General features: G+C 44.7%; 1 long non-coding RNA gene across 1 annotated transcript; it reads right to left on the bottom strand.

Moving 5' to 3' along the window:
- Positions 1-32,738: 32,738 nt before the first annotated feature.
- Positions 32,739-34,193, bottom strand: LOC310700074. Its single transcript, XR_014522400.1, has 2 exons — positions 34,072-34,193; positions 32,739-33,160 (listed from the first exon to the last, which is right to left on the bottom strand). It is a non-coding gene; the product is annotated as an uncharacterized lncRNA (long non-coding RNA).
- Between the last annotated feature and the right edge of the window lie 37,896 nt (positions 34,194-72,089).

Genomic DNA, 72,089 nt, shown 5'->3' with positions numbered 1-72,089 from the left:
TCCTGATCTTGATATGAAAGCCTGGCCATGCGAGACAGAAGACGTTGCCAGGTGCCTCCTCTGTACTGGAGCTCATTCCAATTCATTTGTTAATGAATACTGGCTTCTCTGCCCATAGCTACATAGATCTCGTGACATTGTTATGGAATCACCTGACCCAGAAAAACAAAAAACAAATGGAATGGCTCTCTTCAGAGAATACAGGGTTGTTATATTCTAATTTATACAGCCAACACCCCAAGTTTTAATCCAACGATACCCTCTGGCAAATGTGAAACAACAGAACCCAACAACTATATATTGTGTCTTCTAAATTTTGGCTTCTAAAAAGCGGGCAAAACCTGGAAAGTGTCTCCATCATCAACATGATCTAATCAAAGATACCTTCTCAACCATATTTAGTATCTCTCTTGCTTTGGGTCTAGCACAACTCTGCTTGGGGAAATATTACCCAGGCCTCCATTGGCAAGATTAGGCTTGTGAACATTGTAATCCAGAGAGTAAATATTCACAATTTATGGGGAGAGCAGAGAGCTGGTGAGGGTTCCATCAGAGAGCTAGCATCTTGCAGGGCCATTTCATTGTTCTCCCCCTGTGCAGACACTAGGGAAGCTGCTCAGGATGCTCTAGGTCTGGATGTCCTGCATCAGAAGAACATAAGAAGAACTACAATTCCCAGCACCCCTAACAAACCTAGGATTCTTTTTCGGGGGAGAAGATGCTTTAAATCCATGGTGTCTACACAACCAGGGATGCAGATTTCAGAGGCTGACAACAGAAGTCACAGAGACATCTTTCCCCCAGGGTCTCAGCAGTTAATCCCTGAGCAGAATACTATTGTTTTGTTAAAATGACATCTCCATACTGGTGGAAGATGCACAAGTAGTATTTATGGCTGCCATGTAGCCCTGTCAGATAAAAATAAAACAAAAAATGGTGTTCCTCGTGAAGAGGCAAGGACAACAGGCCGTTCCTTTATTGCATTTGCCCACTGGGAGTTTCAACTTGGGGACCACCACTAGCACCCAGCTTTCCAAAGCAGTAGACACCAGTGCTGTGACACTTGAAGTAGTGCATTAGCTTGGTTGCCATGTTATATACGTCAGTTATGACCATTCCAAATTATTGGTAGTTTCCATGGCAGTAACACTGCTAGTGCTTGCCATCTGCAGTGCTATCCTCATTCCTTCATGGAAGAAGATTGGACTGTTCTTGCCAACAAGGAAGACAGCCTCCTGTTCTAGATTGCTGTAAAAAAAAAAAAATCCTAGAGAAATATGCTGGAGTGCTCATAGCACATGTGAGCACACTGCATCCAGGAAAAAATATGAGAGAGATGAGCAAAAAGTTGGAGGGGGTGGTTCCTAACTGACCAAAAAATTGCAACCAGACAGGAGGAGGAGAAATGATGTACATCTGGATCAACATCACACAGGCACCATTGAGCAAGGAGCCAGTGACTTTTGTGAATGTGCCCCCCCACCAAAACATCTGGAAGGATTTTGCCTGCTGGCTTCCAAATTGCTATTATCAACCAGCAGGTTCAGATAACTGCTGCTGATGGTCCCAGTGAAAAGTTCAGGAGCACCTAATTTGGCTTCACTGCTGAGGTTTGGTGTGAAGCCCCATCTGAGGGTGAGAGGCAAGTACAAAAGTGTGAACCAAAAAGTTGCAAAAACCTGTGGTTAACCAGGTGGGCTGGAATCAGTCACTGTGGTCACAGATGGGACAGATGCCTGGCACTAGATCAAGCAGGTAAAGCCAGCAACAAGTTTCTCAGTCTGAGGAGCAGGTTTCAAAGGAAATATCTGGTGTGTCTCTATTAGCTTGTGAGGTCAGCTGACAACCTTTGGGCTGTCAGATCAGCTGACACTTACTCAGGCCAGTCCTGTAGCCCAGAGGGCACCTTTGCCTTGACTCACAAGACTTTATTTGGCTAGCTACCTGAGGAGACCAGAATACTGGTGGAACAGAAAGCAAGGCGCAAGAGGCTAGTTGCTGAAGGTCCTCCAGGCACACAAATTAGTGTTGTAGGTGTTAAAGGTAAAGGTAAAGGTACCCCTGCCCGTACGGGCCAGTCTTGCCAGACTCTAGGGTTGTGCGCTCATCTCACTCTATAGGCCGGGAGCCAGCGCTGTCCGCAGACACTTCCGGGTCACGTGGCCAGCGTGACGAAGCTGCTCCGGCAAACCGGCACCAGAGCAGCACACGGAACGCCGTTTACCTTCCCGCTGGTAAGCGGTCCCTATTTATCTACTTGCACCCGGGGGTGCTTTCGAACTGCTAGGTTGGCAGGCGCTGGGACCGAACGACGGGAGCGCACCCCGCCGCGGGGATTCGAACCACTGACCATGCGATCGGCAAGTCCTAGGTGCTGAGGTTTTACTCACGGCGCCACCCGTGTCCCCAGTTAAGACACCCTAAATTCCTGGGTCCAATAGGTGCTAGAATTTAATTAGGGCTTAGGGTGTCAAAAGCTAATTAAGCTAGGCCAGTCCTCTATGTGAGGTGATAGCCTGGGGTAATGGGCATTTAGGATCATAGGAGCTTGGTGTGAGGTAGCAAATGAGTGGGACCTCTCTCTACAGATAAATAGAGCTTAGTGTAGAGGGAGTTAGAAGCAATGCCAGAAAGAACCTTAGACTAGGGAGTCAGGGATGTACTAGTAAAGCAGTGAGCTGGAGAGAGAGGCAGACAGCTTGATGCTAATGTTGGTTTAAGTCCAGGGCTGTGGCTATGGGAGAAGCAAAGCCCACTTTGAGTGTGAATGCTGGAAACCCCTCCATTGTAGGCTCAGGTTTTATGTTTGTGCAGATAAACCATATACCATAAAGACACCACAGCCTCCTCTGTGCCTCCTTTCCAAAACGAAACATGTACCCTGGGTAAGTGGGCCTGGGGCTTCCTGGAATCTCGCACCTCTTGGAGATTGGGGGTGGCATGCAACATAGCAAGGGGCAAGCTTGCTTGGGGAAATAAAGCAGGGTTGATATCAAAGCTCATATAAAGAACCTTCAACTGCAAACATGGCAATATAGTTTTAGAAACAGAGCCAGGTCCCTTATTTTTGTTTTTCTTCTTCTTTTTCTAAATGGATGCCTTTGAAAAATGTTCTGCTGATACATCTCTTAGAGAGAACAATTTTTTTTAAAAAAAACCCAGTGGCTGTAAACTGACAGCTTATTATTACCAAAGCTCTGCAATAATTGAGAAACGGTAACTATTTACACAGATGTCTCATAGAGAATGATTTCATCCATGAATTACATTGGTGCAGTTAATTCTTGCCATTTTAATTACAGTTTTCACAACAGTCATTACTGGATTAATTGGCAGTCCTAAAATCTGGTATTATTTTGTGAGAAATTAAATTTATGGAAAACAAAGCCAGTTGTATGGAAATTTTCCAATTTAGGAAAATTAAGCCAGTTGAATTTATGGAAAACAAATTAAGTTGTGTGTGTGGTGCAGGGATGTGCAAATGTACCTCAATCCATCCCAACATGCATTTGCACTTCCATATGGTGTTTTTCTTTCTGTAGAAACTGGCTTATTTTGCACAAATCTTTCTTCCATTTCATTGTCTGCTGATGCGGAAATATACATGATTCTTACATATATCATATGTGCATGATAGAAATGCATATCTCAGCCATCAAACAGATGTTTACAAATCTGTATTGTACTTTTTTTAAAAAGCCTTTTATACTTCAACAAAAGAACTCTTCAGTGCTCCATAGGCATCATTTTGGACAGCTCCACTTCTTGCAAAGCCCATGGACCCAGAGAAATATTGAAATATATAAGAACAGAAAGCAAGGCACAGCCTGTGGGTGTCAGCAGGAGGGCAGTGGGGCAAGGAAAACGTGAAGCTGCCTCACAGCCCTTTTAATCATGCGAAGCCCTTCTAACACATGGCGGGAGAATGTGATGAAGGCAAACTTATTAGGGTAGGGATGATCTCCAGTAACTGTGCTGTTATATGCAAGGTTCTCAAAATGTGAGGAAGCCATGTGGTCAGATTGAAAGGGGCTAACTTGCAATACAAGAAGATGAGGCCCTTCACAGGCTACCAAGAAATGCTGTTGCTGCTGCTGAAGTCAGCAAACCGCTGTGAAGTCAGGCTGATCACTTACTGGCAAGCAGGACATGGAAGTCCCCAACTTGTATGCTTTTTGCTACATGATGGCCATCTTCCAATATCTCAAGGGCTTGTCACATGGAAGAGGGAGAAAGCTTGGTTTCTCCTGCACCGGAGGAGAGAACCCAAACCAATGGCTTCAAATTGCAAGAAATGAGATTCCGGAACACCAGGAAGAGCTTTCCGGCAGTAAGAGCTGTTCAGCAGTGGAACTGGCTTCCTTGGGAGTTGGTGGACTCTCCTTCCTTGCAGGTTTTTAAGCAGAGGTTGGATGGCCATCTGTCATAGCTACTTTAGTTGAGATTCCTCAGGGTCCCTTCCAACTCTACAATATATGATTCTATGATTTATTTGCAGCGCTGAACTCCTGGCTGTTCTGTTACTGGTCACCCATCACCATGGTTAGGTTTGGAGAACTGACTTTGCCGCACTGAGTCCTTGCTAACAAGTCCACATATTGAGCAAGTCCAGCATTGATTGTGGAAGAACTTTTTCACCGTTCCACCACACAAACCTGTCATTGTCTGACAGCCAAAAGGCAGAGGGAGGGAGAGAGAGCGCACTCTATATTTAACTGTGGCTGGGTCGTCACAAATCTTCCCATGTCACCTGCAGTCTTGTTTTATGGGAAGCATGAAGGTGACAAAGTGCCATTACATAAAAAGGGAGGGAGGGAGAGAGGTGATTCTGAAAATTAATCGACAGAGGAGAAATCACATTAATGGCTAGTAATACTAGGCTGCAGAACTGTTATAAAAAAGGCAATAAAAGAGAGCTCAGTAATTGGAACTATTACACAGCTCCACCCAGATGCCTTCCCGCCTCCCCCCTTTCCTTTTTTGAGAGGGGGGCAATGATGAATGCCACTTTCAATGGGAATAATAACATTAAAACATCCATGTTAAGGCAGGTTACATTAACTTTTCGATAGGCATAATTTACTGTGCAGTGACTTCTGAGAGCTGATTATGATCAAATGGTAGGCCCATCTTCTGGAGGCTAATAATACCTTGCAGGCTGCCTTACTGGGGTAGTGAGGCTGGAAGGTATTTGAAGCATCTAAATTATGCATTAAATAGTATTTTTAAATGGACATTACTCTTGTTCACAGAATAGGAGCACAGCAAGAGGGACAAAATATGCAGCAAACACAGCTCATTCGCTGTGCCTCTGCTGGTCAGCATCTTGGGCTGGTCTCAGCAAAGCAGAGTGGCTACTAAGTCTGAATGGTCCAGTGAGAAGGTCTTTGGGTTCACTGCCATGTCTCATCATTGGCTATTCTAATGTGATAGGATCGCTCAGACCTATTAAGAAAGATTAGCACTTGCAGAAGGGAATAGATATACATCTACTAGGGATATGGAGTGACTCTGCTGAGGGATTCTGAAAGCACATGGACTACTTTGGCAGGCTTAATCCACTCTGAGGTGCTCCTGTGTCTGCACATTTTACCCACTTTGGCCAAAAGACACCACCATTTAAGGTTTCGGTGGGGAGCATGGAGTTTCATTTTATACACAGCGGCACAGAACTTGAATTACAGATTGAATAAGAGAGAGCGCAGAGCAACTCTGGAATAGACCAGTTCTTAGAAAATGCCCACAGCTTGCTGACTGGTCCCACAAAAGGGAAGGGAGTCTACTCATTCTTAGTTTAACTCTCAATTCAGTTATGAAACTCCCGGTGTGATCTTGGGCCACTCACTGTCTCTTAGCCTAACTTGTGGGGCTTGCTGTGAAGATAAAAGGGGCAAGAAGCACACACACAAGCTCTGTCCACCACCACTGTTTCACACCTGGCTCCACCTCCAGAACAAAGTTGATGCACAACCCTGAACTTCACCTGCTGGTGTGTACTATGCCACCATGTTGGCTTTCTAAGTTAGCCATCCAAAGCACTCACTGAAACTGCCAGAGGGTGTTCCATAGTCTGGATGCACAGTCAAGCTCCTTTTTTTTCCACCAGAAAGGAAAGTAAAATCAGGGCAGTCATTTGCATTGGATCAAGTTCTATTAAAAAAAATAGTTCAATATATTTTGGCTTGATTATATTTTTAGAGATATTGCACTCCGGAATGTGAGAATACTTGAAGCCACAGCAAAAGGTATGACTCATACATAAATGAGTCGGCAGCCAGACTAAATTATATTCTGCCCTATCTAGGTACTTATACATGATAAGTGAAGGATGACAAAGGTGATTTTCTATGCACACAGTGTGTGGGTGTTTACTAGATCACTTTGATTTTTTTTTGGACAAATGGAACCAGAACAAATACCAATTCTTCTTCTGCATTCACAGTCACTAATGAAGATTAGAATGATCAGCCCCCCCCCGAACCCCAACCCCTGCACTTTGGTCAAGATCACTTAATGCAGATGAGTTACCCCTTAACAGTCTTAAACCAAACAATTATTCACACAATCAGGGAGGCTAAAAGTTAAGCCAAAGTGGGAGTACTTTTCCACTGTTTCAATGAATGTTTATGGCATCATTCTTTGCAATCCTGTGTCAATGCTTTTATGTCCAATTAATTATTTGGGGGTATTTTCAAAATCACCAGTGGGATTCAAAACTTTTACACAGCTTTTAAACCTTCTTTGGATGGAATGGAAACCATGTGCCCTCTCCTCCTCCTTAACCATTCTGACTGAGTAAACTAACGAGTGGCTAAGTTTGTCAAAGGGGAGGAAGTTCCCTTTAAGGTCCTAGGCAGATGTCACCTTCCTGCACACCAAGGGCCTTTGCAGATGGTGCGAGCTGCCAGGAGGGACTAGGCAGCCATAACTGAATTGCACAGGTGTCACCACCCCTAGAAGCATTCCTCTTTTAGCAAGGAGAAGTGGAACCTGCAACAAAATGTTGCAATCTGGAGTGCCCCTGAGCATTGTTCCAGCTGGCTGTATCCTCTTCTAGGATATTCCAGCCACTCTCTCTCCCACACTATAGTCAACTGGCATTCCATGGCCACTGAGCATTCAGTCCTTCATGGATGTTATTAATGGCCTTCTTCTTCTTCTTCTTCTTCTTCTTCTTCTTCTTCTTCTTCTTCTTCTTCTTCTTCTTCTTCTTCTTCCTCCTCCTCCTCCTCCTCCTCCTCCTCCTCCTCCTCCTCCTCCTCCTCCTCTTCTTCTTCTTCACTGCACATTTTATACTTCTGCAAAACCAGAAGTTACCCTAATCCTGCCGACTGAACATTTTGCATACAAAGCTGGTTCTCTGAGCAAATGTCCTCCCCAAATGTTATTCCTCAAATAAAATTAGCAGGCCTAGCTATATTACTTTGGGAGTGTCCCTCCACATCTCTGCTTGCTTGCTTTCCTTCTTGGCTCTGTTTAACTGCTTGAATGCTATTTTCCAATATACAATAGAACAGAGTCTTATTCAGGTGTGATGTCACTGCAGTTATTTCCTCACTACCTGAGTAAAATCAGCACCAATGGCTTCTTCCCTTCTGTTAGACCATTGGCAACTAGCCAGGTTGGCTGTGTTTGACCTCCACTGTTGCACTAAGGGGCTTCTTTTGGGTTTCCCATGGGCATCTGCTTGGCGAACGTGAAAATAGGATGATGGATTAGATGTGCCTTTGGCATAATCCATCAGACCTCTTCTTACGTTCTGAGACAGTTCCAATTCCACATAATCGAGTGCCACAGAAGTCCTTCCTATATAGGTTTTTTGCATACCTGATACAACTGTGAGGTAAATCATACTTTATATGGGGAGGCTAACCAAGAGTTCAGCCCTGGGCACAGATGGAAAACAATGGATGACAGGAGGGAGGGTAGCAGAGGGCCATTTCCTTCCCTGAAGCAAATGTCTTTCTCCAGAAGGTCCTCCCTACTTCAAAGGTATCAACTATGTTGAGGAAAGCCTTGGTAACTCTGAAGAAACCCTTCATGATAATTTCAGGTCTTCAGATCCTCTATTGTTTCTTTCTTTGGAGGTTAAGCTGTTTGAAATAAAGAGGCATATTAGTATGGGGCCACGAAGAGTGTTTGCTCTGCTTAAGCAACAGTCAACTTGACTGGTTGAATTATGTCAAATGGCTGCACCTTTTTTAAAAAAACAAAAACCAGTAGGGGGTGAAACAGAGGTGAGTCAGCATGCCAGCAAGACAAAAGCCTTTTGAACCAATATATTAGTTAGCCTGTGTGTTCTCTCTTCAGAAAGTGTGCAAATGCAAAGTTCAAAAGAGAAAATGCTTTACTGTTGCCCTTGAAAAGACTTCCTTCACCACTTCCTTGTTTAACTTCCTGTGAGGAACCATTTCTATTTCTCAACAGGAAATGTGGGGGTGGCAGGGAGGACATGTGGGTAGCAAAACAGGAAGATTAATTTCCTGTATCCCCAAGGGTTATTAACACCATTTAAAATACAAAAAAAAAAAACCCTTTCCTGTATCTTTCAAAGAACTTCACAGAGGTGGCAATTGTGTAAATACACTGCTCAGAGCTGGGCAGACTTTGCTGTTCTGTTCCACCTATGGAAAATTCAATTTATCATTGAGAACAAAAAACAAACACTCATAGCAGCCAAGAGATCAGAAGCTCTGGTGAATTGCTGAATAATGCTCATAATGCAATATGTGATTTTTTAAAAAACAATTTTATTAGTTTCTAAACTAATGCAAATAAATAAATAAATAAATGATTTCTATTGAGAGTTCTTTTAAGCATTGACATATGGAAAGAAAAGGAGATTGCACTTTATTCACCCTTCCGTTTTTTGCTGCACATTTTCTTCTCTGACAGTGTCAGCTCCAAATGCATGTGAAATTTGTACATTTCCCCACATTGGGAGATAAATGCCATGGGCCCTGTCCCCAGCCTAGTGACCTGTCAATCTTGGTTTATCTCAGTTTCTCATTTGTCCATCCTTAAGTTCAGTTCTCCTCTCTCTCTCTCTCTCTCTCTCTCTCTCTCTCTCTCTCTCTCTCACACACACACACACAGCATTTGAATGTGGATTTCTCCTAATGTACACATTCTAATGCAATTTTTGCACAGCAGTTTCCACCTAAAATATTTGTATGTTATTTTAATTAAAATGCATTAGTTAGGATATACATTTTTGCAGAACTGTTTTTTTGTACAAATTACTTGGCTGGAGAGCTGAATCACAAAATTCAGAGAACTACGAGTTTCAAAAGACTGGAGTGGAACCCTGGGATATGCATTTTTTTTTGTACAAACTACTTGGCTGGAGAACTGCATTACAAAATTCAGAGAAGAACAGATTGCAAAAGACGGCTGTGTTTTGCTTTTCATATTGTTTCAGGAAGTGTGAACTAAGTAGGCTTGCCTTTAAATGTGAACTGAATCAAATTTCTCCCCATCCCTCTGCCCACCTCCTCATGCTCAAGGGTCCCACATGCACAGATTCGTTTCCTCCACATTGTGGGTTATGGATCGTGTGCATTGGGGGCGGGGCTTATACAAGTTTGTGTACAGGCTGTGTGCACATGGAGGCCAGGGGCAAGTCCAGCAGTCTTGACGCTGCCCCAGCCATGCATTCATTTCCAGCTAAATGAACTATTGGACGCCTGTTGTAATATGCAAAACAGCTCCGTGTTTGAGATAATTTTGCTGGCTAAATTGCCAGAGTAACAATTTCATGCACGGCCCCTTGAAGAAAAAGAGTTGTGACCCAGGAGGAGGCTGGCTCCTGGAGAGGTGATTCAGAGCTGCAGCTTGGGTGCAGAGGTTAGCTACTACTCTTTGCAGGCTCCCAGGCCTCATCAGAAATCAAGTTTGTTCATCCATTAACTTGTAGTGAGTCCCTGCATAAGCAGCAGAAGATAATGCAGTGGCCAGTTACAGAGAGAGGACACACACACACACACATTAGAGCTCTGTGTGCTAATTTATGCGTTTAGATGCAAATTTAGAAATAAGTACAATAGTTATAATTTAAGCAGAAATACACTATACCCTTCCATCTGAAGAAGACTGTGACCAGGTGACCCATCTGCTGCTCAGACTGTGGTTGGTGGGCAAATTCAAGACCCCTGCTCTCCTTTCTTATGGTTCCTTATCTTTAAACTGGGATTGGGCTGAATAGATTTTCAGAGATCTCCTTCAAATAGAGGACTGCCCTCTGTAAAATAGGCCACATGGCCATCCTAAATTTCAATGACAGGTTCTAATGCTAACCCCACTGACCTGGGCGTAAGAACAATTGAACTCAGTAGGACTTCCTTCTGAGTTGGCATGGTTAGGGCTGTAGCCAAAGGCTGTAATTCCAGACAGAAAGATCCACTGCACTCCTTAGGACATGAATAAACATGCTTAGGACAGCGCTGTAACACATAGCAGCTCAGTGCGCAAGGTGGGCCCTTTGCTCTACTGGCTAAAGGCCACTGTCTACCCAGCCACTTGATTTATCTGATGTTTCTAATAAAAGTCCCAGGCTGCTCGTTGGCTTAAGGCTTTCTGTCCAAGGATCTCACAGTGTTTAGTAAGAGCAACAGGAAAATATTTCTGCCTTATGGTTACAATAAGAACATGATTGTTCACATGGGACTGCTGGGTTCTAAATTTATCCCGTCTCTGATTTGTCTAGATCTCTCTCTCTCTCTCTCTCTCTCTCTCTCAACCAAAATGTGCATGTGTGTGCATTTAAACTAAATGTGCATTAACGGTGCACACTCAGCCAGGATCTGAAACACCCACAGCTGTTTGGTTCTGCATCAGATTGCCATAAGAAAGACATTATGAAACTCAGCACAAACCAGGACCAATTCCCTCCCACAGAGCTGGATTCAGTTTCAGTGTGGAAAGAAGAGGCATTGGCGGTCCAAGAAGGGAGGTTAGAGGAGGCTTTCGCAGTTGTCTTCCATTTTGCCTCTCGCTCCTGCTCCAATGATCTCAAGATGATGCACAGGAGTCTTCCTCCTCCATGTTATCCTCACAACAAGGAAGGTTAGGCTGATAAGAGAGAGCGACTGGCATTAGGTCACCCAGTGAACTTCAAGGCTAAGTGAGGATTTGAAAGCTAGCTCTCCCCAGTCTTAGCACAGTTTCTAACCACTACACCACACTGACTTTCAAGATTATATATTTTTCTTCAGGACAGGGGTGGGAGATTGTCTCATCTTAGGTAGGGAGAGTGTGCAGTGAGTGGGAGAGAGAGAGAGGAGGAAAAAACCTCAAGTGCACAAAAAGAAATTTTATTTGCTCCCTGTTTCGAATTAGAAACTTCTTCAGGACCACTATGCAACTAGGTCACAATATACTTCTGATCGGCATTCCTGAAGGATTCATAGGTTTGGCAACTTTTCTCCTCATGGAGGCTCTCTTTCTTTAACAACTGCAGCACAGGCAGAAGGCCAACAGAGGCAGAAGAAGCTCGGCACGTTGAATTTCTGCCTGTTGTTCAGCTATTAAAAGATGGGCCCTCCATTGGCCAGCAGTGGTGGTGGTGGGAGAGGTGGCAGTCTGAAATGTAGACGACTGGATTCTAATTAAGCCTCACAGCCAGGGTTGGGCGCAGGAAGGAACGGGCAAAGTTTTTGTCGTTATTTAACTTTCTCGTCTGCTATTCCTCCCAAAGGAGCCCAGGGCAGCAAACAACAAAGCAGCAAAGCTCCAGCAAGAACTTGGGAGGCCTTGCTGCATCACTGCCATGGAATGCTTAAAATTGCCGCCAGTTTTGGGTTGGCAACCCTTCCTGTAAGCCATGTTAGCTGGGGCCATATCATTCCCATGTTCTCTTCTGCGATCAGCCCACAGTAGGCTCTAAAAGGGGTGGTGTGCAAGCGGGAATCGTGCTTAGTTGTGTCTGCACAGCCCATGGTGGCTGTGATCTTGGCTCTACCTCAATAAGTGATGTATTCTGTTTGGTTTCTACTTCCAGTCATTCCCACAGAGTTTTGGCCGTGCAAAGGGCCATCTGTGTCGCAGGCCAAGAACACCCAGGTCTAGTCAACATGAGTAAGCTTCACAAAGATTGCCTTGAAACCCACCACAGACCCTTTAGTGTTTGCTTAGTATTCTGGCTTCACTGCTTTTAGTCTCCTGTGGACAGGTAGGTTCAATTCCTTCTTGGCAGTGCGGAGAACTATTTTAGAATGCCTATCTGGCAGCACAACCCTAACCATGTCTACTCAAAAGTAAGACCTATTGAATTCAGGGCTTACTCCCATGTAAGGGCAAACAGACAAACCTCTAACCTACCCAAAATATAGTAGATTTGTAAAAAGTATCCAGAATTTGGATCTTGGGGAGGGAAAAGTGAATCTACTTTGTAAAACATTGTCTTTATTAGGACCAACTAGATATTGAGCTAGACTTTGAGCTTGGCAGAACTCTTTCTCAGGCTGGATATTAACTATACACACAAAAGTGGAAGGAGAAGAAGAAACATGCTGGTGAAAAGATGATGCAGTCTGAAGAGATTGTATGAGATTCAGAATGGATCACATCTTTTTTTTTTTTCTTAAAAAAGTAGCAGGCTCTTCCAGGTTAGAGGGAGCCAACTTAGACATGTCAGTGGGTGAGGATGAGTTCATTTCTGTCCCCCTTCACAGGTACCCATACAGCCTCCATATGTTTGGCCTTTCCTTTCCATTTCTCCAATGAAAATAGAGATGTCCTGTTCCATGGGCGTAGCCAGGGGATGGGGAGGGAGCTTCCCCCTCCCAATTCAAGTAAATAAATAAAAATGCTTAACTAAATGACCAATTGTGTCACAGATAACTTGGTTCTGCCTCCCTAAAATAAATCCTGGCTGTGTCCATGCCCTATTCCATCATCATCATCATTTTATTATTTATACCCTGACCATCTGACTGGGTTGCCACAGCCACTCTGGGCAGCTCCCAACTTATATAAAAACATAACAAAGCATTAAACATTTTTAAAAAGTCCCCTATACAGGTCTGCCTTCCGATGTCTTCTAAAGATTATATTGCTACTTATCTCCTTGACTCAGGGGTCGCATAACTCCATACCCTCCAACATTTCTCCAATGAAAATAGGGACATCCTAAGGAAAAGAAGGACACTCCAGTATCAAATCAGAAACGAGGATGGCTTCTGTAAATCCAGGACTGTCCTTGGAAAATAGGGACACTTACTGTAGATGAACTGTGGCTGCAGCAAGAATTTTAAGAAGGCAGCCTGACTTGTGACAGAAATTTTCTTTTTGGCCTTGGGCAAGTCGCAGGTTAATGGCTTCACTTCACTTCACTTCTAAAGGGGTGTTTTGAAGCTCAGTTCAAAGCTCTGAAATGTTTGGATGAAGGTGCTGAGGCTGTGCAATTAGGGGCAACTTTAGTAACTGAAGAGCTGCTTTTGTGATCTTCGCTTCTGTTCTTCCACACTGATCAATCGATACTCTGCAGGCTCTGGTTCTTGTTGTGGATCTGTAGGGCAGCGAAAGGGAGAGGGGGGTGGAGGGCCCTCCCTCTTCTAGTGGCTTTCATCTCGATCAGCAAAGCCCAGACTTTATCCTCATCTGCCAAAGGGGAACGCAGGACGGGCTTTCAGGAGAACTGTAAATATCACACACTAGCAAACTGTAAACTTGTCCTGCGTGTCTAACAAGTTGAAAAGGAACTGAATGCATTCCAGCTGGCATCCCCACCAGCCTTCAGACGGCACTTATTTATTCAAGGTAAAAAAGAAAAGGAGGGAAGGGGAGAAGCAGCCTGGGCTTTCCACTGGAGGATGCTGGCAGGCAAGCCGATCTCCAGGGCTCACACAGCCAATAAAGCCCTTAATAAAAATCATGCCTTCTTGCTTCAGAGCCAAAGTTTTTCATGCTGTGTACCTCTGGAACCAAATCCAGACCATGCCTGTAGCCTGAGGCAACCGGAGCTCACGAAAAGTGGTGTGCTGGACTGAAAGGGGCGGCGCTTGGGTTTCTCAGATAAGTCCAGATCAGCTTTACGCTGCATACGTAACCATTTCCAAGACTGCTCCTTTCTCACTCACAAACACACACTCACCATGCAATGAAATAGCTCAGGGAGATGAAGGAAGCATCTCCCAGGTGTCAGAGAAGGGAGCCTCTGCTCTACAATGGAAGAATGAGGGGACTTCTCTTAACCTTCAGCCTGCTGCATCAATCAGAAGATTGCTTTTGCCACTGAGTGATGTTGTCCAAGCCTAAAAAGAAAGTTCCGGTACTCAGGCTTACATATATACAGGAAATGTAGGCATTAATTACCCATGGAATTTTTTAACCACAATACCACACTTTTTCCTTATAAAAAAGAAACCCCAGGCTAGGAGAGAGAGAGAGGCTGCCAGCATCCCAAAGAAAAGTTATTTACAAGGATAGGTGGAGAGGTTTCTCTAAAACTAGGAGACATGTGGATGAAATCTGTGGATGTGAACAAAAGCAGCAACAGATATGGAACTCGTGTAACCCTTTTCATGCCAAATGTTTTGCACACGGCACTTTCCTTTCTGTCATACAGCCTGTGTAACATTTTGCAGATCTTCTCTCTGCTGCGGAAGAACCTCTCTTGCCTCAAACCTCCAGTGAAATCCCTAGGCCATTGCTGTTTATATGGTCCTCTTTTCTCAAAAGATCATAGCCATGTACAGTAAGCAGTGCCCTGCATTTGCCAGAGGACACATCTGCCTCCTGCAGTCCAGCCACTTGGTGCCCTAGGAAAAGCATTTGGCTAAAAGATAGTTGTACCACGGGCAATAATTCATTTCCACCATCACAGTGTAGCTGCCCAGTATTGTAGCTGAGCACTGGCGAGGCTGGCCCAGCTTAGCACAACTTGTGCTAATTTTCAAGCTAACTTTCAGTTACTTGAGCTATAGCATATGTTACAATGTCCCTTAAAGAGGCTGAATCAGTTGAAATGTGCTGGGCCTCAATACAATGTTCTCAGCGTGTCTCTGAGGTGTCCCCTCTCTCTATTGCTTGCGCCAGTGAGAACATAAAAAGAGCTCTGCTGGATGAGACCAAAGGTCCATCGAGTCCAGCATCCTTTTTTCTGACAGTGGTCAACCAGAAGGCTGCGGGAGACCTGCAAGGAGGACCTGAACACAAGGGTATTCTCCCCAGGTATGGTTCCCAACAACTGGTGTTCGGCCACCTCTGACTGTGGCCTTTATAAGGCTGCATGTTACCACCAGGAACTTTCTGTGCCTCTGGGATTTAGTCATCTAGTGTAAAACCAGAAGGTGGCAGGGAGGGAAGGAAACAGCATTGCAAAAGAGAACTACGATGTTGTGAGTGGCGGTTTGCTTGTTTGCATGCTTGTTTTACAACCACCAATGGTTGCTTGTCAACCCTTCATCACCGGGATTGCACTTCCCAACCCTCAAGTCTGCTCTACATGTGCTAATTCCCAAGCTCGCTGTAGTGACTGTGAGAGAACGGCCGGGGAATTGGCCTACTCCCCACATCGTTTATGGCTTTCAGAATGACGCACTCAATCAGAATTCGAAAAAACTTCCATGAATTGTGTTTTCTCACTGTAGGCAGCGGGGTCTGGTTACTTTTTAAAACAACAACACAGAGATATGTACACATTCATGGGAGTTTGGTTCATCAGTGACTGTATTAACTAGGGCCGACAATTATGATGATTATTACATTTGTAACTCTCCTTTCTCCCATGAGTCAGGGCAGGTTATGTGGTGTTATAGGCTGAGAATGTTCCTGCCATTCCCAGTAACCTTCATGACTGAATGGGAAAGGAGCCTCGGTTTCTCCTCTGGATATATGCAGAGTTACAATCGATGACACTGAATTAGCATCCCGGAACTGACCTTTAGAATCCCTGAGCACACCTTTTGTATGGTGTAAACAGTATACATTACAAATTGATACACTCTGTTCTCATGAGTACATTCCCTTTAACATCAGAACTGATGGGCACAGGAAATTCCTGACATGAGGACTGAGGAGCAAAAGGTCTTCTTGTCAGCATACAGAAGGTTATATCTACGCACAGAATCTGAACAATTCCACTGTTTTGCCCACTACTCCCCTTCCTCCGAAATACCAGACTTGTTTTTGATGGAAAGAAAGGATATATTGTCCACCATTGGCATTTTCAGCCAGACCATCTCTGACTATCTCACAAAGCCACAGTTTATGTCTCCCTAGTAGGGCTGACGTCTGTGGATCAATGCATTTTGAACAGCAGTGCTCCGGGGGAGAATTACAGCATTGTGAAAGGGAACTGCGGCGTTGCGGTTAAAACGGATGTCACGATTAGACTGAAGAAAGTTCTGGAATTTCAACGCAGCTGGCAAATCTGTCTGTAGCGCTACAGCATAGGGTCGCTTGAACAGAGCAAACGGGAAGCAGAGCTGTGATGTTGTACTCCAGTTACATGAAGGACAATGACAACAATTCCCTGAACCCTGAATTGTAACCCTGAAACAATGAAGGGTGTGAGTCTCTCTTTCCAGGTGTGAGTCAAGCCGCTGGGCACTACCTACCGTATTTTTCGCTCTGTAAGACACACTTTCCCCCCTCCAAAAACTAAGGGGAAATGTGTGTGTGTCTTATGGAGTGAATGCAGGCTCCATGGCTTCAGAGATAGCAATGTGAAGCCTCCGAAGCGCAGTGGGAGCGCTCCCGCCATGCTCCGGAGGCTTTGGGTTGCTTTCGCTGAAGCCTGAAGAGCGAGAGGGGGCAGTACACACCGACCCCTCTCGCTCTCCTGACGCTGCACAGAGAGCGAGAGCTGCACAGCGCCCCTTCAGCAAAGCGGGAGGAGAAATGGAAGGGGCTCCATTTCTCCTGTTGCTTCACTGAAGGGGCGCTGTGCAGAGAGGGGGAGATTTTTCTCTTCTTGTTCTCCCCCTCTAAAACAAGGTGCGTCCTATGGTCGGGTGCGTCCTATAGGGCAAAAAATACGGTATTTAAAGCAAAGATGTGCATTGTTGTGCACCCACTCTCTAGCTTGCCCACTGTGCTCTTTGGGGCTTTTGGGGTACTCTGAATTTTCAAAAAGCCTCAACGGGCATTTTAAAAGCTCAGCTGAAACATCCAAAATGCCCTGGTTTGGCTGCTCACCCATTCCTTGAGTGGTGGTGGGTACTGAATTTAGCGAAGGCAGTGGAGGAGATGGAAGCAGAGGGAGAAGGTGCTTCTGTTCATGTGCGGAGAATCTCTTTCTGACTAAGGACCAGGGACATGACTTTAAGTACCAGGGTCCCCAGCCAATAAAAGACACTCTCTCTTTCAGTTCCAGCCAGGGAGTGTCTTTGCCCACCAGAGATCCTGGGATATGTACCCCCCCCCCTTAGATCCCAGTAGGGGAGAAAGCTAATCTGCACATGGATGGGAAAGTCTATCACGTCCACCAGATCTGTTTGTCTTGGGGGAGATGGCCATTCCTATATCTCTTTTAAAAAGGGGAAAGGGTATGCTAATTTTATGCAGAGATGCAATTTTAGAAATAATAATTATAATTCAAATAAGCCCTTGATACATCTCACCATGGAGGGGAAGACTGTGACCTGGGTGTGTGCCTGTCTGGGGGCTACTGTTGTTGGACAACGTCAAGGCCCCTTCTGTTCTCCTCTCATAAGGTTCTTTATCTTTGAATCAGATTTTATCTGTAGGCCGTCTTCCAAAGAGAGGACTCGTCTGACAGGGTGGGGTGCAAGCACAAATGAGGCTCAGGCTGCCTCGATTCAGCTCACAGCCATTCATGCAGGGAAGCTTCCTTCTTCTAGCATCCCACCTTCAGGTGTTCACACCACCCCCTGCTCCTGCCTCTAAGGCAATGATAGCCAACGGGGTGCCCTCTGCATTACCTGGATTGCAGTTCACATCAGTCCTAGCTAGCATGGCCAATGATCAGGGTTGATGGGAGTTGTAGTCCAACGGCATCTGGAAAGCACCACATTGGCTGCCCTGGCTCTAAGGTCAATGAGAGAGGCCTTCTTATGTTTCCCATGTGCATGAGGGGGCTTTCTCAGTTGCTTTGTAGAATTCCCATACCAGGAGATCTGGAATCGTATATTATTTACAGAAGCCCATGAAGTGCCAATAAAACCCTGCTGGCCTCTCAGCGGCTTTACTGTATGTCTACAGAGCAATCTGAAAGGACAAGTACATGGGAGGAGGCTGCAGGGCTGGGATTTATTACAGAATGGAATTGTCTTCCTCTCGGCTTCAGCAGCAATCACCGGTCCTTCTCAAGCTATAGACAAATATGGCTCCAGTTAAAATGAGAGCTGTATTCAAGGCAGGCTTATGTGCCAAGGATCCAGATCCAGATTCCTGTTATCCATTACTTCTTCTCACTTTGTGACTTTGGTTCACACGACAGCCCTCAGTGCTCCAACAAACATATGCACCCAGCACCTCCTCAGTCCATGGCTTGCATCTGGCGAAATATACTACGCTCTGCCTCCCAGCAGTTCAAGTTGCTTAACGTAGGGTTATTCCCAGTGCTATTTTTCTAGAAAAAGAGATGCTGGAACTCACCATTAATGCCTCCCTCATTCTCTCATAATGGCGCCCACCTGAGAGGTGCCGAAATTCAGTTCCGGCTGGGGAGAGCCCTGGTTACTCCAGTGGGGAAGGTTCCCCCTCACAGCAAACCTGTGAGACAAGTCAGGATGAGAGGGAGTGAGTCAAGGCCGCCCACTGAGAAGCACAGCTGAGCAAGGATTCAAACCACACAGGCACCCCTTCAGTGGTTGCCTATGGCAGCTCATGCCACAGCAAACCTGTCAGTCTCTATGGTGCCACAGCACGATTTGTTGATTTGTTTTAGGGGAAGGACTGTAGAGCAGTGGTAGAGCATCTGTTTTATCAGGTCCAACGCCTGGCATTTCCAGCTAAGGCAGGGAGGGAATCCTGTCTGAAATCCTGGGGAGGCGCTGCCAGTCAGTCAACAATTTTGCACCAGATGGACCAATGGTCTGGCAGGTTCCTATGCTGTTATTATACGCTGCTAACAGGTAAACATGGTTCTTTTCCCCCCTGGAACTCATAACTGACATTGTTTCACAATCGCATTTCAGCAACTACAGGCCTCATTTATCTGGCTTTCCAGAGTATCTCCAGCCTGGGGTGGGAGGGCCGTAGCACAAGGAGAGGGTCAAGGGGAATTGGTCTGTTGCCTTTGGGAAAGTTCAGGCATTCTTTTGGGGAAGGGAGCCCTGTGAGAGCTGTCCAGAGTGGCTTGAATGAATCGTGCTGCAAAGTCTGAGTTGGTATTTTGATTCCAGTCCTACAGCAAGGCCAAGTGGGGGCAGATGACACGCTCCTTGAAAGATGCCTTTCACTTCAGCACAACGCGGCCTCTGTGTGTCCGGAGAGCCTTTCTGGAATGAATGAAATGACCCTCTTCATTGTGCCCCGAGCACAAACAAAACGGCAGCAGTGCGGATAGTTACTCTATCCATACTTCCGCAAGGAAGAAACTTCGGTGTGAGAGGTAACGTGGAAAGTGGGCCAAACTGAGGGTGGGAGGAAGGTGGCCGTCCTAATGTACAGATCTAGAAAATGCACAAGAAAATGCTTCTGGAAACAAGATCATGGGGAGAGTTTATTGAACTCATTTATTGAAACATTTGGCTGTCTAAGGCAAAAGAAAAGATTCTCCTATCAGTCTGGATTGGAAGTTCAACAGGAACAGAGCTGTGTTGTCCATTACAGCTGAGAGCAGCAGGACAGCTTAGGGGGTTTGTGAGAGGCTGTGAGGCACACCCAGCTCTGATCTCCAACAGAGGGAAATGGCCAGGGGCTTGGGGCAATTGGTTAGGGAGGAGGCAACTGCCTCACACTCTGACTAATGGTAGGGCCGGCCTTGTGAACCAAAGTACTGGTGAAGAATGAATTAGCTACTTTTGTGTACACTGTAGCTACAGGTCTCCTGGCAGCTCTTACAGTTTTCAACCTTATATAAGAAGCAGCATAACCGCTCCAGCCAAATACAAACAGGCATTGTGATCTGCATTTGGCAGCGCTGCATGTCTTTCATACGAAAGATTATTGTTTTCTTTCCTTTTTCCTTTTCCTTTAACGGGCAGGCCTGTAAGGCCTGAATGTAGAGGGTTGTGGTATCTCCTTTGTCTGGTCTCTGTCCACCAGCCCTTCGTGCTTGGCTCTTGGAGGTCACATGTCCCCATGCCGTGCCTCCACCGCCAGCGTTTAAGGGCACCAAAGAGCAGAAGCAACTTTTAACCTACAATCCAGTAAGGCTTCATGAAACTAAAGGTGGGGGGAGGAGGGAGGGAGGGGGGGGAGAGAGAGAGAGAGAGAGAGAGAGAGAGCGCACACACCATAAAAGCAGGAAACACAGGTTTGTCACCAAATGTATACTAGACCCAGGAGCTCAGGCCACTGCTGGCTCTTTGCCAAGCAGACCTGTGTGTCATGAACATATTTGTAAACATGTTCACTCAGCTTTAGCCATACATGCACTAAAATATAATGCGTAAAGGGGTTCTTGAAACTGAGTAGACTGGGAACTGGAGGATATTTACCATTTCCTGTGTTTATCACTACTGAGTCATATGTGTATGATAGTGAGACAGATATATTCAATACCTTTTCCCCAACCAGAAATAAATGACATATGGTGCAGAAGTAGCTCATTTATACGGAAATAAGTATTATTATTATTATTATTATTATTATTATTATTATTATTATTACAGTGGTACCTCTGGATACGAACGGGATCCGTTCCGGAGCCCCGTTTGCATCCTGAAGCGAACGCAACCCGTGTTTGCGCAGGTCACAATTCGCCACTTCTCCACATGACGTCATTTTGACCGTCTGCGCATGCGCGAGCAGCGAAACCCGGAAGTAACGTGTCCTGTTACTTCCGGGTTGCCGTGGAGCGCAACCCAAAAGCACTCAACCTGAAACAACTTCAACCCAAGGTATGACTACTATTATTATTATTACATTTATACCCCGGCTTCTCCTCCAAGGAGTTTAAGGTGGCATACGCGAATCTCCCTCTTCCAGTTTTATGCTCAAAATAAGCCTGTGGGTTAGGTCAGGCTGAGATATGGTCACCCAGTGGTCTTCATGGCCAAGTGGTGATGTGAATCCTGGTCTCCCAAGGTCCTCAATCCCGCAGTCAGTCACTACACCACACTGGGCCTGCTCATTGGCTGTCATGGACACATGACAAGAAGACTCCCATCATTTAACATAAAATTGTATGTGCAGACCCACTGCCTGCCTGCACATCTAAGAGATACAGGAGGAGAAGACTGGATCAAGCATGTGGACAGTCAAAGCCAATTTTCATAAGCACTACCTAACATTTAGCTGGATAAGTTGGCAAATGCCACTAGTGAATCGCCACTGGCCCTTTGGGGGGGGGCATGCACATAACCCTTTTTGTATCTCATGCTCCCAGTACGCATCTAAAGAGTGGGGGAAGCGAAAAATATATATTTACAAATAAAGCTGTATTCGGTGGATGAAAGGACATATGATTTTTTACATGACTGAGAATCGCATAGCCAGGGACAGAGAGCTTTAAAGCGTTAAGACCAGAAGGCGGAAAATATGAAAACAACGAGAAGAGGCAGGACTGAAGATTTGGAGATATGCTTCAAAGGTCCAGACTATGGGGAGCCCGGAAAAATTAATAATTACAATTTGGATTACAATTTGGTCTTTCTTATTTTAGTTTCTTGTTTTTAATTGGATTATGATGTGGATATGTTGATTGGCTGTTTTTATAGGAAAATCAATAAAAATGATTTTTTTAAAAAAAAGAATGGGAAAGCGGAACAGGCTCTGTAATACTGTAATACCCAGAGTCTAAAATTACCTAAATGCACCAATGCCATGAGTTTATGAGTGCACCTTACTTAGATGCAATGTAGGACAGTCTCTTGCTGAAAAGATTATTCAGCAACTAGGGACAGAGATCTTAGGCAGCACCTCTTGGTCACAGAAAAGGAATGCACAAGGGTTTCCTTAACACCACCTATGAAATGCTAGAAGGTATGTGTTCATACTGTGAGGTTCCATAGCCAGACACTTTAGTGCTGCAAGTAAGAGAGTTCTGAAGTAGCTACACTAAGAACCTGTTGCAGTTTTACACCAATCAAACTGCTATGATTTCCCCCAAAGAATTCTGGTAATTATAGTATGGCAAAGGATCAGGTTATGTGAATTCTCTGTTCCTGTCACAAACTATAGCTCCAAGAGCTGCCTGCTGAGAGGTAATGGTTATTAAACTAGTTTAAGTAAATTGTGTGGTGGTCACATACCATCTGACACAACTTGAAGCCAGACATGGGCAAATTTGTCAATTTTGATTTCTCTCAGTTTCTCATTTTTTCCAGTCTTAAGTACCATTTCCCACATTTCTACATCCGTTTGCATTTTTTTTTTAAAAAAAGAAAAACCTCACAAAATTTCACCAGTACTTTAGCGCTGATTTCTCCTAATAGGCACATTTTTATATGGCGTTAGCATAACGTGCACCATTTTGCAAAGCAATTTCCCCTGCTCTAAAGCATGTGCGTATGCTGTTTTCACTAACAAATGCATTTTTACCTGCACTGTGTTTTTCTACATATTGCTTGCCTGGAGAAGAGCACTGCAAAATTCAGTTCAGCTTGCGTATTGTTTCAGTAAGTGTGAATTAGGTTCACCTTTAAATGTGAGGTGAATGTTGTTAGCCCAAAAATGGAAACAACATGAAGTACTAACAAAAGAAGAGCGGCAGATGAAAATGATGGACTTTGCAGAACTGGCAAAACTGATGGGAAGAATCCGGAACCAGCGAGACCAAGAATTCCAAAAAGACTAGAATAGAAGAGTTTTGGATTTGATATCCCGCCTTTCACTCCCCTTCAGGAGTCTCAAAGCGGCTAACATTCTCCTTTCCCTTCCTCCCCCACAACAAACACTCTGTGAGGTGAGTGGGGCTGAGAGAATTCAAGAAGTGTGACGAGCCCAAGCTCACCTAGCAGCTGCATGTGGAGAAGCGGAGACGCGAACCCGGTTTAATATTTTAATATTTAATATTTTAGGTAATGATATAACAATATTAGGAAAAGAAGTGAAACGCAAAGAAGCAAAATTTAATTTTGTAAACCATTAGGCGGGAGGGAGGGAAGTCATCAGGCTCAGTTGAGCCAAAGAGATTTAATAAGAGGATATGATGTTGCGCAATGTGATTATATGTAAAACTGGTAAAAATTATTATTTTAAAAAATGTGAAGTGAATGGAACTTATTTCCCAGCCCTGCTGGACACCAGTGCAAGTTTCCTCCCAGTCAATCTGTGGTAACTAGATGGGAGAAAGAGAGAGCTGAGCGGATCTGCTCAGATAGAACAAGTGACCCCCCCAAAAGAAAAACCCAATACAACTGGAAGAGCCAAGGCAAACATCTGAGACACAAACATCCATATGCGCACATAAATAGTTCCTTTGACTGTTTATCAAACTCAGGAAGGAAGTGGGATCAGACAGAGAGATCAGAAGTTGCTGACCCATCATATGACACTCCCTCTCAGAAACAAACTAAAAAACCCGCAGCACGCCCACACAGGAAACAACAAGGGAAGCCTTGAAAAGAGCTGAGGACACCACAGTCACACCCCGGAGGTGGCCAATCTATCAAAATTCCTAAACCAGAGATTAATAGAAGGCACACATGGACCACAATTCAGAGCCGGGGATAGGACTTCTCTCCTTTGTAGCAGATGTTTGTGGCTTGCTGCCATACAGCAAGCGAAATCTTTCCCAACACATTCGTTTAACAAGTTAGTTTTTTTAAAACTATTTATAGATGAAAGGTTATTTACGCGTACCTATGCAATGCTTTAAACTCATTTGGACTCTGCGTTCAATCAGCATCTTTCTGGATGCAAACAAAGGAACTCTCAGATCATTCCAATAGACACATTCGCTCGCACGCACGTACACCCTCCAACAGCATCCATTCCTAAATGCATAAGGTGCGTTAGGTTGGGAAGGGAAGCCACAACTTCTGCTTCTGGCAGATGAATCAGGTTGCCCACTTGCCTTGTGCAGGAAGCTGTCATGTTAAAGGAGAAGTGGAAATCACCACAAGTCAGGTGACCTTTGGCTAACAATCACTGGGAACTTTAGGGACACTCATTGTCACGAGCGTCTGTTCACCTGGCTGTCCTGACTAATTGCCATGAGGACAATCTGATGTGGCTTTTGTAGGTCAAAAGTGAAGCTATATGTGGAAAAGAAAAGACTTGCCGGATAATGTATAATTCCTGGAAGAGGGGAGTGTTCGCTCTGTACAGCTCAACAAATATTAGTCCAGTGGGTACCTTGTATTTATTTTACCTGTGGGCAAGTTTATTCACCTTGTTTATGACTATTGAGACAAAAGGCTTTGGAACAATGGCTGTGATTGCAGGGGTGCAATGAGAAGGCTTTACAGAGGACAGGAGCACATCTCTCAAGTTCTGGGAGGAAGATGCTGGGCCTTCTCAAAGCTCACCACTGGATCCTGACTCGCGTCTTATGACTTTAGTTTCTCATTCATACTCTAGCCCCCCAGTTCTCACAAACTGACAGGGCCTTTAAAAAATAAAAATAAAAGTGGAAGAACAAAGATGTGCAGCTCAGCCTTGAAGAACAGAACACACATCCCGACCCTGACTGAAGGAAAGAAAGCTCTTGTAGAATTATATCTAGGGCTAATACATACATTCAGTTTCTGGCGCGGTACAGTCTTCTCAAGTGACTCTACCACTTCAAATTTTACATAGGCTTTGCATATTGTAAAACGTTTTCCCACATCAAAACTGTGTCCCATATGAAAGTAGATTCAGGCAGGTAGCCCTGTTGGTCTGACACAGTCGAAATAAATTAAAAAATTGTCCAGTAGCACCTTAGAGACCAATTAAGTTTGTTCTGGGTATAAGCTTTCGTGTTCATGCACGCTTCTTCAGATACACATGCACACGAAAACATATACCCAGAACAAACTTAGTTGGTCTCTAAGGTGCTACTGGACAATTTATTTTATTTTATTTTTATTCCATATGAACGTGTTATGTTCCAGAAAGAAGGCTATGGGCCTAATGCATCAGAAATGCAAATATGTCATGTGGGGCATGGCATCTTTCCCACATGAAATCTGAGGGGGTACAGTTGTGTTTAGAGGACTGTACCATTCCAGGAACTGGCATTCTGAACCAGCCCTTAAGCTGGGTCTCCAGTAACTCAGGCAGACATTTATTGCTTATGTTATTTATATCCAAACTTTCAAATAAACTATAACAGGATAGCTACAATCTTATATCTGGGTCTGACTGAATGTCAGATCGTGTTGATCCTATCCATTTTGTGGCATTACTGACAGTTTTGGATTCACACAGTTAAGCCCTTCTTGGCTACTATCAAAGGCTCAGGACAGCAGCACGGCTGATGCAATTGCAAGTAGTAGAAATCCAAGAGGGGCTGCTGCCATTGTGAATGCCTCTGAACTGTTTGGGATGGTGATTGGATGACTGGGGACAATAACATGCACCAGCCAATCAGCCCAAAGGGTAGGGAGCAATAAAGGGCATGAGAATTCAGAAGCACAATTTCCCAATAATCTATTATGGGCTGATAGCTGCCCTGGGAATATTTATAGTTTACCAGGATCAAGACATCCCATCAACACATAGGCAGGAGGGACGGGGCTTCCCTCTGACTTTGATACTAGAGCAAAGCCACCCGCAGGTGTGCATCATCATGGTTTTCATGGTAGTTTGCACAAATGGTAGGATCCGAATTAACCTGGTGCTGCCATTTCATAGGTAATTCCATGAACAAAATCCCCATGGCAGAGGTAGGTGAACTTTGTCCATTCTCCAAAAGGTAACATAAACCCAGGACCTCATACAGAGTTTGATGCTGTCTCTGTAGCTTCCGAGCTTTCCCCCATCACACACATGGCTTCCAGATGGAATACCATCCCTCCAAGCAAGAAGCTGTGGCTGAGGCAATTCATGGCTCATTTTGGTCTTATCATGTGCTGCCCAGGCATGTTGGACCTGATCCAGCTTCTCTTTATTTCAGTGGGCTGCTGATGTAGCCCTTTCATCAGAAGGCAGCATCCATCCTTAGATATTTTTTTGCCTAGATGATATGTTCATTGCCTCCATATGATCCATGCTACGCCTGGAACAAAGCTGAGAGCTGCTTTCTTCTTGTTTGGGCTCCCAGGCGGGATGGAGCCTGAAGGCTTTTGACTCTTATTATGCACAGGAAAATCCAATATAGCACCCTTTTGTTTGACTAGCTTTATTAGTCACTTTATTCAAAGAGCTTTCTTTTTGTCAGCTTTTTTTTGATTGAAGCTTTTTTGTGGTTACCCATCAGTTCAACCAGGGAGCGGGGGGACACAAGACTTATAAATCCAGGAGTGCCTATACAATTATATCATGAGCAATGTAGTATACCCAGTTTTCAGGTCAGGCTACATGTTACACCTAGGCCCTATCTGCACTGTGCATTTAAAGTAGCATCATGGCCATTTAAACGGTTGTAGCTTCATCCAAAATTCCTGGGAAGTGTCGTTTCCTAAGGGGGTTGAGAGTTGTCAGGAGACCCTCTATTCCCCTCACAGAACTACAATTCTCAGAGTGGTTTAATAGTCAATTCTTCATCCCAGGGAACCCAGTGAGCACTAGGAAGGCCTCTGCAGGAGCCTGTGAGTCCTACATGGACAATCCCTGGAGTATGCTTATGTAGAAGACATTTAGTCCGCAGTACTGGTGCAAGAGTGTGGTTTCAAATACAGTGGTATCTCGGTTTTCAAACGTCTCCGTTGACGAACATTTCGGTTTTCAAACGCCATAAACCTGGAAGGAAATGCTTCGGTTTTCAATGTACCTCAGAAGACAAATCGGAAACACGGCTTCCATACTGAGTTTTCTGTATTGAGTTTTCCATTTTGAGGCTTCTGTGCGGAGTTTTCGGTTTTTGAACGTTTCAGAACTCGAACGGTCTTCCGGAACGGATTACATTCAAAAAACAAGGTACCACTGTACGTTTTATTGCACTTGGAAAAACTACATGTTAAACTTAATGCATAAGTTGTTTGTTCATATTTTATATTTGCCTGACTGTTGCCTGACCATGAATATTTGTCTAGTATAAATTGTATACGTTATTCCATGCGGATGCAGCCCATTGGCCTAAATTATAACTCATCATGTTTCGTATCCAGGCCAAATAATATATTAATATATTAAGTATGCATCAGTTTCTTACTGTGTCTTGTAAATCACATCATACAGAGACATGGCTTTGAAATAACCTTGCATGACCTCCAAGGCAGTGATTGCCAGACCAGCTGAACTGCCCTTGTGGGAAGGAATTTCCACAGGAAACAGTGAAGCCCTTAAGCTCCCCCTTCTGGAAGGGCCTTTGGGAGAAGGAGCATGTGTTGTAGCCTACCATCTGGTCTCTGTGACAAAAAGCCTTGTACAATTCTCCCCGTGGTCTCTGGCAGCCCTGTTCTGCATGCGCAGGCTATGGGGATGCTTGGCTCACCACAGTGAGGTAAGGAGGCAGGGGGAGGGATTCTGCAACAATCTGGCACCCTGTGCTGATATGAAATTCCTTCATGGGCTTTCACCACCCCTTGATTTGCAGCAGGAGGTTCCTTTAGACGCCTGTCACATAAATACAAACAGTACGAAAGAAACAATGGGCAAATTCTATTGGTAAAGGAAGAAGCAAAGTGGCTGTGGTTCTCTTCCGAAGAATTATGTCACTCCCAACACTTCCGCCCTCCCTATCCCGTGGTTATCTGCAACTCATAGCAGGTACTTTTTTATTCTTTAAATGAGATAGACAAGGAGACCTCCCAGCTGGTGTGAAATGACAGGTAGAAGCAAAGAGTAAGTGGCACATGTGATCTCGCCTGCCCTGGTTCACAGTAATTTTGCAAATCGACTGAGATCAGCATTTTCTGAACTCTCTCAGCAAATAACCAAGTGAGAGATAGATGCCCCAGACGTATTTTATTGTGATGGGGGTCAAAATGCTCACAATGAAGCTTGTCTGCATTTGCTAAAGTTCAGTCACACTGGGAGCAAAGCCTTGGGGGCAGTACAGCAGGCACCGCAGCTATGGTGTAGAATGGAAGGCGAGAGGTAGAGGGGTGTGTGTGCCAAATTTTGGTGTCGCACAGGGTGCCGCTGAAATTTGAGACCCCAAGGTCCATCTCTGCAAGTGCTCACGCAGTAATCCTACCGCCATTTACTGAAAAATAAAGTCCCATGGAACAAAATGGGGCATGTGCATAGGTGGTTTATTATTTGTGGCTTTCCAAATACTAAAACAAACAAACACACTCAACGTATTTGGCCAGGATTTGACGGACTGGTTTACCTGAGAAGGAAATGATGTTTAGAAGACCAAATCCCAAAGACAGTTTCACATCTGTTGTTTATTAGCCTCATGTTCATGATCCAAGATTCCAGTCAGAACCATGAAGCATTGCGTGTGAGAGGCTGTAGCTCAGGGTGGAAAACTGGTGAGGCTAAGAAAGACTACCAGAGATTTTTTTCCTCTCTCCTCTCTCTCTCTGCTACACAGGTGAATTTTGTCTTGGTCCACTGTAGGTAACCTTAAGGAAGGAAATGCCGTTGAAATTAATGGCAATTCATTGCATATATCTTAGTGCAAACCACCATATGGAGGTTCTTGGATTTCCTTCATTTCAAAGCATCCCACTCTTTCTTGCTGGGAGAGCCACTTCAGCTGAATTATTTTTTATGCCTAGCAAAGTGCCCAAAGCCAAAACGTTCCATGGTTCTGGTGAACATGTGATTCTAGACTGAAGCACAAGGAAATTGATTTAATGGAGTGAGAGAGTTTCTCCATTTACTGCAACTCCATGAATGTGATGTGTTGTTGTCTTCCAGCGTGAGAGGCAGGGTGGAAATATGTCAAGTCACCAGGTATTCATTTCCTCCCTCACTTCAAACACAGACCATAACAGGCCGTGAAACAAACGTGGAAGCGATAAAACTCCAGATCTTGGAGTAAACACATGGATAGTGTTTTGTCTACAGGTGGAGTTTATTGCATTCCTGCAAACGGTTTATAGCCTTGAGACGCTGCCATCATCCCCCGCCTCCCTTGCCTCCTGTTCTTTCATCCATCGGCCTTGTTCTGCTATTGTCTGCTAGATCATCTCAAACTGGTTTCCCATGGAAAATAAATTTGCATCAGAGAAACAGGGAAGGGGGCATGGGAATAAGTGAGCAGGCAGCACCAGCCTTTCAAACCAGGGCTACTCAAGCTGTGACTGACCAGGCCAAATGGAGCCCACCAGCCATGTATGGTGGCTACAGAGGCCTGATAAAGACTCTGTTTTTGTTCCCTGCTTGGAGTGGTCTGGCAGGTCCCAGCATATGAATGCTGGTGGACAATGCTCACCTTGGCAGATCAAAAGTCTTGAGGTCCTGGTTCCAACCAATTCCGTGCCACTGTGGGGTCAGGTAAGCTACAGTATCCAGGGCTTTTATTCAGGTGAGCGCCAATGCCATTCTGATAGAATAAGGGAGGAGCTCATGGTGATCTCTGACAGCTCTTTTTCTCGGAAAATAGCACTGGCAAAGACCAGTCCCTTGTGGGCAGGAAAACGGCTCTTTTGGTGGTGTTGAGTCATTGTCCACTTAGTATTTGGTGTCTTGCTTGAACAATTGCATTTTGAAGGGTCAAAAGGCTGTTCTGTATCACAAGAGGAACTAACTGGTGTGAAAATCAAGCTGCAACTTATGGTCCCCCAAAGAGTTCCTTTTTTGGTGACACCGCTGCTTTTTACCAACTTTGCCACATAAAGTATGCCCAGTTTGCAATTGTGAGTGACAAAGAGATGGGACTAAACCAGAGGGCCCCCACTTGTGATACCATGTGAATTAGAAAAATTGTATCTTTATAAATACCCCCTTTGTTAGCTTGCACATAGGAATATTATTTCTTTCAATCTTATTTGTTCGTTAAAAGCAATTACATCCCACCTCTCTGAGAAATATTGCCGAAGGTGGCTAACAATGAATAAATCATCGAAAGGTAAAACATATATTTTTAAAAAATACACAGAAAGAATCAGGAAAGAAAGTAATATGAAGTAGAGACAGAACAAAGCAATATCTATATGGCAGGAGAGATTAAAGCTATCCAGTTAAAATCAGCCAATGGATAGGCCAAATGCCAGCCAAAAGTAGAACTAAACGGGGAGGGGGGATTTGCTTGGAGAGTGACAGCAAAGAGGAAGGAGAGAGAGAGAGAGAGAACCTGATTCCTCAAGAGCAGTACTATCCCATCTAAAACAGGTTGAACATCCACTCTCTGAGCCACAGGCATATGGGCCATGAGCATCTCTGTTTTGTCTGTATTAAGTTTCATTTCCTCCTTCTTCATCCATTCTATTCCCAACTCCAAGCACCGATTCCTTAACACCACTCTTGGAACACAATGGCAAGGAAAACTAGAGTGAGATGGGAAGAAAGGACAAGAGCAGCCATTTGCCCCTTCTGCCCCCACCCTCAGGCCTAAGATGAGGAGAAGGGAACACAGGACACGGCTGCACCACATCATTGATCTTAGTTCCTGGGGGAAGTCATGGCTTCCCCCCGAGAATCCTGGGAAGTCTAGTTTGTTAGGGCATGCTGAGAGCTGTTAGGAGACCCCTATTCTCCTCACAGAGCTACAATCCCAAAAGTTCCCCAGGAAAAGGGACTGGTGGTTTCGTTAGCTGCCCCGAGGACTTTGTTGAAAGGGGAAATGCCAAAAGCAAAGGACGGACAGATCTGCTCTGATGGTGACAACTATGAACTGTTTTTGCTGGGGTAGCTAGAAGCTCCAGATGTTTTCCAGCTGTTTCAAAAATGTTGACTGCTGTGATCATTTTAACTAGGCTCTACCCATTAAGATCAGAAGTGAACAAGCTTAGGTTTCCCCAAGGCTTTGCCATTTCAGGCTGTTTGGTATAGTTTGAACGCAGGACTAACCAGTGGAGAGTGTGCCCAGATAAATGATAATGCATCTTTCATATTGAGGAAGTCAATGTAAACACCACTTATCGTGCACATGCACATGTGCTCTGGGTTGAGTGTTCTTCCTCTTTCCAACGTCTTCATTACTGTTTAGACCCAGATAAATTCTTTTAAAAAAAGAAGCATGCAGCATATTTTTAAAAAATGGTATCGAAGATTACGAAATTGCCCTGTATGCAAATGACAACCCAATGTTGTCGTTCTGTAAACTGCCTCATTCAGACAGGCTTACATTGAATAGGTTTTACTGGTGATTATGCCAATGCTTCTGTCCTGATCTAAGGTTCCTTTTTCACTGCAGGACCTGTTGCATCTGGAACTGGGGCTTTTTGATGAATATAGTGCGCCCATGGCAACTTCATGGCCAACCAGTGATGTGAGCCCAGCTCTCCCCAGCCCAAATCTAACATGCTAACTGTGACACCCCTCCTTTGCCAGATCACTATTCTATAACCAGGCCTGGCGCCAGCAGTCAACAAAGCCAGGCACTGCCCAAGGACCCCCCAGCAGTTCATAAGGGCCCCCCAGGAACCCAAACTCGCTGTGCCGCTTTCCCACCCTCCGTTATTTCAAGCACTAGGCGGGCTGCGGCACCACTTTTGAATGGGAGCAACCCACTGTTTGCAGTTCCATCAACACATTTTACAGATCTAGAGCAGGGTATTGCATTTTGGACAAATTAAAATGGCAGGCGGTTACAGAGGACAGGAATCAAAAATGAAACTGCCACCTATCCAATGTTAAAACACTGCCCTGGGGCCAGCAAGGAGGGTGGTAAATGTGTTGCTGCCGCTGCAAAAGCAACAGCGGGTGAGCGAATGGCAGGGGGCATCTGTGGCACCTTGCCACGGATCTCCTGAAGTTTGGCACCATCCTTGTCTGTAACTGCCAGCTGATTCTAATAGATTCGGCATTGTGCTGTGTACTGCTACTGCTACACACATACAGATGCTTGGATTCTTAGATTCACTTTTGGGGCACGGCTATGGGGCTGCCATGATTATCTCCTGCATCTCAGAATTGATTGATATGCATTGGATTGGCAGGAAACAAGGGGTGCAAGACAAAATCCATGGGACACCTCAGATTGTTTCTTGGGATGCAATAACAGCAGTCTTCAGAAACAAACAGCCACATAGGTCTTTCTGTACAAATTATTGACAAGGTACTTGCAGTGGGAGCTTTAAGTCTCTATCTTTTCTCAGGATCCATTCAACATAAACACACTAACATGCTAGGGAAAACAGGATGGAATAATATTAGTGGGGTGCAATCCAATGGATAGAGTATGCATTTAAGGTCATAGATAAACCATAATAGAGAAATAATTAGCTGGATTTATGTGGTCTCATTAGCTCTGATAGTGCAGCACATCGGACTGCAAAGTAATTAGTGCTGTTGTACAGAAGGATTTAGAGAGCCTTTTACATTAAATACTGTCATCATCGTTAATCAGCCCAACTAAAGTTCCTGCCATTATTAGTGCACTTAACATCTCGAAACATCCTTCTGTTCTGGAGAAGAAATAGCGCCACAGAACACACCAGACTCTGAATGCTCCAGGCTGAACCCGAGCCAAATCCCTCCATGGAAAAGTTTCCATTGTCACCACAGTCATAGGATAATTGAAAATTTATTTTTGACTTTATTTAAAACACTTCTGTTCCACCTCTCAGTTACGAAAACACAAACCCACAAATGTCTGCAGCAGCTAACAGAGAAGTGAAGAAGAATCAGTTTAAAATATACACAGTAAATAATAAAAACCAAATGAGCAATAGAGAAAGGAGCCAAACAATGGAGCAATCAATCAGCAGCCATAAAGCAATATAAAGGGATAATGTGCAGTTGTTTGGGAGAGGTAATGGAATTCAGCAACCTCTTCCTACTTGTTCAGAAAAGCTCACATTGACTTTATTGTTCTGGCAGCCAGTGCCTATTGATGATTATGGCTCAAGATACAAGGAAAATGGAGGGTGCTTGACATCCCTTTCCAAGAAAACTGTTCCATATCAGCTTCTGGGAAGTCATGAAGAGAGGCTTCTGGCTGAGATAAAGAAAGAGTTTCTGTTTGCAACAAATACTAGGAACTCATTGGAAGCAGCCTTTACTCAGTCAGGCTATTTAAGCCACCTAGCCAGTAGTACCAACTGTACTTTGATTGACAGCGACTTCCTAGGGACCTGCTATCTAATCCTTTTAACTGGAAGTGCCTGGGTCTGAACCTGGGATCGACTGCATGCAATGCATGAGCAACATCGCTGAGCCCCATGGCCACAACCCACAATGCTTAGGGAGATGCAGGGTCATCCATGCTTGCTCGTCCCAGCCCCCCCCAATATTAAGGGGGCTGCCACCCCCCACTGCCGCCGGGTGCCCTCCACATGCCCCAGCAACCTGCAGCCTCCCTCGCTGGCTGCACTTCCTGATCTGTTTCTTCACAACGTCTTCTTCTGAGCTTAAATTGAAATGTGGACACCCAGGAAGGCTGCAGGGTGCAGACGACTGGCAATATGGTTTGCAGTTTCTATCCCCTTTGATAATTTTGAAATGTAACTTGTTTTCTTATCAGTGGAGAATGGTTATTAAAAAAAAAATCAGAAGCAATTTTCAGCACAGCACAAGTCTAAACCATCATCACCTTTTAGGACAGTGAGTTCCTTACATTTATTATGCTTTGTGGGACAATGCACTTGCTTTTTTCCTGCCCTAAGTTCACACAAGCTCCTCTTTCCCCTAGTACACCCTACCCCTTATTTTTCATTCCCTTTCTCCCAAACAGTGGACAACACAAAGAACTAAACAGTATATACCGATGCTGGGCATTGACATGTAGACTAAGTGTCCTAATATCTTTCCATGCGTCATACTCACATGGTTTTATAGCCATCCACCCACTAGCCCTCCTCTTGGTTATAGTGCCCCATTTCCTTCTCCTCACCACCCACACGCACTTACTTTTTCTCTCTGTCCTCTACCTGTCTTGGCAGCAATGCCAAGGGCACCACACCTCAGTTCTGTGGCGGCCGTGATCTGTTTCCTTCCCTTCCAAGGGTATTCACATAGCAGAGGTCTTACTCTTTCTTGGCTCTTTACAACCAATGAGCTTGCTTCCCCTGTCCACACACATGAGCAGTCCCAGTCGCCCCCTGATGTACACTTGCTTGGACCCATCCAACGTGTGAACCAGGAGCCGAGGACGAACCAAAATCTAACCTGCTTTGCAGGATTGTTATTGCTGCGGAGGTGATACTGAGGTTCTTGCAACTGCCCTGAGGCCTTGAAGGTCGTGTTGGAACAGAGAGAGAAACAAATTAGCTAGTAAGGCACAGCCTTTGAGAGGCCTCCCTCACTGTCCTGGCCCACTTGAAAATGGATATGGAGTCTGGGCAGGTGTCTTTTTTATTATTATTCTCTTTATTGATTTTCATTACACACAGATACACACATATATACACAGAATAAATTCATCACCAAAAGAAAATAATGAGAATAATGTAACTAAATAAAAAAACCCAAAAAGAACCAAAAAGAACAAAAACAGACATGTAAATAATTGACTTCCCTCCACTTCGGTTTTGGGTTATATAATAAGGTATTTTTTCCCGCAGTTCATCTTTAAAGCTTCTGCATGTCGTAGGGTTATATTAAGCCTAGTGTGATCTTTGAATTTTTTAAGTCTGCTTCAATATATGTTATAAATTTGTTCCATTCTTTAATAAACTTTGTTTCTTTCTGGTCTCTGATTCTTTGTGTTGATTTTGCCAATTCTAAATATTCAAATAATTTACTTTGCCACTCTCTTACCGTTGGGATATTAATTGATTTCCAATTGTGGGCGATTAATATTCTAGCAGCTGTTGTTGCGTACTGGAATAAGGTCTGGTCCTCTTTTTTAATTTCATTGTCAATCATTCCCAGAAGGAAATTTTCAGAGTCTGGGCAGGTGTCAAAGGTCAAAGGCAAAGTTGGGCATCTGCCAAGGTCTCACACACCAACAGGAGGTGCCCAGGCAAGAGCTCTTCCTCTGCAGCTCAGCATCTCCTTCTTCATATGCCTCTTGTTCTGCCCCAGACAATGGCGGTGGTAAAAAAGACAAGCGATAGGGGCCACTTATTTATTAAACTTTTATTTAGCAACCGCCTTTCCGATCAAAGCTTCCCAATGCAGCTGACGTCATTAAAGATTTCAAACAGCAATACAAAATAGAAATGGAAAAGTACCTCGGTGCTATTAACCATTAGCAGTAAACCAGATAACAGATAGACCATCACAACCTGGTTTCACAATTTACAGAGCAGTTATTTAAGTCACCAGACCCTTTCTAAAACACTGAAGTGTAGTGATCTTCCTGAGGCTCAGAGTCTATACAGTGGGGTCACCACTGAAAAGGCCCTCTCACTTTTGCCTGCCAATTCTACTTTCCTAGGCAGCAGGCAAATGAAGTGTGGGATCAACTGTTGATCTTAATGTGTGGCTGAGGTAGGCGGAGACCTCCAGGTATCCAGCCTGGGGAGGGTGAAGCCAGCCCGTACTACCAGGAGCCACATTGGGATCCGGGGGGCTGTGCGCGACCACGCAAAAGGCGCCCCCCCATTTGATGTGGGGAGCGGTCATTACAATAGTCAAGCCTAGACGTGACTGGGTATAGTTTACTGTGGCTCAGACTGACTGCTGAAGCTGAAGAAATGAACTCCTGCTCACCACTGCCACAAGTTAGTGCAGAGTTCAAGAGAAATCCCTAACCGCATACTTGTTCTTTCAGAGAGAGTGCCACCCCATCCTAGACTAGCTGTAGACTTCCTTCTGGAACACGCAACCCTGCCTCCACCCACAGAACTTCCATCTGGGCTGGAATTTGTTTGCCCGGTTTAGGAGTTCTGCGGCCTCCCTGGGATTGGAAAACAGAAATGAGAGATAGAACTGACTGTCAACCACATACAATCCAGACCTCCAGATGGTTTCCCCCAGTGGTTTCATGTAGATCAGGGGTTGGCAACCTAAGGCCCATGAACCAGAAAGTGACCCTCTTCTGCAGCTCTGGAAATCGCTTCTGCGCATGCGCAGACGCCGGAAATCGCTTCTGCACAGGCCTGTTTTTCTGCATCTGGGCATGCGCAGAAGCGATTTCCAGCACCACGGACATGCACAGATGTGATTTTGGCCTCGTGCTGCACCGGTCTGGCCCACAAAGGATCTCCACAGGAGTGATCCGGCCCATGCCTGGTAAGCCTTGCTGACCCCTGATGTAGATGTTCAAAGGCATGGTGGACAATACCAAGCCCTGTTGAACCCCTTACGTCAATTGTCACAGGGTAGAGCTGAAGGACCAACTTTTGAGAATGCTCATCTAGGAAGATTCAGCTCCACCACAAAATGGTGTCTCCTATGCCCATCCCTGACAACCAACACAGAACGATGCCCTGGTTAATGGGATCATACGTTCCTGAGAGCTCCAGGGGAACTAGCAGCATAGCACTCCCGGTGGTGAGAAGGTTGACTCCCTGGGGGACGGAGGGTGTCTTTTCTTCTTGCCCAGAGGCACTTCCAAAGGTGGATTTGTCACTATGCAGAGGATGAGCTCAGGATTGAACATGGAATTTGGAATGGTGCTTGGAACACATACATGCATGTGCGCACAGAACACACCCCAACTTTCCTTCCACATCTCAGACTCTTAAGGCAGCTGTCATATTGCAGTCTATTTTGTCTTTGGCTTCCCTTTGAAAATGGTGGTGCTGAGATTCGTACTTGAAACATAGTGTGCAGAGAACTGGCATTCTGGTTGTCTTCAAGGGAGATGTCACCAATGACAGGCTGGCTTGTGCACTGAATGGCTGGAGTTCGCTTATTCGTCCCACGAAACAGAAATCAATCCAGTAAATACAATCAACATTCACTGTGTTGCTGCTTTCATTCCAAGATGATATGTAATTTATTATGTTTCTCCCCATCTGTATTGTGTTTTCTTTGCATTCAGATGAATGGGGTCGAATAGCGTGACGACAATGTAATTCATTACATTATGCAGTTTTGCCACAGTGGACAGATAATGTAGTTTTCAGTGGAAGACGAACTGCAGAAAAATGGAAAAAGTGATGCATGTGATGAATACAGGGCAGAGCAGAGAACAGCGCCTTCTTACATCCCTTTTCCTGACGATCATTAGGATTTCTTTCTCCTTCTCTTTCATTCTTCCCTGCCACCTCTAGAAATATTTGGAAGTGCCACTTCCAGCCCTCCCCCCCTTTCATCACAGTAATGATGTGGAGCCGCTTCCTTTGATCACAAGCATGAAGACAGGACAAACGGTGCCTCCAGAGATCCTGCTCGCTGCCAGCAGTCGGCAGGTGTTGCTTGGGCTGCCGCCAAAACACCACCACAGGCTACCTGGCAGAGCGCGGGTGCAGCACCTGCACCTGTCTCTCTGAAACCCAAAAGTGAGAAGGCAGAGCAGGTCACCAGGTGGAGGATGCCACTCTATCAAAGAATGGGAAAAAAACCCCTGTAACAATACAGCAATTTGACCTCATTACTCATTTGGCTCCCGAAAGAAAAAAGGATGCAGGAATCCAAGGTGCACTATGATTCTTCAACCTGCTAAGCAAAAGACCAACGTCAAATTCTTATCCGGGCTGGAAAACCAGGGTTGAGGGAGAACTAAAAAAGCTATTTTAAAAAAAACAAAAACCCCAAGGCAGCTTGCAGACATGGCACCAGAAAAATACCAATATCCACCCATTAACTTCTTGGGTGTTAAGATCAGCAGTGGGGGGCGCTTTTGGTAGTTCCTCTGCTCTCAGAAAGGGACACAGGTGGTGCTGTGGATTAAACCACAGAGCCTAGGGCTTGCCGATCAGAAGGTCGGTGGTTCGAATCCCCGCGACGGAGTGAGCTCCCGTTGCTCGGTCCCTGCTCCTGCCAACCTAGTAGTTCGAAAGCATGTCAAAGTACTAATAGATAAATAGATACCGCTCCAGCGGGAAGGTAAACGGTGTTTCCGTGCGCTGCTCTGGTTTGCCAGAAGCGGCTTAGTCATGCTGGCCACATGACCTGGAAGTTGTACGTTGGCTCCCTCGGCCAATAAAGCAAGATGAGCACCGCAACCCCAGAGTCAGTCATGACTGGACCTAATGGTCAGGGGTCCCTTTACCTTTACCTGCTCTCAGAAGCTCAGGGTGGGCAGAGATGACATTCTCTGTGGCCACTGACAGAGGAAGAGGGGTGCGGTGGGAGCACACTGCCTCTGGCAGCGAGATCCCAGTGGGGTGCCAGGCCCCCGCCTGTGCTGGGTGCTGGGCCCCCCCAGGTGGCATGCTACGCCCCCCAGGATGTGCACCACACCTCTGCGGGCGGCACACCATGCCCCCAGGACATGCGCCAGCCCCGCCCCGCCTGCTCTCCGCCCCCCTGATGCCGGAACACAAAGCTCCGCCACTGTCTATGGCAGCCCCTAAGTTGTTGGATTCGCGCCCCACAGAGGTGAGTCTGGCCCCTTCGCTATACAGCTTTCATTGTATGCTGAAAATACAACTCTTCACCCTGATCTTTGACACTTGAGATGCATTTTTTAAGATGTTCTTCTGACTGTCATTTGTTTTAAACTGTTTTATTGTTGCATTCTATTGTTGTGTTGTGACCCTAGGGTGAATGTTTTTATTGGTTATTGCCCACCCAAACAACAACAGCGAGCCATGCACAGTATTTACATATGCCCAGTTCAATCTGGTATACCAGAAACAGTCCAACAGCACTTTACTAAGAAAATTTAAGGAATGTGTGAAAACTGTTACTGCTTAAAAAAACACACCAAAAAAGCTAGCAGCTTTTATATTTCCAGATTTGGCAGAAGACTCCATGGAAGTACTCACAAAAATCACCAGCATATGCTATCCTTCTTATAAATCCTTGCATAGAATTCCTTGCAATGTCCCTTTATTTGGCTCCAGCTGAAGCTTCTTCCTTCCCAGCGGCATCCAAACTATGTAAAGGCCCCACTTGAGTATGTGCATTGAAATCTGGTGGATCAAAGTTTCCCATTCATGCTAGATTACCATTCAGTCTCCCTTGCAGAAATCAAGGAAATGTTGCAGTTTATGTCCTGTTTAATCTCCTTTTGCAAACAAGAGATCTAGCTGCTCTCTAACTGATTTTATTGTTGTAAATTTCTGATCACACACTGAAAGAAATGAGCCAGTAAAATCTCAGCTACATTTGTTGATCCAAACTCAGATGCACCATATAAAGAAATGTTACCAACGCTGTTAGCTGCAGCTAGAAAGCTAACAGTAAGAAATTGGAAAACTGAAGATGGAGGAACATTCAATGAATGGGAAAATTTAACATGGCGATATGCCTTAATGGAAAGATTGGCAAAGCCAGTACAAGCAACCAGAAAAACCAACGTAGAGGATGAGTTCATTAGATGGGGCACCGGTTCATTCTACATTCCAGAATCAGTGAAAATGGACTTCAGTAGTAGCTTCCTAAGAACTTTCCTGGAGGACTGATAGGTTGAGATGAAACAATGTACTGCCGTTCACATTCTCCCTATGCATTATGAAAATAAGCTTAATGACACAAAGGGAATATTGTACATCAAAGAAACCAAACCCAATATGATGTGATATTTTTGCATGATATTGTTATATAAAGTGTGGGGGGGTGAATATTTGTACTGCCATTCTGGAGGGAGGGAGCTAAATACCGTCCAAAACTAAATTGAACAGGGGAAACAAACAAATGAAATGGTAGATCATTGCTGTGAAGAAGGCAGCCCTGCAAGTTTTCATTACTTAGTTCAGTGAAGGTCTGTTTACTCTTGGGTAAAGAAACGGAATGCAATGAAAAGTTTATATATAATACATGCTTGGTAACAAATGACAAGAAGGGTATTTGTATATGCTGTCAAGCCTATGGGGCCATGTCCACTGCGTCCAGCGAGTTGCAACAGGAATGAAAAAGCTTTTTGCATTTTAAAACTTAAGCCCCAAATCAGTAACATTTTAAAGAATGAAAAATGCTACAGACTCAAGAGAGATGCATTGCCTATCCATAGAATCAGTGTTGTTCTGAGGAAATGGAGCTAGATTCTTTACATAAAAGTGAGTGAGAGTTTCCTTCTAACCATGTAATAAAATCTCTGAAGCTGTTGTTTCTCCTCCTCCTCCCTCCTTTCATTAGTTTACACTTGCTTCATTTTCTGAAGTTCTCTTCAGCTGAAAGGGGAAGATCAGTGTACTACTTAAAAATATAAATGAGCAGGGGAAGCCCATGGGCACAGGAATCATAATGCATATTCCAAACCCAGTGGATCAAGAGATGCTTCCAAAACATGCTGTGGAGTGGGGGGGGGGAGAGAGAGAGAGTTATGCAAAGTTCTCTCAAAGCTTCTCCAGGGCATGGTGTGGGGGAGACAAACACAAGATGAACTCATTCACAAGAGTTATGGGATGTTTCTCTGTGCAGATCGCGGTCAAATGAGGAATGCAGAAAGTCTGCCTTGCAACGGAAACAGCACTTGCAAAGAAATCCAGGCTGAGATATCTCCACAAGAGCGGTGTCAGATTAGACAAGGGGGAGAAATTCTGTCCTGTTCACATTTAAAGGCTACCTGATTTGCACTTTCCAAAACAATATGCGAACTGAAACACAGCCATCAAATGCAGTTCTCCAACTAAGCAATGTATAGAAAAACTCATATAGGTAAAGGTAAAGGGACCCCTGACCATTAGGTCCAGTCGTGACCAACTCTGGGGTCATCTCACTTTATTGGCTGAGGGAGCTGACATACAGCTTCCGAGTCATGTGGCCAGCATGACTAAGCCCCTTCTGGCAAACCAGAGCAGCACACGGAAACGCCTATTTATCTACTTGCACTTTGACATGCTTTCGAACTGCTAGGTTGGCAGGAGCAGGAACTGAGCAACGGGAGCTCACCCCGTCGCAGGGATTTGAACCGCCGACCTTATGATCGGCAAGACTTAGGCTCTGTGGTTTTTGTGCATAATTAGTGAACATAACATACGGAAATGCATTATATTAAGGGAAATAGCTTGCAAAAGCATGCACATTGGGGGAAATGACATGTAAAAATATATTCGCTCTAAAATTCTGTTGAATTTCCCACCAGGATGTTTTAAAGGCAGGTTAACAAACGGATGTAGAAACATGGAGAACTAAACTTAAGATTGGGAAAATGACAAATGGAAAAACCGAAATGGATTCACCCATCCCCGTCAGATGTATCTCTTTCTAGCCATTTCTTTTTGCTTTGAGTCAGTGGCACACTTCCCTGTGCCTGGCTTCAGAAGAGGTCAGCTCCTTCTAGCATGCAACTCTTACATATTCCAAACATCTTCCCTTCCCCACAGGCATCTTTAAGCATATTTCAAGTTTCCTCACCCAATGACCTACTTAATGTTATTACAATAAATGATTGTCCCGGCAGCAGATCGAAACAACCCAGAGTAATGAGAAATGTTATTCTGCTGGGTAGGTTCATGTGCCATGTATCGTAGACATGCAATGAGTGGCTTTTAATATTAGTTTTCATTGAATGAACTTACTGGATGGGTGGGTACTGTTTTGGAATGAGCCTGTACTGGCAGATGCTAACCCTGAAGTGCTAGTCCCATTTTGTCTCACACATTAGCAATATCTAGCGTAAAACTGAGAGAAGAGAGTGACTTTTCACATGGATCAGCCAAAGAGAACACACTGCACAAATCACAACTCATCTGCATTGGCCTCCATTTTGCTTCTGGGCCAACTCAAACCACACTGCTGGTACTGTCACTCACTTGGCTACTGGAAAGAGCTGGTGTTCTTCCAACTAATAAGCATTTTCTGAAGGTGTCAGAGAAGTACTCAAGAACTATGTTTAAAGCAACTTCACCTTCTGAAGTTTGATTATTTTTAAAAGCAATAAAAAACAAGTTTTCTCAATTATCCACTGGCACTGGACAACTCAACTGAAACAACTCACCGCCACCCCTTCTCTCTCGTAGAAGTGGAACCAGAACTGGTTCAACTGCTCGCACCAAGTGATTTATTAAACAGCTTTATCCATTTGCTTTTTCCATTCATAAATTTACTAAGAGAATCTGCACTTTTTTAATGACTTTGTTCATCATGTTCAATTATTCAGCGACTGATTTTAGAGAGCCTGTAAATAATTCACAAACTGTTCCTGTGATTCTTTTTTTGATCCCTGGAGTTCTTCATTCACGTGGCTGATCACACATGATTGCCAGGCTCCAGAGTCAGACATTTCAGTGAGCTTGCTAGTAATTTACAGGAAAGGCTCCCCAAACCTTCCCAAAAAAATCCTCATAAATGGTCCTTTAAGCAGTACCGTCCCCTTACGAATGTAGGGTAAAAAATCTCCTGCAACACACCTCAAACCAATGCAGGGCTTTATACTGGGACGCAAAAGCTACTCTTCCTTCTTGCTGGTTGTACCTGCAAGCTCTACACTTCATTCAACAATTGTGCTCACAATGGGTTGATGCTTCCCAAAGCAAGCTGGAAGTATGAATGGCAGAGGCGCATCATTCACATGCACTAGAGATCTGTGGCCCAAACAGAGCTCATAAGCACATTTATCATGGGTATTCAATAAGGCACGGCTGCCACTCACATTTTACACTTTTACTGCAGGTGCTGATCACTACGCTCTGAAAGCCAGGATTGACGTTCCACCCCCACCCTGCTTAGGTGGTGAGCCGATTTGGGCTCGCCTGCGGAGGCTGATGGACCCTGATAGATTCCGTCAAGCCTTGCGGGACCTTTCTCCCCCTGGCGACTCATTGACTGAGCTTGTTGAGGGCTGGAATACCCAGCTCCTGGCAGCCATCAATGAGATCGCACCTAAGCGCCCTCTGCGACCCCGCAGAAACCGGGCTCCCTGGTTTACTGAGGAGCTCCGGAAAATGAAGCGGGACCTCAGACGGCTAGAGCGAGTATGGCGGGGTGCCCGTGACGGAGCCTCAAGAACATCTTATAGGGTTTTTATGAAAACCTATGAGATGGCAGTGAAGGCCGCTAAGAAGTCCTACTTCTCGGCCTCCATTGCATCCGCTAGCTCTCGCCCGGCACAATTATTTAGTATAATTCGGTCTTTAACGTCCCTCGAAGGACAGCCAAATTTAAATAACAATTCGACACACAGCTGTGAGGCATTTGCGAGCTTTTTTGCGGAGAAGGTCCTGTCGCTCCGCCATGACCTCCCTGCCAATTTGGATACAATAAAGGAACTGGAGGCCCCTCGACTGTCCTCGGGTCCAGTATTGGACCACTTTGACCGGATATCCCCAGCCGATGTGGACAGACTCCTCCGAGCTGGAAAGCCCACCACTTGTCCTCTCGACCCGTGCCCGTCTTGGCTGATTAGAGCGTGTCCAGACGAGGTGCGGGCCCCCCTGGGGGATATCATCAATTTGTCCCTTGGCACCGGGACATTCCCAGGGGAACTGAAGGAGGCAGTGGTGCGTCCGCTCTTAAAGAAAACATCATTAGATCCCTTAGATCTATCCAATTACCGCCCAGTTTCGAATCTTCCATTCCTGGGTAAGGTGATTGAGAGAGCGGTTGCTGAACAGCTTGGTAGGTTTCTGGATGAAACATCGGCTCTGGATCCATTCCAGTCCGGCTTCCGCGCTGGTCATGGGACCGAGACGGCTCTGGTCGCCCTAACAGATGATCTTCGTAGACAGCTGGATCGAGGCGGGTCGGGGCTGCTGATTCTTCTAGATCTGTCAGCAGCTTTCGACATGGTTGATCACGAACTTCTGGACCACCGCCTCGCCGACGTGGGGATCCAGGGCACAGTCCTTCAATGGCTGCGCTCGTTTCTCTCTGGTCGGGGACAGAGGGTGGCACTTGGGGGGGAACTGTCATCCCGCCACTCCTTGGTGTGTGGAGTGCCTCAGGGTGCGATTCTCTCCCCGATGCTTTTTAACATCTTTATGCGCCCCCTCGCCCAGCTTGTCCGGAGTTTTGGGCTGGGCTGCCATCAGTATGCTGATGACACCCAACTCTATCTGTTGATGGATGGCCATCCTGACTCGGCCCCAGACACACTGATCAGATGCTTGGAAGCTGTGGCTGGATGGTTACGTGGGAGCCGGTTGAAGTTAAATCCTTTGAAGACAGAGGTCCTCTGGCTGGGACGGGACGATATGGGATTGAGGGGGCAACTCCCATCTCTTGCGGGGGTGCAATTAGTGCCAGCACCGTCCGTTAAGAGTTTGGGTGTAATCTTCGATACCTCCCTTTCCATGGAGGCGCAGATTGCAGCTATAACAAAGGCGGCATTTTTTCATCTCCGCCAAGCTAAGCAGTTGGCTCCTTACCTCTCTCGCCCTGACCTAGCCACTGTGATCCACGCGACGGTCACCTCCAGACTGGATTATTGTAACTCGCTCTACGTGGGGCTGCCCTTGAGACTGACCCAGAAACTCCAGCGGGTGCAGAATGCCGCAGCGAGACTCCTTACGGGGTCTTCGCTGCGGGATCACATTCATCCGGTGCTATACCAGCTGCACTGGCTCCCGGTGGAGTACAGGATCAGGTTTAAGGTGCTGGTTTTAACCTTCAAAGCCCTACACGGCCTAGGACCCTCGTATCTACAGGACCACCTCTCCTGGTATGCCCCACAGAGGAACTTACGGTCCTCAAATAAAAACATCTTGAAGGTCCCAGGCCACAGAGAGGTTAGGCTGGCCTCAACTAGAGCCAGGGCTTTTTCGGCTGCGGCTCCAACCTGGTGGAACTCTCTGTCACAAGAGACAAGGGCCCTGCAGGACTTGACATCTTTCCGCAGGGCCTGCAAGACAGAGCTGTTCCACCAGGCCTTTGGTTAGGGCACAGCCTGACCCCCTCCTTTTGGCAATCTTTACAATGCTTTAGTTTATGGTTGCCATCAATTTTGATTTTAATTAATTCTTATGATGTTTTATAATGTGGCACTATTTTAGTGTTGTTAGCCGCCCTGAGCCCGGCTTCGGCTGGGGAGGGCGGGATATAAATAAAATTTATTATTATTTATTATTATTATGCATTGCCACATAAAATGTAGGCTCACTCCAATACTTTTTCAGTATGTGTGCAGGGGGAGAAAGTGTGCATGTAATATACATTGCCAGGTGTGACATGTGTTGTGTGTATTTGTTCTGGAGAAGGAACACAAATTAGAAAGGACCAGCCTAGGCCACTCAGCTGCCTGAGGCAGACCAGCAAATGGGGCCTACACACACACACACACGGGGGGGGGGGAGGTATAGTCCTAAAGGCCAGCAAACTGATTTGGGCACCTGAGGCAGAAATAAAATCCACAAACACTTCCCCAACCATATAAAAAATACTTAATATTGACAGGGAATGTCCAACAAGCCATACATGCAACAGAAGGACCCTTGACATGATGATGTTCACCAGCATACACAGGGTTGTGGGTTGATTTTTCCTACACCTTCCTAAAGAGTGCACTGCATTTGAAATGACTGAAAGTGATGATCCCAGTTAAGAAATGGAACATGAGCCTGGCTACAGGCACACCTGCTTGATTTATTCATTTGGAAGATGCATACTACTCTGCTTTCTGAATTTAACCAACAAGGCAGAGTGAAACAGTACAAAACAGAGAAAAGACATGCAAGCAGAACTACACACGTACACACACAGCAGCCCTTAGTCCTCTGCTGATGGCAACGGCCAGAGCGAGCTTCTCATCTGCTCTGCAATCCCAGGGCAGTTGGCAGATGGAGCAGACCTTCTCTGGGCAATGGGTAGGGTGGCAGGTTGGTTTTCCCTTTGAATGTGACATTCTTCCTGAGAGTTAGGAAGTGCAAGTTCCCAATGACCCTTTGTCCTCTGACCGATGGTGTTCATGGAGCAGTGCCAAATGAAGGCTAACCAGGAGACTCACAGGAGCAGGAGTAATTCTCCCTTTTGTATTTCTTCTGGGTTTTTCTTTTTTCTGTGTAAGGTGTCAAAACCTTACGCCTCAATTCTAATGAAGTTTCATCCATTTACATCTTAGAAGAAGTTTCTCCTGGACTTGCAAATTCAGGACTCTGCTGATTTTCTTACAATACATTCTACAGCTGAAGACTAGTTTCAGTTTAAAAGTAAATTGCTAGCTTGTGCAAATAGTGCTGTGAGGAAATCATTCATAGGAACAGGAAGTTATATAATTAGGAACGTACATTAGTTTTAAAAGCACAAGGATAAAATGCTATTCTGCAATAGGAGCTATGGCTTAGTCCACAACACATTTTATTGTTGCCAGTTATGCAAAACGGGAGAGCTACATATTAGAGAACTCCTTGCATAAGGCGAAGCCGGTATTGAAGGTTATTACAATGGAACAGTGGCGTAGCGTGGGTTGTCAGCACCCGGGGCAAGGCAAGTAATTTGCGCCCCCTAACCCGCGGCAAGGCAAGTAATTTGCGCCCCCTAACCCCTAACCTGCCGCCGCTGCCAGCTTCTTCTTGCTGCTGCCTGGTCTGGTCTGGTGTGGTTCTCTCCCGCGCTCAGCGCTGCGCTGGGTGGCCGCTGCACTGTCCCTCCCCCAGATAGTCCCTCGCTCTCTCTCCGCACCACACGCCTGGCACACCCCCCTCCACAGTGGGCGGCGACCCGGCGGCTCGGATCGGATTCGCACAGCCAGCACTGCAGTGAGAGAGAGTAAGTGAGCCAGGTAGGGGCAGAGAGCTGAGAGTGCGAGCACGCCCCCCCCAGATGTTGCGCCCGGTGCGACTGGCCCCCCCTGCACCCCCCACGCTACGCCACTGCAATGAAAGAGAGCAGAAATAAATATAATGTCATTATCGAAGAAATCTACAGCGCAGAAAAATTAGAGTAGCTTACATTTCTGGTTATTTTGTTCCAAAAGGTACCAAAAAGCTAGCAGAAAGTGGGCTTGGTGATAGAGCCCCATGCATAAGGCCCTGTGTTCATTCCCAGACTTCTCCAGGTAAAGAGCTACAGGGCTAAGAAAGAACTTTGGATCTTGGAAAGGTACAGGTGGTCAAAAGAGAACAGTGGACAACAGACTAATAGACTGATACAGCTTCATAGACATTCAGAAGTTACAGAGAGGGCAACTGAAAGGATCAAGGGCACCATGAAGCATCATCTCAACAAGCGTCGGCTAAAGCCTTTGGGTCATTATATAACCACGAAAAGAAATAACAGAAAATATAGCAGAAGTCAGGGGCATCAACCAAATCAGTAAAATGAGGTGAGACTAGGAAAACTAGTTTGGAGAAGAAAGGTGAACAAATTTTTAATTCGGGCTATGCATTTAATTTAAATTTATATAGCTGCCCATCAATAAATATTCCTTGGAGAGAAAGAGTGGGGGAAGCTTTCATAATAGATAAAGCGTAAGCCTAGTTTTAAAGCACAGCTAAATCTGCTGTTACTGAAAGTTGAACTTGCAAATAGTGCAGTGTGAAACATGGAGTGGGTGAGGGGGCGACACAAGGGAACAGCTAAGGAAGCAGTTGGACCCTTGGATGACAAGGGAGTCAAATATGTGCTAATAGAAGATAAGGGGATTGCAGAATAGCTAAATAAATTATTTGTGTCTGTCTTCACTGCAGAAGATATATGGCAGAATGCTGTGCCTAACTAAACTTTGCAGGAAGGGAGTATGAGGAACTGAGGCAAATAGTGGTGATAAGAGACAAAGCTCTAGGTCTAATAGACAAAATAAAAACTGCCAAGTCTCCGGTTCCAGGCGGCATCCACTTGAGATTTCTAAAAAAACACACAAAAAAACTCAAATGTGGAATTTGATATATGCCCAAAAATATGTAACATGTCACTCAGATTAGTCTTTATACCAGAGGATTGGAAAGTGGCCAATATAACACCATTTTTAAAAAAGGGATCCAGAGGGGCTCCTGGAAATTACAGGAAGCTAGCTTAATAAATGTCACATATATGTTCACGGGGTCTGAACAGGCAATGTCTGACCAGGAACAAGACTATGGGATCATGGTGGACAACTCTGTGAAGATGTCAGTCCACACTTGGAGTCCAGTGCATAATTCATAGAATCATAGAATCTTAGAGTGGAAGTGACCTCAATGGTCATCTAGTCCAACTCCCTGGGATGCAGGAATCTCAGCTAAAGCATCCATGACAGATGGCCATCCAACCTCTGCTTAGAAACCTCCAAGGAAGGAGAGTCCACAACCTCCCAAGGGAGACTGTTCAATTGTCAGACAGCTCTTACTGTCAGAAAGCTTTTTCTGAATGTTTAGCTGGAATCTCCTTTCTTGTAATTTGAAGCCATTGGTTCGAGTCCTACCGTCCAGAGCAGAAGAAAACAAGCATGTTCCCTCTTCCATGTGACAGCCCTTGAGATATTTGAAGATGGCTATCATATCTCCTCTCATCTTCTCTTTTCCATGCTAAACATACCCAGCTCCTTCAACCGTTCCTCATAAGGCTTGGCTTCTAGACCCTTCATCATCCTAGTTGCACACGTTCCAGCTTGTCAACATCCTGAAATTGTGGCACCCAGAATTGGACACTGTATTCCAGGTGTGGTCTGACTAAGGCAAAATAGAGGCAGTCCAGGAGGACTCTGCCAGGAGTCACGTAGGATCGGGGATGCTGCACACGGGCACGCAAAGGGCGCCCTCCATTTGATGCAGAGAGCGGTCATTACTTCCCTTGATCTGGACACTACAGTTCAGTTGATGCAGCCTAGAAGTGTCAGCTTTTTTGTTGTTGCTGCATCACAATGTTGACTCACATTGAGCTTGTGGTCCACCAAGACCCCTAGATCCTTTTCACAAGTGCTGCTAGTAAGCCAGGTGTCCCCTGGTTTATGACCATAGTACTCATATACGTTGCTCATGAAGATCCCAGAGGAATCCAGCTGTCCATTGCTGGAGACAAAATGCTGAGAGAAATGGTTTGCTCTCACAAAGCAGTTCTTGTTATCTTAAATATTTGTGCCAGGAAATCAGTCCCTTGCTATAAGTTTATAATTTTTGCCCTTATTTTGGTGCAGTAGCCTGTATACCCCATTCTAAGCAGTCATTTACTTGATCAAACAATGGGGTCAGGTCATTACTGTCATCGCCAGTCCAAATCTTCACATTAAGAAACTTCCAAACAAGCTACGTCGTGATTTACAACACTAAATTCTCTGTTTTGTTTTGTTAATCATCACTAATGTGACAGCTTAAGAAAACAGAAAAACAGTCTGGAAAGGCAATAAAATATATGGAACCTAACCAACAAGTGGGTCACTAAACATGTTCTCATGGGCCAAAGAGACAGGAGGAGGATGGTATTTTAACAAGTATAAACGTGTGTGGACATGCTGGCCAGACATTGCTAGTTCTCAAGATCTTGCAACATTACTTCGGGGTGTGGTATTATACTTTGCTTAAGTAAAATAATAGGAGCACACACCCTAATTGTTCAACTGTGTTAGAGCATTAGCTCAATAACCATTGCATTGCAGAATTTATCCCCTTATAACCCTACAGAAACTTAATTATATTGACTCCTACTCTTACCGTACACTTATTTATTTAGACTTTTCAACCTTGCTCGTCTTCAGATGATATGCAATAGTTCACAACCATCTTTAAACCAATTGACAAAAAAAGTAGGAACTCAGGTGGCACCAGTATGGGCTAAAGTGTTGACATGATCCTACCCCAAACACTTATGGCAAACAATTCCATGTCTTTTTCAAAAGAGTGCTAAGGCATCACCACCAGAAATCAGAGAATCAATGACATACAGCAGGAGTGGGGAACCTCAGTGCTAAGCCCAAATATGGACCTCCGGACCTCTATCTGACCCTTGGAACAATTCCCAGGCCACATCCTGCACTGACCCTGCTTCTCACCCCAAGTGTTTTTGCCTGGCTGAAATGTGTACCTGAACTCTGATATGCCTCTTGCTTGTCTAGATGGGGGACAGAGAGGTGCGAGTAGGGAGGGCCCTTGGGCTGAAAAATGCTCAGCACCCCTGGTATAAGGGGACTCTTCCACGCAACCCTCCAAGGCGTTCTCCTACACAGAAGTCCTCTCGAAATGAACAGATTCATGGGAGCTTCTGTAGGCTTGGCCCATGTGAGCTTCCCAGCAGATGAATAGAGATGGAGATGTTAAAGGCCATCCTATATTATAATTTTCATGCAAGAACTGTGTTAACAGCACTTTGCCACAACATTACAATATAGTAAAAGGAACTGGTCCCTCTATGGAACTGAGAGATATTGATAAACACAACCATTCAGGCCTAGGTGTGTTTAAATTTGACTGAAATTGTTTCCAGTTACAATTAACAATTTGTATGGGAGGGGGCTGAAAACCAATGGCGTATTTTCATAGAATCATAGACTTGTAGAGCTGGAAGGATTTAAAACTATTAATTAAAGTATAGATGGATCTTATCTTTGACACCTCTATACTAAGAACATGTACACAGCATGTACAAAGCACCAATTGGGTTCAGGCAAGGCTGAATTTGGTGGTCTTGATTGGGCCCCGATTCAGGCCTGATTGCTCCAAGCCTCAAACTAAATTTGGACCTTATACAACCTTAGGATCAGGCAGGGTGGAGGCGAAGTAATCTATGATGCAGACAGAGAGTCTCACCTGCGTCATCGTCTTCTCCTTGCTCACCGCCCCACTGCATGTTTAATATCTTCCCCCCTCCTTTTCTTTCAAGGTGATCCAGGACTGCCAATCCATAAGAGCCCCAATTCAGTCCAAATTATTCCGATTTGGTTTGGAATTCAGCCTGATAGGTTGCACAGCCCAAAATGTACACCTTTAGGTTATTTAAAACAAACTTTTCTCTACTACTAAGAGGTGTGCTTTCTGTGAATCCCAAGAGACCAACCAGAATGCAGTATTATCATCAGCAGTAAACCACAATGATATCATGCCCAGTTTCAAAAAGTGTCTGCCTGAGCAGTTACCACAAATGGAAGTTTTATTCTTCCAGTTCTCTCCTGCAAGTTAAATGCAAAAACAATGAAGAGTCTTGTGTTATCTTAAAGACTCACAAATGTATTATGGGACATGCTTTTTTAGAATGGAGTCCACTTTAGCAGATACATGAAGTAATACTAGTTTATTGATTTACACAATAAGCAAGAGTTGCAGTGAGCATGCTTATTACCCAAGGAATAACGATTCAATAAAGTTGGTTTCACACCCTCCTTCCTTCCTTTCATTGAAAGACTACCTTCTCCTCTTGTTCCTCTTCCTTGTCAACACCCTCAGGCCTTGCCACCTCTTTCGAGGTGGCTCCCCACTGATAAGAAGTATCTAGCACATGCACAGGCCAAATGGAGATGGGCAAACTGTACATCTGGCTCATTGCATCCATAGATGAGAAATGTATTGTGAATTCACTAAACAAGATCAAGATGCAAAGCCATGGAAGAACTATTTGGCCCTACCAAACATTAGATACAAATATCATAACCTCCTCCTTTTCTGACAGCGTAATATAATATGAACAGCAAAGTCAAGAAGCCTTTTTTATATAAAGAAATTGGAAGCCTTGTTCAAATGGAGAAAAGGACAAATTTTGACGCACACAAAATGGAAGGTGACAATAAGGCAAGGAGGGAAGCAAATGCCCCCTCCCCTTTAAATATCTCAGAAGCAAGAAAGCAGAATTTTGCCTCCGTGTGTCCTTCCGTGTGCTGCCATTTGCATTTTTGCTGCTGCCCTTTTCCATATCATCATCATCATCATCCTCATAATCTGGTATCTAATGTTAGTCAAAGTAGATCCAGTGAAATTAGTGGGTATGACTAACTTAAGTCTGCTTAGATCAGAACTTTGTTGGATGCAACCCAATCACTCCAGGAAGAAAAGAAAAGAGATGCAGGGCTACCATCAGCTCTGCTGGGGAACCAGCATCTTCCCTTCAGCACCTGTACCCATCAGGATGTAGCAAAGGAAGGAAAGGAAGGGATGCAGGTCCACTCACAGTGTGGCACTAAAATTTGGTGCCCCTCCACCTCTCATGCCCATTCTAAATAATAGTTGTGGCATCCCTGGCAGCACCCCCAAACCTCTTCTTCCTTCCCAATCCATTTTCCTTTTGTGTCATTTATTTTCGATTGTAAAACTGTGGGTAGAGGTTGTCTTGCTTTTAGTGATCAGTAAGCTACTCCGAGAGCCCCCCCCCCCCCGTTCCTTCTTCTTTTTATTTTCCTGAAGAGCCAGGGTAAAAATTCCTGAAACAAATAAAATGGTATTGCATGTTTGTTATGTGTCAGTCAGTTGTAGCTCTATGATGACAGCAGCTAAGCAGAAGAGAAAGCCTTTCTTGTTCTGCCCTGAAGGGTGTGCCCAGTCACTCAACTGGTTAGATCATCTGTTACCTAAAACTTGGAGAGGAAGTTAGTTCCCATGAAGACAAGGCACTAATGATGGTGGTGAAAGCCAGGTAATGTGTGGGCAGGAGTTATTCAGTCTCATAATGAGAAGCATCATAATTTGGCTTTTGCTCTCAGCACTCATTCCTCCGCTTTCACTGCTGATAGACTTGGATAATAGCACTCATCTAGCTTAACAAGCATGAGTCTTCATTGACCTACAAGTAAAAGAGGCCTTTCCCTTGGAGAAAGTGTTCCGGCTAAGATAACAGCTTTGCATAGCTTCCAAGAGCATCAGTGGAGGAAACAGTTACAGATAGGTAGCCGTGTTGGTCTGCCATAGTCAAAATAAAAAAATTCCTTCCAGTAGCACCTTAAAGACCAACTAAGTTAGTTCTTGGTATGAGCTTTCATGTGCATGCACACTTCTTCAGATACACTTCTTCAGATACTTCTGAAGAAGTGTGCATGCACACGAATGCTCATACCAAGAACTAACTTAGTTGGTCTTTAAGGTGCTACTGGAAGGAATTTAGTGGAGGAAACGTACCTTCATGAGGAACAGAATCTTGTTTCATGTAAATAATAATAATGACAGTTTGTACATCCTGAAAATAACATTCTTAGGTCACATGGATTATATCTCCAGCATGCTAAAACAGCCTCAGGGTGGGGTGTGGGGGTGTGGGGACTTTGCAATGTAAGATTTTTGAATATATATATATATATATATATATATATATATATATATATATAAAATATTGATTTAAAAATTCAGAATGTGATGATGCAAATGTAAATTCATTAGATCATTATTATAAACCATTTAAGAGACAACATTTCCTGGTTGTTTAACAATGTTGCCACCCATTTAATGTCTAATTAAAAGAGACTCAAGCAGGTTCACATCCCACATTTAAAGCACGTTAGATGCAGTTTTAACACAGGTGTCTCCTCCAAAGAATCCTGGCAACTGTAGTTCACATAGCCACACTTCCCAGGACCCTTAATGAACAGAAGGTTCTTTGGGAGAAGCCATGTGCTTTAAATGTGTGTTGAATGTGCTTTAAATCATAGAGTTGGGAGAGACCCCCAGGGTCATGAGGGAATTTCAACTAAAGCACGCATGACAGATGGCCATCCAGCCTCTGCTTTACAACCTCCAAGAAGGAGTCAATCCCACTGTCAAACAGCTCTTATTGTCAGAAAGTTTTCCCAAGTGTTATTTTTTTAGAAAAACAAGGCACTGGAAATCACCATGAACGCCTCCCTTGTTATCTTATAATGCCACCTGAGAGATGCTAGAATTGAGTTCCGGTGAGTTCCAGCTGAAAAAAGTCCTGTTTAAACACCATATTATTTTGGTTGACAGATTTGTTTTGTTGATTCTTGTGTAAACCACTTCGTGACTATCTATGATGAAAAGCGTTCTATAAATAAGAATAAATAAAATTTCCTCATCCCCACTCTGTAGCTGCCGCACAACACGTTTCTGAGGAGAGTCTTTTCAGTGTGTGCAGGTGGAAGGAAACGGTGGGAAATCCAATATCTGGAAGCGCCCCAAGTCCCAGATATTCAGACCTGAACTGGGGGGAATTTTACCTTTTTCGTCTGCCTCTGTTTGAAACTTGGCTATCTTTCACAAAAGAGTGGCCAGTCTTTCCTTGTTTCAAATATCTGCAACATAGACCATTGGTTGTAGTTTTTTTGGGTGTCCCCCCTTCCTCTTTCAGATTCATTTCCCAGTGACAAACTCAGCCCCAGGAAAGGCAATGTCTTTTCTGAGAAATGCTCCATACTTGACATATTGTCTATTATGCAGTAACTTGAGTCAGCTTTTGTATGAAAATGAAAAAAAAAACACGTTGCTTCATCTGCCTTAAATAACAGCCCCCACTCCACACCCTTCAGATGTCTACATGCTTCCATTAACAACAACAACAACAACAAAGACATCTTGGTGCATAAATAATCGCAGGAGAGTTTGAGTCCTAACGTGGGTTATCAGTACATGTTTGGGCACACACTGAAGTCAGCACAAGTTAAGAAAGACGAACACCTCCTACGCAAACTGGAGACAGAGAGGAAGCAGCAGTAAGTTTGCGCCAGATGAAGAGACCTGTCGGAACAGGACTGGACAAACTCAGTGGGCGGAAGCCATCCAATGAGCCAACATGAGCCAACGTTGTCAGAAGTATGCTGATGACACTCAGCTCTATTTCTCCTTTACATCTGCAGGTGGGGCAGTGGAACTGCTGGACCAGTGTCTTGCCTCAGTAATGGACTGGATGAGAGCCAACAAACTGAAGCTCAGTACATATAAGACTGAGGCACTGTTAGTGAGTGGTTCCCTAGACCTGATGGGTGGGAGGTCGCCTGCTCTTGATGGGGTTACACTTCCTCTGAAGGAGCAAGTTCATAGCTTGCGGGTACTCCTGGATCCTTTGCTGACACTCAAGGGCTCAGGTAGCCTCAGTGGCCCAGAGTGCCTTCCATCAGCTTCGGATGGTGGCCCAGCTACGCCCCTCTCTGGACAGCGATAGCCTAACTACTGTTGTCTATGCTCTGGTAACTTCAAGGTTAGATTATGGCAATGTATACATCCGGCTGCCTCTGAAGACGGTTCGGAAACTTCAGCTAGTGCAGAATTCAGCGGCAAGATTGCTTACCAGAGCAAGACGGTTTGAGCATATTACACCAATCCTGGTCTGACTGCACAGGCCGGGACCCCATTCAAAGTGCTGGTTTTGACTATAAAGCCTTAAACAGCTCGGGACCACAGTACCTCAAGGACCGCCTCTTCCCATACCCAGACCCTGACATCATCTTCTGAGGCCCTTCTTTGTGTGTGGAGGTCCGGAGGGTGGCAACATGAGAACGGGCCTTCTCTGCAGTGGCTCCCCGTCTGTGGGATGCTCTCTCCGGGGAAGTTCGCCTGGCGCCTTCATTATGCACCTTTATGTGCCAGGCAAAAACGTTCCTTTTTAACCAGGCCTTTGGTTGATTTGATTGACATCCTATGCCCTTTTAAAATATGGGGTTGGGGGGGTTAATGGGTTGTTGTTGTTATTTTGATTCTGTATTCTGTGGTTTTATATTTTGATTTTATTCTGTGAACCGCCCCAATATAGGGTGGTATATAAACTCAATTAATAATAATTCATAATAAGTGGGGAAAGAGTTAATGGCTACTAAGTGCTGTACAGTGGTACCTCGGGTTACATATGCTTCAGGTTACATACACTTCAGGTTACAGATTCCACTAACCCAGAAATAGTGCTTCAGGTTAAGAACTTTGCTTCAGGTTGAGAACAGAAATCGTGCTCCGGCGGAGTGACATTAGCAGGAGGCCCCATTAGCTAAAGTGGTGCTTCAGGTTAAGAACAGTTTCAAGTTAAGTACAGATCTCCAGAACGAATTAAGTACTTAACCCGAGGTACCACTGTACTTAAAAACTCCTAATGTCACAGACTCAAATGTTTTCTCCCAAAACATTCAAGGGCACAAACATTAAAGGAGTCTTTTGTGACCTGCAATGCAGGATGGCTGGTGAATGACATATATGTTGATTAGCTAAGCATGGGCATCAGTGGAGAAAGTAAAGAATTTAAAGTAGCTGAGTGTGTCTCCCCAACCCCCCAGAGAAAAGCTAGAAGCAGAAAGAGGAGTTCCTACTCCGACCAGCTTGACACAGCAGGCCTGAGGTCAGTCTGACCAGGATTGCCCTACACAATATTTCAAAAACAGTGGACCATGGCAAATTACAGACAACTTCCCAAACTCTCATCAGGTTTCAAAGAATCAGTCTGAGTAGCTTCTATTGTAGGCACTGCAGTTTACCCCTCAGAGAATTCCCAGCAATCCTGAACAAACTTACAGTGCCCAGAATTCTGGGTGGGTGGGTGTGGGTGTGCTTTGAATGTAATTTAAAGGTATCATATGTATGCAAGCTCAACTGTACCTTGATTTTCAAAAGAGCTGATTGTGCAAGGCAATTATAAGTTTAAAAAAGCATTATAGCATGGGGGAAAGACAGTGGGGTGTCTGCAAAAATAGAGGCGAAGGAAACAGGCTGCAATTTTAAGGAAGAAGGGAGGGGGGGAGAGGGGAAGAAAGCCCAGCTGATAAACTGCTCATAGTATCTCTCTGTTGACAAGTACCGGTAAAAACCTAAGCTGTGACCAACAGAAACCCAGGAAGAGGCGTTTATATGACCAGTTCATATGCTACAATAAGGGAGGAATCCGATGTCACACTCTTCTGATTGTTTTATCAGCACAAGCATCCCAGCTGGCCAGACAAAAGAATCCTACCTTTCGATTAAGGCTTTCTGGGAAATGATATATAATGAACTGAAAAAGGTATTTAAATATACTTTCCCGAAAGAAACCAGAGGCCTTTCTCCTGGGCATTGTCGGCCAATTGGTGTTAAAGAAGGATAGAACTTTTTTTATGTATGCTACAGCAGCAGCAAGAATCCTCATTGCAAAGCATTGGAAGACACAAGACCTACCCACCTTGGAAGAATGGCAGATGCAACTAATAGACTATATGGAGATGGCGGAAATGACTGGCAGAATCCGAGACCAGGGAGAAGAGTCGGTGGAAGAAGATTGGAGGAAATTTAAAACTTATTTACAGAAACACTGTAAAATTTTTGAGTGCTGATGACGTTGAAATGAACTGAAGGGGTTCTAGCAACAAGGTTAAATGTAAGATGGGATTGATATTAGACAAACTAATTGAATAAGAATTTGCTGAACCAATTTTAAAAGAGGGATACAAAAAAGGGAGGCGTGAGGAAGTCAGGAAAATAAGTTAACTAAAGATGAGAAGTTAAAAGAGGGAGTTTTGTTTTTCTTTTTTTCCTCTTTCTGTGTTTCCTCTTTTTTGCTGCCTTATCTTGTTTTTTTTTGTGTGTGTGTGTGTTTAATGTATGTATTTTTGTATTTTGTGATTTTGTATTTTCTGTCTTTGTATCTTTTTGCTGATAAAATTTAATAAAATATTAATAATAATAAAAAAAGAATCCCACCTTTCCTCCATCTGTGTGCTGTTCTGGGGGTTCTCCTGAGCCTTCCTAGAGCCAGTTTCAGCGGCATAGGGGAGCATGCAGTGAAAGGAGAGGGGGGAATTCGTTGCACCAGGACAGATATGATACAGATTTCCTTCATATTCACATATGCTGATTCAACATGCACAGGCACAAATGATAAAATAATCTGGGTCAGTTTCAGCCCTAGCGGGAGCCGGCACAATATTAAAATTTCTTCTGAATTCCCCCCAAGCTCTGAGGTATCAGAAGAATGGGGGAAGGAGAGGGAAGACCACTCCATCCGACAAGCACAAATGCTTGTCGTGACAGAACAATCACAATAGCACAACGCTGAATTCCTCCATATAATTTGAATGGAAATACAACTCACTGTAACCAGGTGGCCTCCCTCCTCCTTGTCTTTCGCCATTACAAGGACTTGGGCTGGACGGGCCTTCAAACAGAGGGCTCCTTCAAATACCGGTAAGTGTTGTCTACCACCATAAATGGAAAAATTAATCAGATCCTCTGTGTTCTGGTGAATGACTGAAGGTGTCCATATCTTCCAGCTCTGAAAAATTAGCCGGATATGACATGTATCTTGATTCTGCACGCTAGGAATACCAGTGTTTAATAGGGTTGCAGCTCGCACGTGAAAAGACAACATGATTCTAAAATTCAAACATACACTCCACATCCAAAGCACACACTGCTGGGTAATTCAACATCAAGTGCCCTAAAGTGCTTTCTTGATGACCACACTGCCAGTACGGGAGGGGGCAGAATTCTTAGCCTCTGGGGCATCCAGTGGTTTTTGAACAGCTGTTGTATTAATCTGGTTTCACAGATCTGATATACAGCAAAGAGAAGTTTTCTGTTTTCCACACTTCACTGGATATTTTCTTTGTTTCTCTTCCTGTCTTGGCAATTGTACGACAGGTTGGGAGTCTAGTGGAAAGTTTCTTATAGAAGATAACCGTAACCTGCAATGTACGCCAAGCGCTTTTGAAGAATTCTAGGCCTTTGAGTTGAGGTGTCAGGCACTGAGCCAGCTTTTCAGGGAAGGTAGTAGCCTCACCTAATCAGATTATCATTCCAAAAGTGAAAACAAAGGAATAGAGACAGGAACTAGCCAAACCCTTCTATTAAGTGTAGCTGCTCTATAAAGCTCATTCCAAAGGGCTGTCATTTAGATGTATTATGAATGCAGGGCAGGGAGGGACATGTCAAACCAAAACAAAGACTCTGAGGATTGACTCTGAATTATGCTCTTGCACTCACAGTTTCCTCTTACTTTATGATAAACCAGAAATGCATCAGACACAGTAAACATCAAAATAATTTAGAATTTGGGGCTAGAGTTTGTACCCTCTTAGGTGGGTTTTCCACAGCTAATTTTTACTAGTTTTTTGGATTACGTATAATCCCTTATTGCTGTCACTTTACACTTCATGCATCTGATGAAAAGGACTCTATGGTGTCATCAGGAAGGGACATCATCATGTGTTAGTATAGGGAAATTTTTAATGTTTGATGTCTCACTGTTTTTGATACTTTGTTGGAAGCCACCCAGAATGGCTGGGGCAACCCAGTCAGATGGGCGGGGTACAAATAATAAAAATTAGTAGTAGTAGTCGTTGTTGTCGTCTCAGCTCTGTTAATAATCCACAAATGTATTGCAGGGTTGCCATATGTCCGGAATTTCCTGGACATATCTGGAATACTGCAGCCTTAAGCAGTGTCCGGGCAGATGTAAGGAAAAGGAAGGAACATTTTATTTATCATATGTGCTGGGAATGTAAATGCATTAAAAAAAATATTGGGGAATGATATACAATGAATTGGAAAAAAAAAATTAAAATGAATTTTGTTAAACATCCTGAAGCCTTTTTGTTGGGTATCTCAAGTCAAGAGTTACCAAAAGACAAATGGACATTATTTATGTATGCTACAACAGGAGCAAGAATCTTGATTGCACAATGCTGGAAGACAGAAGAAATACCATCAAAGGAACAATGGCAAGAAAAACTGATGAACTATGCAGAATTGGCTAAGCTAACAGACAAACTATGAGAGAAAGACAACAAGGACTTCAAAAGAGTCTGGGAACCATTTACAGTTGTTTTGCAGAAACAACAGAATGGACTGGATTCACTGGCAGGATTTGAGTAAACGTTCACAATTTCATTTGAGTAACAGATATTTTAGAGAAATGATAAGGGATTTTATTTTTGTGTAGGAAAAGCAGGATATAATAAATAAAATTAAATAACACAGCAGAGGGTGAGTTGAGGGAAGTCCAGAGGAGGGGAGGGAGAATAATTGTATATAACAAGATGAATGAGATTTGTATTATTATTTGTTATAAAATTCAATAAATATATAAAAAAACAACAAGCAGTGTTCGGCCAGGAAAATCAGGATGTATGATGGCAGTGTCGTTTTTGCCAATTTTCCTCAGGAATGGCTCAAAAACGTCCAATTTCTTTTGCAAAAAACAACAACAAAAAACCAACCTTCAGCAACTTTTCTGTCCAGATTTTCACTTTTTGAAATATGGGAACCCTAGTACTGTGGGCTTTAGTAAACTGAAAATATACTGTTGTTTAGCAGCTATATGCAAAAAGCAAATAATGTTACAGCTATAACTATCCTGTTGTGTTCATTTCAAGCTACGCATACATTTTTACAAGGGCTGACCTACCCATGAGGCAAGGTGAGGCGATCACCTCGGGTGGCAGGATTCACAGGGGCGACAGATCTTGCTTCAAAGAAACGTATCACATGCTTCTTGGAAGTCAGATCTGCCGCCACCTTGGTAACGCCCACCCAATGCCGCCTCTACTGCTGGTTTCCTCCCACACTCTAGGGAGGAAATGGCAGGGACTGCCCTCTGGGGTCTTCTTCACCAGCCAAGCGTGATCCAGAGTGGGCTCCTTTCTTCCAACAATGGCCTTGAATCCCAATTCAATTGTCAGGCAAGGTTGACTTGATTCTCCCCATTGTTCCCAGTGTAGATCTTCACTCACCAAAATTGGGGGGGGGGGCACCATTTTGTAGGTGCCAAAATGTATTGCATCAGCCCTAACTTTTACCCCTTGTTTACTTCTTCAGTAACATGGCTGTATCAACCCCATTTTTTTCAGTAGATGCCTTATACCACATTCTTCCACAAACCATAATTCTCTGTTCAGTTTACACAGTTTGAAGAGAACAGAGGACGCAGTCCTTAAAGTATTTCCTTTCACTTTTCCAACTAATAAACAGATTAAAGTTTATATCCATTTTGCAAGGAAAATGTGTCTGGAGCCCTACTAAAATATTTATCGCTCACTTTTCTTTTCTTTTTTACAGCTGCTTTATTTTTAATGCAAGACTCATGGGAATTGGGTCATGTGAAATTCAGCTGCAGATTCCCCTGCATGATATAGCATTACCAGATTTGGTTCTATAATCTTTGAGAGTGCTAGCTGGATTAGCAAGCCGCTGCACTGCTTAGCCCCTTTTCAGAGCTGCAAGCTAGCAGATACTTTGGGTGACACTTGGGTATGTGAAAATGCAACTCAGCCACATCCTCACACAGGCAGGTGTAGAGCCCTGGGCCTACTCTAGACAACCTCCTGTAGCCATAGAGGTAGCTTGCAGCTTCAAACAGGAGGCTTTTGCTTAGAAAACACGAGAACGACAAATACATTCTGTCTTTTGCCTGGCCCTCCCCCTGCCATCCTCTCTGCCTTCTGTTCCTGGTCTCTTCCACTATTCCATCAAGGTCATGTAATCTTCTGCCTGGCTCTTTGAAAGGAAATTATTAAGACCCAGAGCCAACCCCCAGCTACCATCAAACGATGGGTTTGCTTCCAGGTTGGGAGAGAATCCTCTAAGGCAATGTGTATGTTTGTGTGTCTCTCCTGCTTTGATCTTAACAGAGTACTAACATTCAAGTCATACCACTTGTGTATTGCATTGTTCTGTATTGTGGCTGGCTATGATTCTGCTTCACTGAGCAGTAAGCATGTGCAGCAAATATGCCGCATTCTGTTAACCTCTGTACATTTTGTTTATAGCATGAAAAGGAAGCAGGCTGTGAAAGCTGTGACAACCAAATGCATAGGGTGAGTGAAGAAGGCAGGCAGAATCTATGCCTGAGCTGTCACTGGACAGACTCCGCTCCTTATTTTTCTGGTTCCCCCCTTGTTGGTTCCATGCTGCAAAGGAGAGGGAAGAATTGTTTGTTTGCATGCTCTGCCCATGTATACAGAAATCTTGCAGAAGATAAACAGGTCTAGTCTTAGTCAGTGCCTGGATATGAGACCACCTTGGAATAGTGACCATATTGCATTCAATAGGGAAAAGGAGAGATATAAGTAATAATTGTTGTGCCAACTGAAGTAAACAGGAATACAATGGAAATACATTATCTCGTAGCACCAAGAGAAATTAAACTGCAACATCCAAAATAACAACTCCCAAATGCAAAGCAATATCATAGCAAACTTACCACACCAGAAGAAATACAGTGCCTTCACCTGGTGGTTACAAGTTGCCACAGAAGGGAGACCACGTTCCCATGAGTGTTTACAAAAAGCCTTAAAATACATAAGTTGAAGATCTTGACAGAGAGGGTGCCAGCCCCAGATAAACTGTAATTTTAATATAAAAAACGTAAGTAGAAAAGCAATCAAATGTTTGGCATTCCATGAATCCTACGCAACAGCTCCACTTCGTACCTCTTCCCTAGTTATCATAATTCATGAGGCCATTGCAGTAGCACTGGAACATCTCAACAATTTATCAACACTCACTGTGTGTACTATTCCCCACCACCATCGCTGCTTGTCAACTCTCCAGCAGAAGAACTGGTGCCCGTAGAGCGGTTATCACAATGACATGCTGTGAAACTGGCAGAGGAATGCGACTCCTACCAGAGTTGGCCCATGCCATCTTATTGCCCTCAGAGGCGGCATGTGCGGCAAGAGGCACATCCCAGAATAGTGAGGGGCTGGGAGGCACACATCTCGAAGCATGCACCGTTTCAGCGGCAACCCCTAAAACATTGTACCGGCCCTAGCAATTGGTCGTGTTGCTTGGCTCAGGCCCATTTGACCATGCATACATCTCATCCAGGGATGGGGCACCTCATGGCCCCTCCATCCTTCTCTATGTGGTCCACAGTATTTTCCACAATCCATACACCCTCCTGAACTACACCCCTCACCAGCTCTACTTTGCACCTTCCTTGAGTGTTTTCATCTGTCCTTAAACTCTGATAATGCTTCTTGCTTGCCTGGATGGAGGACAGAGAGCAGGTGTGGATGTACAGCCAACAGTACAAAGGCAAAACCTGTGTTTATTTGCCTCACCCACCACTGACATGTGGCCCCGGAAGGTCACAGAGAAGGCAACGTGGCCCTCAAGCTGATAAGAGTTCCCACATCTCTCCCATATAACCCAATTTACTAGAGCCCACGTTACTTATCATTACGCCCAGGCCTTTGCAAAGCTTGCCTGAGGCCCAGGGCAGGAGTCCCATTGGAATAAAGTTATAAACTCAAACAAAAAAGCAGCCGGTCCGGTTACATAAGGTGGCAGGACCTCTCGGCCAGCTTAGGCCTCCAAGGCCCAGGGCAAGTGTACTTGGCTGCCCCAACCGCTCTGCATGGGCCTGATGCCGCCTGTATCTTTCTCTGGGAACTCCCTCGGCTGCATTGTTCCCAGCGGTCACAGCAGACATCCTGGCGACCCACCCACCTAAGGGATGTGCGGCCCACCGGCAGGTCCTGATACCTCCCTCGGGAATCCTCGCTATGGCCTAACGGCAGCAGCACGTGCAATATTGCTCGGCAGAGGCAGCGTTATCTGCATCAAAATGTCATCCCTTCGGGGATGTAGTGAATAATTATCCGAGTAACAACAATACAAAGAACAAACAAGAGACAGCAGGAGGAAGCGGAGCGGAAGAGTAAATGCCACCGCCTGATAAGGCTTCCTGCGACATGCACGTTTCCCACATGGGCACCGCAAGCCATGCTGCTTTTCAGGATGGTCTGCTTACCCATTTGCTACAGCAATAGAGATTAAGAGATAGACCTGAAAGGGAGGGCAAGGGGAGGAATGAAGGGCTGCCCGTCACCCTCACGTAGCACAGCCTGCCTTCCTCACGATCTGCTCGCTGCCAGGAGCTATCTTGACAATCATCTCCTCCAACATCCTGAAGGGAGCTAAGATTAGGATGTCATATTGGGGCTGCGAAATCAAAGAGTGACGCTGGGAGGGGAGACAACAAAGCAGTGTATCGTAAGCTTAAAAGGTACCAGGGAGTCGGTGAGAATAACGTGGAGGAAGGAAGGAGACAAACCTTTTCAAAACATCCATGGCAGGCAAGAGGTGAAGGGCACAGGGAACGAGTTGGTAAGGCGGGTAGGGAGCCCCATAATAACCCCAGTGAAAGAGAGGGGTGGGTTCTCTGGATGAAAGAAATGGGGATTTCTGAATGAGAAGTTACATTTGCCCCATTGGATGCCACAGTGACTAATTATACTGGGATTAGAGGAGGAAGCCTTGTGGGAAAGAAAATAAGTGTCACTGGCTGGAATGATTTTTCACTTTAGATTGTGTTCTCTGTGGCTCCTTTCCAGGACCAGGGAATTGCCTTGCAGTCAAACCACCTTGGGCTGTTATCCTATTATCTCTTATAGGCTAGGCAGGGTCAGGCCAGGCCAGGTAAAGAGGCCAGCAAATTACTCCCAGATTGAAAGAATGCCATGCTGGTTGTACAAATGGGGGAAAAATTCTTAGCGGAATACATTTGCGGGTTCAGACCCAGAGATCTCCCCCCTAAATAAATTCACACTTGATTCAAATTTTAGTTTTGGTTTTTGGCAGAATTTAGGCCACAAATTTATTGATTACAGAAGGTGAGTGGTTGCATAGGCTCTGGTCCGACTAGCTCCCTGCACCCTTGCAGGCAGCACTGACCCAGGGCACCAGCGTAGGTCTGCCAAAGGTAAACACCTGGGTAGGCAAAAAGCTGGGAACAAACTATGTTCACCACCCAGATGCCCCCCTGGACTCAGGCACGGGCACAACCCCCTCTCGGGGGTTGACCAAACCAGTTGAGTCCCTGGTTTCCTTAACGGAATACCCTTCACATAGGGATGGCGAGACTGCTCTCTCATCCCTATCACCTGAACCAATGCCTATCCACCACACGAGCACCGTGCTCGCCACCAACCACTCACACCTATAACCAATCCCTTAACCCCACTGACACGGAGGTGTAGAGCAGCCCATTGGCATGGCCTTACCCACATAATATGCTCCATCCAACAAGCAACTTAATATCAAGTGGATGGACAGGAAGTAAGCGGAATGCAGATTCCACATCACACTTTGCCAAAAGTGCACCCTTCCCATAGCTCCTAATCAACTTGACCGCTTGGTCAAAGGTGGCATACTTGACAGAACAAAACTCAGGAGGGATAGCATAATTTACTGATGTACCCTGTGGGTAAGATAAAAATTATTATTTTTTGTGTGAAAAATTAAGGCTTTATTGCAAATTCAAAAAAGAGAGAAGACATTTCCATATCAAAAAGAGGGCATCCGGTTGCTGGAAGGGGGCAGACAGTCAGAAACGGTCACCTTGCTATGTTGCAGTGCCAATCTCAGCCAGGAAAGGAGACAGTTGACATTATTTGCTGCTCACATTCACCCATTGGTCACATTCACCCTGGGAGTTGTTACTGAAGGTCATCTCAGCACTGGGGTCGCGGGATGGCAGGAGCATTCTGCTCTCCGGAGCAGGGCTGGTGGGATTCGCACCCGGGTTGTCCTGTCAGGCACCTCCTTGTCTGGCTGCTCACTCCCGTCCCTGGAGCAGCGGGGGTCCAGGGCCTCCTCCCCAGCACCATTTTCCTTCCTTGGATCCTCCTGCTGAGCTGGGTCTTCCTTCAGCATCAAGAATCCATCTTTCCCCTCCACCTCCAAATTGACATCAGTGTCATTCTGAGATTTGTATTCTTCGCTTTCCGTCTCAAAGATGGTAGACTCATAAGTCAGGTCCTGGGGATCATCTTCATCTGGTAGATCTTTCTGGAGAAGATCAGCCCAGGAGAGTTCCTCCTCTAGAGTAACATCGTCCTTTTTCCTTTTGTTCCCTTTGCTCGATGGGTGGACGGGGGCTTCCAATGTCTCTTTGAGGACCAAATCCCGTTCCATGACATTCAGATATCCGAAAGCACGCTGGAACCTCAGAGGGGCAAAGGCAAGGATGACATGCGCTATGGTTCCCAGCCGCTTCTTGGCGCCGTGCAGGGGTCAATCCAGAGACTGTGCCAGGGATCCTTGGCCAGTGGGGGTCCCTGCAGGGATGGCGAGCCGAGCCCAGGGGAGGAACTTGCGAAGGAACTGGAACAGATACATCAGCAGACGACAAGGGCTTCTTGCAAACCAGACTTGTCCCCGGCACAGAAGTCTGTGCCGGACTCCTTGATTCCTTCTGCTCCATTGCATGGAAAGCAATGGGGACAAACTCTGATTCAGTTCGTGGGTAAGCTAAATTGTGAATTAAATGAAATTCCCCAGGGGCCTTCTTGGGCACCACACCCAACGGGGAAAGGTGTAAATCTGGATAAGGAGGGCACTCAAATGGTCCAGCCATCCTTCCCAACACTAGTTCCTTCCTGATCTTTTTCCTGGCTATATCAGGCATCTCTCTCACTGATTTTTGATTTGCTACTTTCGTGGCCCTGGGCCGGAATGAAAAGAAGAGGGTTTTCCTCCCTCAAACAAATACCCAACCAACCTTTCCTCAAAAGGGCACACGAAAATCAATATTGCAATGGAGAGGGAACTCTCGATGCAGCAAAATTAGTCAAAGCGCTGAACGAAAGCACCCAGAGAGCAACAAACGCAAATTGCCCAAGTCACGTTAGCTGAAAAAACCCCAAAGCTGCAGCCGCAGCCAAATTACAGGGACACCAGCCGCTGTAAGAGTGGGGCGGCAAGCTCCTCAACCAGGAGCGCTCAGGGGCTGAGCCCCAGTGGAGCAAAGCCCCGCTAGAGAAGGGAAGGAGAAGGGGGGGGGGGAGAAGACAACTGAAAAGGGGAAAATTAATGAAAGGATTAACAAAAGGGAAAGAATAACGGAAAGAAATCACCAAGACGATCCTTTGAAGGTAAGTCTCTCAGCTGCACAGAGGACATGCTGTTAGCATGTTCGGAATGCACGAGCCAAAAGAGGAAGCTCTGGGTCACATGCATAGGTCCCTTGATCCATTTAGACTGCGCCCCATTGTCCAGATTGAACCCAACATCAAGGGACCTACCAATCGGGTGTTGTAGCTGACCAATCCAACCCACCCACAACACAGGAGGTCAGTCTCCAGGTCTCACCGCAACACGTGCCCTCTTTTAGGGAGGACACGATTTATTAAGCCAATGAAAATATCATGAAATAGTGCTCAGGTTTTAAGAGTTCTCCCGCACTCTTCATCAGAGCAATGGGAAGGAGTGGTGAGAGAGAGGTTTTGTTTTTGGTTTTTTTGCCTGAGAGTGAAGCCATGAAGTCTGTATCTGGCCACAGTTTAAAAAAATGGATCCAATTTCACTGATGCCCTGTCCCTCTCTGCACCATCCAGGTAAGCTGTAGTGACACTGGTGTTGGGAGACCAGCTCCACAGTGCTGCCCCACCATGCTGGGTGCTCCTGGGTGCTAGGCAGGTATCAGGTTGCCCTGAGGCCTGCTGAAAACAAGAAGCACAAGAATGACTCTGATTCCCTATCACTAAAAAACACAAGAACTGGCTGTTATCCAGGTCTGTTTCCATGCTTATTGTAGGTGAGACACACAGGTTCCTGGAGAGCTGGAAAACAGGAAACAAGAGAAATTAGGTAGTCCTTATACTATTAGGGTTGGCTGAGACAGAACAGCAAATGGTGTGCCCTCCCCAAAAAAGCACCCCAAAGATGACCAGACAATCTGGATTGCTAAAACCAAAAATCTCATGTACACCATTCCCTGGGACCTCAAATGCTGCCAAAACAAAGTCAGTCTGCACATACCCCATACATTTAAAGCATATGACTTACCCCAAACAATCCCAGAAACTGTAGTTGCTTCTCAAGGATCTATAATTCCCAGCACCCTTAACAAACTACAATCCCCACCATTCTCTAGGGAAAGTCATGTGCTTTAAATGCATGTGTAGCCTAAGAGTTTCCTGCCCTTTCATATTTAAAATCAACCACCTGAGGCAGCCATCTCTGTCTGCCTAACAGCAGGGCCCACTTCTTAATTCTGCAAACCAGATCCCCTCATACAAGGCACATGTCACCCACATGCAGTTCAGGCTGATTTTCCCCATCTTCAAAATGTCTACACAGCAACTCCAAAATTTGACTACTGTTTTATATATACTGTTGTATACTCTTATATATATATATGATGGTGCTGTCTATAAAGAGGAAGGTGTTCAAAACCCACACTTTGCAAACCTCATTTTCTCAAACACTTTCCTGCACAAAGAGAATTTGCCACATATTTTTCAGACATGTCTCCACGAGAGGCAGAAATTCAACAGCCACTGCTTTTTTCTACCATAGAGACTCACTCTTGTGTGGCATACAAATAGAATGATGATGATGATGATGATGACAATGATGTGATCAAAGATTCAGCTATTGAATTTCTGCCTGTCATATGGTTCTACGTTGCCAGAAGCTGCCAACTAGTGTCAAATCAGGAGCAGATATGTCCTGAGAAGTGGACCTGACAAGCAGAGGGCTTCACAGGAAAGAGATGTGCAAGATCAATTTCAGGGGAACTGCAGAGGAACAGGAATTGCAATCCCACATCCTGTCAGCCTCCGCCTCTGGCTTGCATCACATCTGAAAAGCATAGCTGCATACATACCAAACATTTAAGGCACATTTATAGCACTTTAACAGTCATGGCTTCCCCAAAGAATCATGGGTACTGTAGTTTGTGCCTCACAGGGTTAGAATTTCAAACACCCTTAACAAACTACAGCTCCCAAGATTCTTTGGGGGAAGTCATGTACTGTAAATGTATGGTTTGTACATAGCATAAGTTAAGACTGTTGCATGACCACTCTTCCAACAGTAGCCCAACACGGGTCTATTTATGGTGTTTTCAGCAATGTCCCTGTCTACCAAGCAAAGCTGGGAGGTGGAGCAAGGAGGAAGAAGCCTCGAAGTAACTGAGAGAGCCTGTGATCGCAGTGCAGCACCTTCACCTGCAGCACTTCACAGCAAGCATGTGCCAGTCTCCTATAAATACAATGTGTTGATTAGCAGAACTATTTACATGCTCTCATGTTTTCAAGGCTACAAATGTGTGCGTGTGTGTGGGAGGTGGAGGAAACCAGGCCTGCTACCTTAGAAAACCAAGAATTGAAATGTAGTGTTCATATTAAGATTATACTTCCTATGCAGTATTCGTTTCCCCTCAGCTATAGCTACAACATGGAAGGCAGGCTCAAAGTCATGTTTTGGCAATCAACATTTCTGTGTTGCATGTCAAATAGCTTGATGCTTCTGCATGTTGGAAACGCTCAAATAGTGACTGCCACCATGTCAGCTTTCAGAGAATTCCAATGCTGAATGCTACTGCATGCCAGGCTGTGTCATCTATTGACTACTAGGTAAATGTACATGTCAGATATTGTCAAAAGCCGACTTCCATGTCAAACAGTAAGCTATAGCATGTCAGCTACCAAAATAGACTGCTTCTCAACAAATACTATTGCATGTTTACTGTATTTCTCTTTTATCCTGCCCCATTGGTCTCTCCTTACCCTCATTTCTCAGCCACTCTTTCGTTTTTTTCTTTACTCAGAAATAAGCTTCTCTCCATCCCATCATCACCTTTTCTCTAGTCGCCCCATATAATCTGCGCTCTCTTTCCTCCTCTCTGTGCCATCATAGGGTTAGGCTGTTTTTTATTAGTTTAGTTTAGTTTAATTTATATGCCGCTTTTGGATGGTAGGCCATGCCCAATGAGACTCGTGTTAGACAAAAATAAAAACAGAACACAGTTAAAAATAATTGTTACCAAAATATAAAAACAAATAAGGCACCATCAACAAATCACATTCAATACTGCGATAATGGAATCAAATGCAAAAACAGGATCAATATTAACAATTTAAAGAAATAAATCTGTAACCCACCTTCAAGGTTTTAGCCTTCAAGGCCCATGTCATATTTCCCAGGATTGACTTAAGCATGCAGAATTTCACTTCCTCTTCTCAGGGGTAAATTGAGCAGCCCTCGCTCACCCTCGTTTTACCCCAATAAGGAAAACTCACCCACCCTGCAGAAAATACCCCACCCATTAATATGTCCCAGGGTCGCCAAGGTCTCAGCTCCATCACCCTCTCTTCTCTTACCCATTTTTCTGTTCCCCATCTCTCAGCTACCAACCCCCACTTTTCCTGCTTCAGCCTTTCTTGCCTGTTTCTCTCCCCCCCCCCGCAAGCTTCCTTCTCACTAAACATGGCAACACGTATACACAAAACATTCACAGTATCAGCAATTTCTACACAGTGAGAGACACTCAGACAGAGGTGAGCCATTCATGCAACTTGGCTGGCTACCGTAGGCCAGAAAAACCAGGGCCACAAAACGCTCTTCCCTGTGACCGCTAGGGCGATACCACTCAACTCCAAAGGTAAGGATCCTGAATGAGATCTAGCCACGTCAAAAATCCTTTCCTTTGAGTCACAAGCACAGCAAACGTGTTTAATGGTGGTTATCGCAGGGTCCTCTTCAGATCAAGCCATTCTGAAGCGATGCAGCCTCTCTCGCACAGAATGTTAAGTTTATGCTTATTTCTTCCAGTTAGAGAGCTAAAAATAGCTGCTGTACTGTTCCAGAAAGACACAAGCTACTGCAAGGGGGAAAGAAACACTCTTACACACAGTTGATGCTAAATGCTATTATTAACCTGAATCCTGTCCAAGGATGTCAAGCAAAAACTAGGGAAGCATACCTGATTGAGGAGAGAAAGCAGTCTTACCACAGCCAGTGAGACCAGCTGGAAATATATGTTTGTACTAATATGTGCTTTTTGAAAGCATCCTCAAAACCCCTGTATTTTGTAATATAGCAAGAAAGGCATGGAAGTAGTTTACCCTCCTCTGCTCATTGGTTTGCATCCTTCAAAATACATCTGTGCCCTAAGCTGCCTGTGATGAAGTCAGTTTTGCACGCACACAGATGCCAGTCCTTGCTTTAAGCACAGCCACACTGCAGGATAGTGAACCAGTGTTAACATTTGTGTGAAATTAAATTATTTTATATATGACTTTAGAATCATAATCCCTGGAGATCAAACATTAATATAAAATGATGTATGCGTTAAAAGATCCTTCATCTAGAATGCTAAATTCATCCTCCAAGCTAGTCAAAGAATTTTTTTAGGAACTACCGTTGCAATGTCCTCAAGATAGAAGGCACATGTGCTGCTGTATAACATGCTGGGTTCCTCCAGAACACATGTCTATTGAACATTTATCCTGATTTGTGTATGTGGTTTAGATTAAATATGGTCTTTATTGAGCATCCATTTTATTTGTGTGGGGGTTATGTGCCAATGAGCATTCATCCTCCTGATTTATTTGTGGGAAGGTTATCTATTTTTCCATCCATTTATCTGTATCCCACACTTGCTAGTATATTTCCTCATCACTGTTCTAAATGCAACAAGCCTAATGGGTGGTGTGTTTTATGTGGATTTGTTACACCTGAGTGCTTTTATACACTTTAATTGTGCAAACCTTAATTTCCAATATGTGACTGAATCCCTCCCACAAAATTGTGGCAACCTGGAGGCATCCTCAATGTGGGAAATGGTCAACTCCAGCTCCCCCCTCAGAAATAACACATCCTATTCTTGAGTTTCAGACTGGGCCTTAGAACAAACGGAATTACACTATCTTTTTTTGAAATAATCATGTTTTTAGCTGGCTGGTGAGGCTTGTTTGGAGCAGCTATATCCAGGGGCACCCACTTATTTATTCTTATTTCCACCCTCAAGTTGACTGACTGCTACCCTTCCCATGTTACACAGAGGCTACACAAATGACCATTTCACATTTGCTTACCACGTAAACTTATTATGGTATACAACTATCTAAATAGGAAGCCAGAAATCTGTACTGCCTGAACAAATGCTGGGGGAACTTTTACCACCCCTGGGAGAAACTGAAATCTAGATTCCCTTTTTAAAAAATAAAACAAAGGCTGTAATTTGTGTGTTAAAATTCTCACCACCTGTCCAAACACTAGCTCCCTCAATGAATGCGTGTGATGCTGCAAGTTTACAAACAGCTACTGTGATCAAGCTGTCCCAGTCCAGAAACTGGGACAGATGAGGCATAGCAGGTGTAGCCAAAGCTGGATCCATAAGCACCTGCAGATTGTGTACGTCCTCATTCAGAGAGTGTGCAGACAATTTCTCAGCCACAGTGCCTTCACCTTTCTAAGATTCAAGCTTATCTTGTTTTCCCATATCCATCCCACCACTACATCCAGGCA

The sequence above is a fragment of the Podarcis liolepis genome (assembly GCF_965112155.1).
Source record: "Podarcis liolepis genome assembly, chromosome: 2".
Lineage (NCBI taxonomy): Eukaryota > Metazoa > Chordata > Lepidosauria > Squamata > Lacertidae > Podarcis > Podarcis liolepis.
The sequence above is the reverse complement of the archived record's forward strand: the minus strand, read 5'-3'. Positions and strand labels throughout refer to the sequence as shown.